Below are 69,043 nucleotides of genomic sequence, written 5' to 3'. Positions count from 1 at the left end.
AACCATCTTAGGAGATGACAGTAAATGTAAAATGACTTATGGAAATAGAAAATTATTTTACCACCACCATAATAATCATTTATTGGGGCAAGAATCATCGGTTGCTGTTAAAATCATTGGGTGAAAAAGTATTACCTCTAACAACTCCTTGTTAATAAGTACCTCTCCTTTAAGCACCATCAAGTAATATATTGAATTCATTTTTTTAAATAAAGAAATATGTGCTTTCTGTTAAAATAATTTATGATTAAAAGTTTTGCTTTAATTGCTGGGCTATCGTCATCTGAGAAATTGAATGGGAAGAGGAGCATATTTCCAGGGCTGAACACTTATTGTTTGGTCCTTGAAGTAAACAATTGCTTTACTGAATAATCATAAACCCAGATTTAGTATACCACTTTAAAAAATGGGTAGCAATGTGGTAACCATAACTGTAGGTATATTTAGAAATTAACATTTGTGAGATAATTTATGAACTTATGCATTGAGAACCATAAAATCTTAAGTGATATCAGATATAAAGCCATTTACATAAAGCTAGGATGCCTGAAATGTGAAAGAAGGTTTGAGGGACATGGGAAAAGTTTAAACTAGCTCTCTGTGGAATAGATAAGGCACTGACCAAGAAGTCATTATTAATGTGGTATTATCTATATTGACAACATTAATGATGATAACTTTAAACGGATAGTAGAAGCCGATATTTATTGTTTACTAATTACAGGCATTTCTCTGATCCCTTTAATCTGGGTTACCTATTCTAATCCTCCCAATGATACTATTCATTCATTTTCTATCCTTACCAACACTTTATAATGCGAAATCTTGACACAGTGTGAATGAATTACTTGTCTAACATCACACATCAAATTAAATTACTGATTCAGTATTCAAATGCAGGTCTTATTGAAAGCAAAAAAAAAATTTTAATTTTAGTGTCCAATATTAACATTAAATCAATCAACATTTACTGATATCTACATTTTATAGGCAGTAATCTCTTGTGCAGATACAGTGGTAAATAAGACAATATTCTGGTACTCAGTGGCTCACAGTTTTGTGGGTGATAAAAAATAAGTAAAAAAAAGGAAAAGGAATTGTTGGGTGAATTCAGAGAGCCCTCACATATCTATCACTTGTTTACATTCAACATTGTTAGTTTTCTGCAGTCCTCGATAGTTTCCAAACACTTTATAATCCATGTCTGAAAACTAAAATTCATATCTGAAAACTGAAGAGACATCATTTTAAACATTCTTGAAGTTTTCAAAGATTTCATTTTCCTTGGATCCACAAACAACACCCATTGAAGCAGCAGTCAAGAATTCAAACGATGTATTGCATTGGGCAAATCTGCTGCAAAGACCTCTTTAAAGTATAAAGAGCAAAGAAGATGTCATCTTGAGGACTAAGGTGCGCCTCACCCAAGCTCCGGTATTTTCACTCACCTCATATGCATGCTAAAACTGAACATTGAATAAGACAGACCAAAGAATTGATGCATTTGAATTGTGGTGTTGGCAAAGAATGTTGAATATACCATGGACTGCCAGAAGAACAAACAAATCTGTTTTGGGAGAAGTACAGTCAGAATTCTTCTTGGAAGGAAGGATGTATAGACTTTGTCTGACGTATTTTGGACATGTTATCAGTAGGGAATTGTTAATGGAGAAGGATGTCATGCTTCATAAAGCAGAGGGTCATCAAAAATGTAGAAGAGGAGGCGGGGCCAAGATGGCGGACTAGTTAGACACTGCCTCGGATCCCTCTTGCAACAGAGACTCAGAAAAACAAGTGAATCCGTCACATACATAACAATCTACGAACCCTTAACAACAAACACAGATTTAGAGACGGAGAATGAACAAATACGGGGAAGCAGGAACTGTTCTTGGAGCCTGGAGCTGGCGTCCCAGTCAGGTTACCTTGGCGTCGGGCTTAGGTCTGGGCCCAAGGGAGATGAACTTAAAATCTTGTGACGGTGCAAAAAAGGGGTGCAGCCCTACCCCCCTGAACTGACCCCGGGAGGGGGCCCAGCCGTCCGTGCACACAACTATCACCCCTACTTCTCGAGGTGGATAGGTGTTAGGGTGCAGCACACACTTGATGACCCAAAATCAGATTCTAGTCGAGAATAGTGAATAGACTCAGGCATGTATATCTGGCAACAGCCCAAACCAGCTGGTAATAGGTCATAAGTAAGTCAAGGGCTACAACAAACAAGACAGCACAATCTAGTAGCCCATCCATGTATATTGAAAGAAAACAAAACAAGATAAGACTCAGTGAGCAATTATAGAATAAACCACTTCTGTATCTTAGTGATGGCATGGAGACAGCAGTCGATATCAAACCACATAAAGAAGCAGACCATGACAGCTTCTACAACCCCCCAAACAAAAGAATCAAAATCTTTCCCAAATGAAGATACAATCCTGGAATTATCAGATACAGAATATAAAAAACTAATTTACAGAATGCTTCAGGACATCAGGGATGACCTCAGAAATGAAATAAGGCAAACTGCAGAAAAAGCCAAAGAACACACTGATAAAACAGTTGAAGAACTCAAAAAGATTATTCAAGAATATAGTGGAAAAATTAATAAGTTGCAAGAATCCATAGAGAGACAGCATGTAGAAATCCAAAAGATTAACAATAAAATTACAGAATTAGACAATGCAATAGGAAGTCAGAGGAGCAGACTCGAGCAATTAGAATGCAGAGTGGGAAATCTGGAGGACCAGGGAATTAACACCAACATAGCTGAAAAAAAAATCAGATAAAAGAAAAAAAAAAAAAAAAATGAAGAAACCCTAAGAATCATGTGGGACTCTATGAAGAAGGATAACTTGTGTGTGATTGGAGTCCCAGAACGGGAGGTAGGACAGAAAACACAGAGAAAATAGTTGAAGATCTGCTGACAGAAAACTTCCCTGAGATCATGAAAGATGAAAGGATATCTATCCAAGATGCTCATCGAACCCCATTTAAGATTGATCCAAAAAGAAAAACACCAAGACATATTATCATCAAACTTGCCAAAACCAAAGATAAACAGAAAATTTTAAAAGCAGCCAGGGAGAAAAGAAAGGTCTCCTTCAAGGGAGAATCAATAAGAATGAGTTCACAATACTCAGTAGAAACCATGCAGGCAAGAAGGTGATGGGATGACATATACAGAGCACTGAAGGAGAAAAACTGCCAGCCAAGGATCATATATCCAGCAAAACTCTCTCTGAAATATGAAGGCGAAATTAAGAGATTTACAGATAAACACAAGCTTAGAGAATTTGCAAAAACCAAACCAAAGCTACAAGAAATACTAAAGGAAATTGTTTGGTCAGAAAACCAATAATATCAGATACCAGCACAATACAAGGTCACAAAACAGAACATTCTGATATCAACTCAAATAGGGAAATCACAAAAACACATTAAGATTAATTAAAAAAAAATGCTCATAACAGGGAATCATTGAAGTCGATATGTAAAAGATCACACTAATCAAAAACAGGGACTAAATACAGGTGGCATAGAACTGCCATATGGAGAGTGATACAAGGCGATACAGGACAATACAAGTTAGATTTTTACTCAGAAAAATAGGGGTAAATATTAAGATGACCACAAAGAGGTATAACAACTCCATAACTCAAGATAAAAGCCAAGAAAAACGTTAACAACTCAACAAACATAAAGTCAAACACTACGAAAATGAGGATCTCACAATTTACTAAGAAAAACGTCTCAGCACAAAACAGTAAGTGGAAAAATGAAATTGTCAACAACACACATAAAAAGGCATCAAAATGACAACACTAAATGCTTATTTATGTATAATTACGCTGAATGTAAATGGACTAAATGCACCAATAAAGAGACAGAGAGTCAGAGACTGGATAAAGAAACACGATCCATCTATATGCTGCCTACAAGAGACACACCTTAGACTTAGAGACACAAACAAACTAAAACTCAAAGGATGGAAAAAATATATCAAGCAAACAATAAGCAAAAAAGAAGAGGAGTAGCAATATTAATTTCTGACAAAATAGACTTTAGACTTAAATCCACCACAAAGGATAAAGAAGGACACTACATAATGATAAAAGGGACAATTGATCAGGAAGACATAACCATATTAAATATTTACGCACCCCATGACAGGGCTGCAAGATACATAAATCAAATTTTAACAGAACTGAAAAGTGAGATAGACACCTCCACAATTATAGTAGGAGACTTCAACACACCACTTTCGGAGAAGGACAGGACATCCAGTAAGAAGCTCAATAGAGACACGGAAGATCTACTTACAACAATCAACCAACTTGACCTCATTGACTTATACAGAACTCTCCACCCAACTGCTGCAAAGTATACTTCTTTTTCTAGCGCACATGGAACGTTCTCTAGAATAGACCACATATTAGGTCATAAAACAAACCTTTGCAGAATCCAAAACATCAAAATATTGCAAAGCATCTTCTCAGACCACAAGGCAATAAAATGAGAAATCAATAACAGAAAAACTAGGGAAAAGAAATCAAATACTTGGAAACAGAACAATACACTCTTGAAAAAAGACTGAGTTATAGAAGACATCAAGGAGGGAATAAGGAAATTCCTAGAATGCAACGAGAATGAAAATACTTCCTATCAAAAGCTCTGGGACACAGCAAAAGCAGTGCTCAGAGGCCAATTTATATCGATAAATGCACACATACAAAAAGAAGAAAGAGCCAAAATCAGAGAACTGTCCCTACAACTTGAACAAATAGAAACTGAGCAACAAAAGAAGCCATCAGGCACCAGAAGAAAACAAATAATAAAAATTAGAGCTGAACTAAATGAATTAGAGAACAGAAAAACAATCGAAAGAATTAACAAAGCCAAAAGCTGGTTCTTTGAAAAAATTAACAAAATTGATAAACCATTGGCTAGACTGACTAAAGAAATACAGGAAAGGAAACAAATCACCCGAATAAGAAACGAGAAGGGCCACATCACAACAGACCCAACAGAAATTAAAAGAATCATATCAGATTACTACGAAAAATTGTACTCTAACAAATTTGCAAACCTAGAAGAAATGGATGAATTCCTGGAAAAACACTACCTACCTAAACTAACACATTCAGAGGTAGAACAACTAAATAGACCCACAGCAAAAAAAGAGGTTGAAACGGTAATCAAAAAACTCCCAACAAAAACAAAAGCCCTGGCCCGGACGGCTTCACTGAAGAGTTCTACCAAACTTTCAGAGAAGAGTTAACACCACTACTACTAAAGGTATTTCAAAGCATAGAAAATGACGGAATACTACCCAACTCGTTCTATGAAGCCACCATCTCCCTGATACCAAAACCAGGTAAAGACATTACAAAAAAAGAAAATTACAGACCTATATCCCTCATGAACATAGATGCAAAAATCCTCAACAAAATTCTAGCCAATAGAATTCAACAACATATCAAAAAAATAATTCACCACGACCAAGTGGGAGTTATACCAGGTATGCAAGGCTGGTTTAATATTAGAAAAACCATTAATGAAATTCACCACATAAATAAAACAAAAGACAAAAACCACATGATCTTATCAATTGATGCAGAAAAGGCATTTGACAAAGTCCAACACCCATTTATGATAAAAACTCTCACCAAAATAGGAATTGAAGGAAAATTCCTCAACATAACAAAGGGCATCTATGCAAAGCCAACAGCCAACATCAGTCTAAATGGAGAGAACCTGAAAGCATTTCCCTTCAGAATGGGAACCAGACAAGGATGCCCTTTATCACCGCTCTTATTCAACATTGTGCTAGAAGTCCTAGCCAGAGCAATTAGGCTAAAAAAAGCTAGACAAAGAAATAAAGGGCATCCAGATTGGCAAGGAGGAAGTAAAATTATCTCTATTTGCAGATGACATGATCTTATACACAGAAAACCCTAAGGAATCCTCCAGAAAACTACTGAAACTAATAGAAGAGTTTGGCAGAGTCTCAGGTTATAAGATAAACATACAAAAATCACTTGGATTCCTCTACATCAACAAAAAGAACATCGAAGAGGAAATAACCAAATCAATACCATTCACAGTAGCCCCCAAGAAGATAAAATACTTAGGAATAAATCTTACCAAGGATGGAAAAGACCTATACAAAGAAAACTACAAAGCTCTACTACAAGAAATTCAAAAGGACATACTTAAGTGGAAAAACATACCTTGCTCATGGATAGGAAGACTTAACATAGTAAAAATGTCTATTCTACCAAAAGCCATCTATACATACAATGCACTTCCGATCCAAATTCCAATGTCATTTTTTAAGGTGATAGAGAAACAAATCACCAACTTCATATGGAAGGGAAAGAAGCCTCGGATAAGCAAAGCATTACTGAAAAAGAAGAAAGTGGGAGGCCTCACTCTACCTGATTTCAGAACCTATTATACAGCCACAGTAGTCAAAACAGCCTGGTATTGGTACAACAACAGGCACATAGACAAGTGGAACAGAATTGAGAACCCAGATATAAATCCATCCACATATGAGCAGCTGATATTTGACAAAGGCCCAGTGTCAGTTAATTGGGGAAAAGATAGTCTTTTTAACAAATGGTGCTGGCATAACTGGATATCCATTTGCAAAAATTGAAACAGGACCCATACCTCACACCAAGCACAAAAACTAACTCCAAGTGGATCAAAGACCTAAACATAAAGACTAAAACGATAAAGATCATGGAAGAAAAAATAGGGACAACCTTAGGAGCCCTAATACAAGGTATAAACAGAATACAAAACATTACCAATAATGATGAAGAGAAACCCGATAACTGGGAGCTCCTAAAAATCAAACACCTATGCTCATCTAAAGACTTCACCAAAAGAGTAAAAAGACCACCTACAGACTGGGAAAGAATTTTCAGCTATGACATCTCCGATCAGCGCCTGATCTCTAAAATCTATATGATTCTGTCAAAACTCAACCACAAAAAGACAAACAACCCAATCAAGAAGTGGGCAAAGCATATGAACACACACTTCACTAAAGAAGATATTCAGGCAGCTAACAGATACATGAGAAAATGCTCTCAATCATTAGCCATTAGAGAAATGCAAATTAAAACCACCATGAGATTCCATCTCACTCCAACAAGGCTGGCATTAATCCAAAAAACACAAAATAATAAATGTTGGCGAGGCTGCGGAGAGATTGGAACTCTTATACACTGCTGGTGGGAATGTCAAATGGTACAACCACTTTGGAAATCTATCTGGCGTTATCTTAAACAGAAATAGAACTACCATACAACCCAGAAATCCCACCCCTCGGAATATACCCTAGAGAAATAAGAGCCTTCACACAAACAGATATATGCACACCCATGTTTATTGCAGCTCTGTTTACAATAGCAAAAAGCTGGAAGCAACCAAGGTGTCCATCTACGGATGAATGGGTAAATAAATTGTGGTATATTCACACAATGGAATACTATGCATCGATAAAGAACAGTGATGAATCTGTGAAACATTTCATAACATGGAGGAACCTGGAAGGCATTATGCTGAGCGAAATGAGTCAGAGGCAAAAGGACAAATATTGTATAAGACCACTATTATAAGATCTTGAGAAATAGTATAAACTGAGAAGAACACATACTTTTGTGGTTACGAGGGGGGAGGGAGGGAGGGTGGGAGAGGGTTTTTTACTGATTAATTAGTAGATAATAACTGCTTTAGGTGAAGGGAAGGACAACACTCAATACATGGAAGGTCAGCTCAAATGGACTGGATGAAAAGCAAAGAAGTTTCGGGGATAAAATGAATGCTTCAAAGGTCAGCGGAGCAATGGCGGGGGTTTGGGGACCATGGTTTAAGGGGACTTCTAAGTCAATTGGCAAAATAATTCTATTATGAAAACATTCTGCATCCCACTTTGAAATGTGGCATCTGGGGTCTTAAATGCTAACAAGCGGCCATCTAAGATGCATCAATTGGCCTCAACCCACCTGGAGCAAAGGAGAATGAAGGACATCAAGGTCACACGACAACTAAGAGCCCAAGAGACAGAAAGGGCCACATGAACCAGAGACCTACATCATCCTGAGACCGGAAGAACTAGTTGGTGCCTGGCCACAACAGATGACTGCCCTGACAGGGAGCACAACAGAGAACCCCTGAGGGAGCAGGAGATCAGTGGGATGCAGACCCCAAATTCTCATAAAAAGACCATACTTAATGGTCTGACTGAGACTAGAGGAATCCCGGCGGTCATGGTCCCCAAACCTTCTGTTGGCACAGGACAGGAACCATCCCCGAAGACAACTCATCAGACATGAAAGGGACTGGACAGTGGGTAGGAGAAAGATGCTGATGAAGAGTGAGCTAATTGTATCATGTGGACACTTGAGACTGTGTTGGCATCTCCTGTCTGGAGGGGGGATGGGAGGATAGAGAGAGTTGGAAGTGGACAAAATTGTCACGAAAGGAGAGACTGGAAGGGCTGACTCATTAGGGGGAGAGCAAGTGGGAGTATGGAGTAAGATGTATATAAACTTATATGTGACAGTCTGACTTGATTTGTAAATGTTCACTTGAAGCTCAATAAAAGTTAATTTAAAAAAAAAAAAGTAGAAGAGCCTCAGTAAGGTGGACTGACACAGTGGCTGTAGCCATAGGCTCACACATAGCAAGGATTGTGAGAATGGTACAAGACTGTGCAGTGTTTCATTCTGCTGTACACAGGGTTAGTATGAGGCGGCCCCAACTCAAAGGCACCTCACAACAACAACAATTTTACAATGAGTATTTCTTAATTCAACACATCACATAGACCAACAATATATACAAACAAATACACAAAGGGCCCTGTTGGTGCTCAGCTGCTAACTGAAAGATTGGACATTTGATCCCTCCCAGTGGCACCTTGGGAGAAAAGCCTGGTGATCTGCTGCCATAACAATTACAGAGAGGAAAATCCTACAGGGCAGTTCTACTCTGTCCTCTAGAGTTGATATGAGTCAAAGTTGACTCCACAGCACCAAACAACATCAACAACACAAGGATTTCACCAGCTAAATCATTGCAAGCTACCTGGAGATAATTATCTAGTCACACTCACAATATACATAGACAATCAAGTAATATATAAACTTACAGAGCAAAAATAATTTATCTTATTAATTCATAAAATATATAGGAAGAAGAGACTGCATGTCTTTGGGTGGTACAAATGGTTAACTTCCTTGACTGTTAAACCACTAACTGAAAGGTTGGAAGTTCAAGTTCATCCAAGCATCCCTCAGAAGAAAGGCTTGGAAATCTGCTTCCCAAAAGTTTCAGCCATTGAAAACCCTATGGGGCACAATTCTACTCTGACACACATGAGATCACCATGGGTAGGAATTGACTTGATGGCAGTCGATAAGTTTAAAGTAATGAAATCATTTCTAGCTACTAAATTCTTAGATTGGCAGACAGGCAGATGAATTAAAATTCCGATTTTTTAAGAGAAAATAGGAGAAGTTGAATTTGTGGAAACTGATTACTCACCTGTGTGCACTGGTAATGGGTTTTCCCATTACCGTCCAATGAATTGTTGCTGTTAGGTGCCATCAAATTCAAAAGTCCAGCTAAATTCACTTCAGGGATTAGGTGGTTACCTATGGTAGCAGTCAATTTCAGAAGTCTCCACGGCCGAGGCAACTCAAATCACAGTGGATCTGAAGAAGAATGAGTTTGTCTCCTTGGGTGATGTTTTTTAGACACTCTGAAGGCCACACCCATTTTCTCAAACTGATCGCGTTTATCAAGCTTTCAGAAAGGGATTGGTGTAGATGATTAGATTTTGTTTTGCATAGTAGAGAAACACTCTGATGCCAATGATTGAATTAACTGCTTTTCAATCTGCTTAAACAAAGTGCCACACCCAATGTCTAGTAGGAAGTCATGCCTTGAGTCAACCTGTGAAAGTCATGAATTTGTTATTTTTTAAATAAATGAACCCCAGAATATGGACTTCAACTCTCTGAATCTACATCCATTCTTTTCTTGATATTTCTTCAGCAAATTTATACAAATTGGCTGTTGAATGCTTGCATGAGGGTGAACAATGCATCATCCTCCCATCATCATAGGTATATTGTTGTGGTACCGGGAGTGGGATGTTGCTCTAACAGATACCTAAAATGTGGAAGTGGTTTTGAAACTGAATGGTTAGAGGGCTCAGAAGAAAGTGAGGAAAACGGTTTACACTGGAGACAGGGCAGATGGTGAGAAGCAGCATCAAAGAACTGGCCAGCAGCAGAACCAGGAGACCAATGCCAGACAGTTCTGGAGCCAACCCACAGAATGAGAGAGCTGAGAGCCTTTGTAGAGCAGGCTTCCTGGCAAAGGGGGGTGCCTCTGGGCACTGATTGGTGGAGCTAGGCTTGCCAACCCACAGAGCATGAGAGTTGAGTGCCTTCTGGCTGAAGTTTACTGGCAGAGTGGGGTGCCTCCAGGCATTTATCAGTGGAGCTACAGTGTTTTTGTACACTTGCCCCAGTAGGGCAGATGTGAGAGTGAGGCCCGAGGTGGGAGAGGCCAAGGAACCACGCAAACAAGGCACCTGCAGGGGAATCGGGACAAGATGTTGGACAATGTTGCTGAAGAGAAGGTTTTGAAGCCAGTAGCAGACTCTACTGCCCCAATTTCTTTCCACTTCAGTCACATCTCCACCCAGAGTTGGATGGTGGACCTTAGAGACAGTGTGAGGGGCCACCCTGAAGGAGAAATTTTTCTTCAAGACTGTGAAAGGGAGGAAGCTGCAGGATGTGAAGCCTTCAGAAGCCCCCAGGGAATTTGTCATCATCTTGATCCAGAACGGACATTGCAGGCAGCTACTGACCCAGCCACCTGGAGCATCCAGAGATGCTGAGGCCTTGGTTGTTGGGGTGGTAATGTCCCAGGCCATGAAGAAGCTCATTGAGGAATCTGAGAAAACTCTGGAGGAGACAGAGAATGAGGGTGTCAACTCCAGGCTCACTGTCTCCATGATCCAGAAAGAATGCATCCTCAAAGAGAAGGGGCAGACAGTGAGGAGGCAGATTACGAGACAGTGCCTGTGGAGGCCTATGGGCTAGCCATGCTGCGGGGCATGGACCGGAAACCTAGTGAGGCCATCGGCCATACTTTCAAGCAACTGGTGAAGCCGTGTGTCAACTCACAGAGGCCCAAGGCGCTAGGCTGGATGACTCAGATGGAGACTGACCTCTGTGACCCATTCCAATCTCCCAGTCTCTTCCCAGTTTTGTACAGTATAAAAAACTTGTTTTCAGTAAGATTGGAATATTATTTTTGAATCTACCTCTTGCAAGTGCAGTATTGATATAGGAACAAGGACAAAGATAAATGGGCCAGAAACAATGCTAGAAACAAACCCAAACTCACCAAAATCATTTCAAATTAAAAAAAAATTAACTTTTCAGCGAATAAACCCCCACATACCAGCTTTATAAATTTTTTTTTTTTTTAACTAAGGACTTTTATTTTTAACAGTTTAAAAAGGTAGAAAAGACGAGTCAGTAGTTTATGATTCTAGCAAATGTCTTGGAAAATTTGGAAATGGTTTGCCTGAGGTTGGCTTTAGGAACAGTTGTATTTTAGTTATTGATTTTATTTTTTCATTTCAATGCAAGAATTTTATGTAAGGCCAGCTTTGACCACCACTACAGAATGGAGATTTCTTTTGCCCTGCAGACTCCAGATCAAGCCTCCACGGGCTCAAGAACTAGAGCAGGGCCCGGATTCTCTGTCTGGCACACCCCATCCCAACTCAGGAGAAAGAGGAACAAAAGGCTGAGAAGCCCCAACTCAGGGGGACCTCCTGAACAGGGAAGAGAAAGAGTCGCATTCAGGTAAATTGGATTTTATTTCTACTTGAGAAGGTGATAATGACAGGTTTATGTCTCCAATCCATTTAGTCCACTATCGATGGGGTGAATTGAGATACAACCTTGGACCCTTGAGAAACCCTCCTTCTTTTACTATTGAACCCAGATACCCTTTGAGGTTTCTGGAAAGCCAAGCTGTGGATCTGGAGAAGCAGCTCAGAGCTCTGCACAAGAGTGCTTAAAGCATCTCCTCGTGGACACAGAGATTCTGGGGCCCACAACAGCCTGAGCCAGATGAGAGATGGAGAGAGGGTCTGAGGAGCAGAATTTACTGTCAGGAAGAGAGAGGGAAGGAGGGAGCCCCAGTTTCCCCGATGTCCCTTTCATATGTTCAGGAAGCTCTGTGAGCACCCAGAAGGCCACCAACCCTTTGCTTTAGTCCTCTGAAATCTTGGATTTTCCCTGAATTGAGCCTTCCGGGAACAGGACAAAAAGCGAGGTCCAGCTCTGGGGACAGAGGGCAGAAACTCAGCAGGGAGAGTGTATCTGCATTAAGGGGACCAGCTAGGCACATGTCTGGCTGCATAGGGGGTGGGGGTAGGAGGGTGGGAAGTGATGTTTTGGGACCTGCAAGCCCCAGGGATCTCCTGATCCTCCAGCACCAGTGGATAGAACCAGTCAGATGGGGGAGGGGTGATCTGAGGGAAGTCTGGGAGGAGGGAAATGCATGACTGAAAATCATAGGGAAAAGGGGGCTACTTCTCGAGACCGCTAGACAGAAGAAACTCTCTTTGCTCCAGAAACACGCAATGGCTCCACCAGAAAGACGAGGTTGCCCTTGCTCTGAGGCACCAGCTCCCTGTACTCTCCTTTGAAATACCTTCCTGTTGCTGTTTTTAGGTGCCCTTGAGTAAGCTCCTACTCACAGGGACCCTATGCACAACAGAACAAAACCCTGCCCAATAATGTACTGTCCTCATCATTTTTGCTATGTGTGAGCGCATTGTTGCAGCTGCTGTGTCAGCCCATTTTGTTGATGGCCCGCATCTTCAGGCTTTCTCAAATTCCTGTACAATAGAGAAAACTTGTTTATGGTTCTTTAATGATGGGGATTCATCTGATTTCTGATAACGTTATTAAGACATCATTTCTCTTATTTTAAACCTTATCAACGTTCACATTATTTATCGCACTTTCTTTTGTATTGAAGGGATTTTCCCAGATCGGGCAGGGAGCAACATAAGCCTCAGAGGCTGGAGACCAAGGAAGCTTGATCCTGCCCAGTCATCCGTCTCTGAAGCTCATAGTCAAGAAGAATCAGTGAGTCTCGATTTGTTTGTTGTTGTTTGCTGTGCCACAGATTGATTTTGTATGCCCTTTCTTGTCCTGGCTTTGTAACTCCCGCCTAAGTGATTCGGGGGGACTGTGCAAACGAGGATCTCAGAACTACCGTGAAAGGACAGCCAGGAGTGGGGCAAGTCCTTTGGACCAGGAACCCCTGTGCTGAGACCCTCCCAGATCCAGGAGACATAGAGAATGCTTTTGCAGTGAAACGGCAAGACAGTGAGAAGCAGCAGCAGAAAAATACCAGCAGTACAGGCAGCAGAACCAAGAGACTGTCAGGAGATCTGCAGGAGAAATTCATATACATATAATATGATATACATATGCATATGATATATACTAGGAAATGCTAGTATATGTATAAAAAATATAGTCTACATGTAGTATATATATACATACATATATATGTACCTATGTGTGTATATATATCTATATATACTATATGTAGAGTATATACACTATAAGTATGCTGAAGGTGAGATTCAGTTGCACCTGGAGCAGCAGAAAGTAGATGGGATTTCTGCCCAGAATAAATGCAGACATTGCCTGGAAAACTAGTGCCCCAAATTAGAGGGCACTGATTGTGTGGAGAAGCTTATGCAAAAGAAATAAGTAAGTGCTAATTTTTAATTTTTAAATTCAGAAATAAAAATATCTGTGAAAGCTATGAGTTAAATATACAGACATAAATACTGCAGCCCAGATGACTCTGACAACTACTAGGATTGGAAATGACCAACTCCTTCCCTCAAGGAGTGGGTGAGAGAGATCCTAGGAGTTGGATAGTCTCCTTCATGGCACCTATCAAATATTTCTCAACCCAATTCCAGTGCAGGAATTCACAGAGCTCAACAGAGAAGGTAAAGGTACACCTTGGACTATTTCGGCACCTCCTCAACCAGGTTCTTATAATGGTCCTTCAGGGTCTGTGGGATGTGCTGCCAGCGTCTACCAATCTCCACCCTGTGCTCTCTCATGGGCACATGTTGCAGCTCCCTACTGAACCACAAATCCTGGTAGAACTTGTGGTATTCATCCATGGGGCGTGCTTTTTGTGCTCTCTGTGGAATTTCAACTCCTTCTGAAGTGACCAGTCTCCAGAGAAGACCTCATTTTGTTCACATTTCTCTGAGAATATTTTTGGGTTTGAGTCTGGCAGTTCTTGGGGACATTGGATTTCTTGCAGTTCTGGATGCGATCAGGGCAGTCTTTCTGATATTGAGCCAGTTTTTCTTCAAATTCCTTTCTCTCCTTCTGGAAATCTTGAATATATTTTAGTTTCATCTTCTCTGGGAGCTTTTTAAATTCCTGGGATGGAACCTTGGCCAGCTCCTGGTTGCTCAGCTCAGGGTGCATTTGGGAGTACTGGGAACACTTCTCCTTGGGGGAAGTCCGGATGTTTCTTATATTTTTTTCATTTTGGAGAGATTTTTAACATGTTCCTCAGCTTCCAAGACTAATTCTTTCAAAGTACTAGACTTCCTTAAATTGTAAGAAATCTCCAACCCTGTGTTTTTGTACATTTCTCCAGAAAAAAACTCTGAAAGCTACCATTTTCCCAGTTCATATGTGACTGAGTTGTTTTGAACTTTTGCTTATCTTTAGGAGGGAGATTATTCTCCACACTTTCCGGTAACATTAGGGCATCTTCTTAAGACCGGCGATCTTGGCCTTTAGGCAATGACATTTTTAAGTCTTTGGGCCACTTTCATGATCCTAGATATCCAGAAACCTCAATAGGAGCTCAACCTTCTTCACTTTCAAGATTCAGCAAGTGAATTATTGAAGTCCTACAGTGTTGGTGATACTATTGTTCTGAAGAAAAAGAGATTAAAAAAATTACTCTCTTCCTGGAATGAATGAGTAAAACTCACCCTACTTGAGATATATTCCTTGTGTGATTTAGTTTAACCTTACCGAAAAAACCGAGTGCCGTCGAGTCGATAATTTAACCTTAGCAATATAAATAAAAATTTGCCCAGTCTCTGAGTTTAAATTTACACTTAGTTTTCAGATGCTACATCTCCACTTATCCTCTTATCCCAGCCGACCTTCTATCCAGTCTCACCAGAACTACCTTAAATGGAAGCAAGAAAAAAAGATTGGCCACTTATTCAAGAGGCTTGGGATAAGGGGAATTTTCAGGGGAAGGAATAAAAACATTAAAATAAGAGAAATAGCTAAAAGGGAAGTGACTTTCAGTCCATAGTGCCCTGAGGGTGGCCAGCTTCTATTTGGAGCCAGGTAGCCCTCCCTCTCCTCCCAGAAAATGCATGCTGTTGTAAAGTTTTTTTATGAGTTGTATATTAAAACCTGAACCTGAATTAAATGACTGATTTATGGATTCTTTTGGACTTTGTGCTTGGGAATAAATGCTTTCTGATGAACCAAACTGATTCTTCCTTCAAATGGAAAGGATTCAATGAGAATTATGTAACATTTAAAATCTTTCTCTGGTTAACTGTTACTCATCTTTAAGCCTCAGCCAAAGTTTTACATCCTTTACAAAACCCCATCAAAATACCTGACAGTTACTGGAGAGTAAATAAATGTCAGATCTGATTCCTCCTATTTTTCCTCATCTCAGTGTATCCAACCAGTTACCAAAATAAAATTGAGAGAGTAGAATAACAATTAAGAGGTTGTAAAAATAGGTGTTATCAGTCAGGAAAGTGGGAAATACCCTATAAAAAGAGAGTTTAAGAGATTTTAGTGAAGGAGGTCCACACAACGTTGTGTGAAAGGTGAAGGGAACCAACGATGGGATAAAGCCCTCGAAGTCTTGCAAGAGGAACACATTTCAATTTTATTTTTGGTTTACACAAGTATTACATGTAAATCACCAACATTTTGTAAAACACAGAAAGCAAGAGAATAACATGAACTCACTTTAATCCCATATTTCCTAAAGAACCTGTATGAATATTTTGGAATGATATGTTATTTTATTATTAAATACGTATCTCTTACTTCAGAACAGAAAGGATGGTACTAGGAAAGTTGGTTAAGAAATAAAAAGAAATCCTTTTGGGTGTTTTTAAAAACTGTGGGCCCCCGATGAGTGAGTAGTTGTGCTTTGGAATCTAAGATCACTTTTAAAAGCAGAAGCGGAAAGCCTTACTTGCTGGGTCGTTTAATATTTTCCCCATAGAATCCTTCAGGATTGCAGCTCGAGGCTTGAATTGTTTCTTCATTTTTTTCAGCTTGAGAAATGCTGAGTGTGTTCTTCCCTTTTGGTTTTCTATCTCCAGGTCTTTGCACATGTCATCGTATTTCTTTACTTTGTCTTCTTGAGCCTAACAATAACAACAAAGCCTTACTAGCATCATACTCGAAATATCTGTACATGTATCACGGACGTTTTCAAAAAATCAAACCCTGTTTGCCATCAAGTTGATTCTGACTCATTGTGGCCCCATAGGACAGAGGAGAATTGCCCCATATTGTTTCCTAAGCTGTATTCTTTATGGGAAATGATCAGCACATCCTTCTCCTGTGTTGTGGCCAAATGGCTGGTGGGTCCACACTGAAGGCCTTTTGGTTAGGAGCCTAGTACTTAACCACTGACCCACCAGGGCTCCTATGCAAGGTTTAGAGGCCAGGTGGTTCCTTGTCCTTCTAAAATCTCTGCATCCTGAGCACTAAAATCTTTGGTGAGACGTACATTAGGAGAGGAAAGCATATGGTTTAATTATCAAATTTTAGCAAAATTGGAATATGAGTTATTCTTCAAATATTCTTTCTTTGTCATTTTTTCCATCATTTTGGTTTTGTTATGATGAAAGTTATAAACTAAGCCATAAAAAGAGAGAAAAGTGATCTTTAAAGATGCTGGCCTGGGAATGGCAATATCATTGGCATAGAGCTGGCATGATTGGCCCTGTGAAAAAACACACTAGGGAGCAAATCCTGGCTGACCACTGATTTAGGGAGGGAATTCTGGGGTCTGGGCCACGAGGAGGCCCTCTAGGATGCAAAAAGCCCTGTAGACCTCTCTGTCTGTGTGGTTGGGCTTAGCTCCACAGAGGGGCAGAGAGAAGAGTTCTACTTCCTTTCTTCCAGAGCACGGGAACTCTTCCCTGGGCAGCCATGGCTTGTTTCTGAAGCTAACAGGGGAGCATGTTCTGTCCAGCGGTCACAACAGACAAGCCACCTCCGCCCCTTTGCAACAGCTATATCCCCCCGCCCCTTGCAACATCTAATCTTTCACTTTGCAGGGATGTCTTACTCTGGACATCCTTGAGGCTTGCAGGTCCCAAAGGCTACTCCCAACTCTACCCTCCTCACCCATTTGTTCCCCATGCACCCAGGCATAGGCTCAGCTGTGTCCCTTTCCCATAGGGACACTCTCCTTGCTAAATACCTACTATCTGACTCCAGAGCCTGACCTCACCTATTGTCCTATCCCTGGAAGACTGAAACCAGAGAAACTGAAAGAAATCAGAGGAGTCATGCAAAAGGATATTGGCCTCGTCGGCGCCTCCCCAGCTACTCACATGCTGCCTCCTCCTTGCAGTTCCTCCTACTTCTCAGAACCTCCCTCCATCTTTTACCTGGCTTAAACTCATGCCGGGCCCTAGTGTCTCTGCACAGAAGGCATTGATCTAGAAACTCTTGGGAGGGCGTCTGAGCTGCTTCTCTAGAACCTATCTCAGGGATCTAGTATCAGTAGAGGACCCTGGTTCCACAGTGGTTAAGCTCTTGGCTGCTAGGCAAAATGTTGACAGTTCGGCCTGCCAGCAGCTCTGAGGGAGAAACGACCTGGCAGTCTGCTCCCCTAATGATTACAGCCTAGGAAACCTTAAGAGACAGTTCTACTCTGTCCTATAGCATGGGTATGAGTCAGAATCCACTTGATGGCACACAACAAAAACAGCATCAGAAGACCCAAATTCTGTGGAAAGATACTTATCTCAAAATTAGCCATGTTACATAAAATCCTCATTTGTCGGTTTCCTTAGGCAAATAATGATACCAAATTTTGTGACTCTACAGCTTGCAATTTCCCAGATTTGATAATTATGGAGGGTAAACAGGGAAACATTATGATCCTTCCACTCTCCCTAAAGTACATCAACCTTTGCCTCTATTCATTCGTTAAGTTATGAAATGTATAAAATTGACTTCTCTGATACTCGTATTCATGATTCTTTTGCAGGAGAAACTGTTAAAGCAAATGAGGTCTTTATGGCAAAAGAGCCAAGAAAATCAGAGAAATCTAAATAAGGAGAGAGAAATAGCCAGAGAGTGGAATGTAAGTATGAGACTGTTTTCTGCAGAACCAGCTGTGACACACTTGCTGGATTTTTGTCCCTTAAGAACTTGAGCTGAAATTGTGGTGTTCCTTGAGATGCTGTGAGTGGTTTATCAGTATGGAAGAGTACGGTAATCTGCCTTTCTAATGTGAGGTAGCATGAATCTTAGCTAAGAAAAATAAACCCTAGTATACCAGCCACTTCTCAAAAACAAAACAAAACAAAATTGAACATGATGAAAAGCTAAAGAAAAGGGACAAAGAAAGTGGGTAGGAGAGAGAATGAATAGATAAATATTGGGAAAAATACGCAAAAGAATGAGAATTAATATCCTTAAAATGGCAGGGCAGAATGGAAGCCTGTGGCATTAGATAGGAGGAGAAAATCAAATTGAGAGACAAGAAAGGCAGAAACAAGGGTTAGAGGATAGATACCAGTTTGAAAGCCTGGTTAGGAATTGTAGGAAGATCTCATCTCGTAGCTTCTAATTCTGAAATATGTAACATTTGAGTAAAGAAAGGAACAACTTCCTCACAAGCATTCCATCTCCAGCTGGGCAATATGGAGAAATTTAGGAAGAGCTAACTTTTACTTCTTCCTTCCATTTCAAAATCGTAGATTTGAATTGCCCTTGTTCTGGGGCACATTACCCTTTGGAGATAAGTCCTGGGAAAGACCACTTTGCAGACAGCTGACTGTTGTGTCACTGCAGTCTGTACTCACGTCCTTCTCTTTATCCATTCACCCTCAGGTTTCTGAATTCATTGAGAATTGTTGATGAATTCAGATTCTATCCACATGTTGTGCTGCGATTATCCTTAGAGAGGAAAGGAAAACTCAATTTACCAAAAAACCATGGTGGTGGGTGGGTGGTACCTTCTGAACTTGCTCATACCTAAAGACTAGTTTGGCAGAACCACCAATTTGCAAAAAATTCTAAACTTTTCTTTTTATTCTCTTCACAGGATTTGGGAGATATATTGACAGGGTAAATTTGGCCTTCACTACAAATCAGAGCTCCATGAGGGCTGTGAAAGAGACCATGGTGTTTCTAACAATGTGAGAACCTAATTTATAGAAGGATTAGATATTTTCTGTGCAGGCATGTTGTGTATGTTTTACTGCTCCATCTGTCACAAATTAGCATTGTTTCTTCCCTGCGACTCAGGGAAGTATGTGTTGCAAGGCTCAGTTCATAAGTGGCTAGAAGACAACTACCTATGGTTTTAGGTTTCAAACACATAAAGTTATTGAAGTGAATGGACTAGTTTATGCCAGGTTGTGGGTGAGAGAGGCAAGTACCTCTGAGGGGCAGGAGAAGGAAGAGGCAGAGAAGAAAGAAGGATTCTCTAAGAATGGTACAAGCCCATCACAGGATTGTGGAGACACAGCACGATATAAGCCATGGGTTCTGATGAAACATTTTCAGTTAATGCGGGCATCTTCTTTCACATACTGTGGTGACGCATTTGGCACCTGAAAGATTAACTGATTCTCCCCCTTGCAGGGGTGGTGAGTCCATGCAGCTGCACATGCCCCAGCCTGAGAACCCAGCGCTCAGTGCCAGACCCATCACTGGCCTGATAGACAGGTTCAGCCAGTTCCGAGGTGAGTGTCAGCCTAGTAGTGGGATCTCATACAGTGTCCTTCAGTTTTGGTTTTCTATGGGCATTCTTTCCTTCTTTCTTGATTCTTGATTTAGGAGAGAACAGCCTGTGAAAAGACATTTATAGTTGTATTTGCCACATGATAATATGGAAAATATCTAAATGAAAGTTAGGGAAAGGCTAAATGTGAGTCAGATCTGTAAGAAATTACTTAAAAGTGAGAGGAAACGATCTGAAAAAGGGCTCCTTGAGAGCTAGAACCATTCTCAGATACAACATCAATTACTGGGTGTGTCATACAGACCTGAATATTACTTTAGAAATTTCAAATTTCAGGTTAAATGCAGGTATTTGAAAAAAATTTTTCCATTAATGTTTCTTAGTAATTGAATTTGTAATAATGTATTTTAATTAATATGATCATGAAAATACACGAATAAACATAAAAAAGCAGTAGGCAGAAAACCAGAATCTATGAACAACAATAAAGTTGGTGCTTGATGAGGCAGCATGCAGAGCTCCATGGTAGACCCAAACCAGGGCTTTAGCCTAGCAGCCAGAGAAAGACTAGGCCTGAGATGCAACCAGGGTTAAAAGCCAGAAAATGCTTAGTAGGAGACCCATTCTAAAAAGCATACTCAAATACTATTCTTACGTTTAAATTTGTTGCTAAACAAACATTATAACATGCCTGGAAAGCAATCACCATTTATTTATGTCTGAGAAAAGGGATGGTGGAAGTAAATGATAGTCTATGGACTGCCATCAATGGACAGTTCTGGGTTTTAATGTGTCATGAAAAGCAACCATCCAGAAGATGGCATGACCTCCCTCCCTTGTACATGCTCTGATATTTTAGGACTTTTTTTTTGTCTATTGACATTGTTAGGCGTTTTTGTCTTCTGCACATCCACTGATACTCCTCAGTCTGATATTTTCAGGCTAGAACTTCCCTTATAGTCTTGGCCTATTTTTCCATTGACACTCTAGATACAGTGACCTTCTCATTCCATAGGAATTTACAAACTGATCTTGAGTGGGAGATGCTCTTCTTTCCACAGTGGAAATTTCTTTCAATTATGAAATAAGCAGTCAGAATATCATGCTGTTTGATGAAGTGAGAAGTTAGTGGCTTAGTCATGAGCTTCAAGAGGCACCTTTTCCTTCTGGAAGATCTAACTGCTCTGCTGCATGGGGATCCCAGGTTTTCACCTCTGGAAAACTCTACTGGGAGACAGATGTGGATGACTCTTAGGACTGGGCTGTTGGAGTTTGTAATAAGGATTCTTGGATAAGGAAGAACTGCTCAGTGATCGAGTCTGAGGACATAGTTCTTTTATGTGTGAAGGAGGATAATCGTTATCATCTCTTCACCAAGTCCCTAATGCTCTCTCAGGATGTAGAGAAACCATGGGGCGGATTGGTGTGTTTGTTGATTTTGACAATGGAAGTATGAGTTTTGTTAATGTTGCCAAAAGTTCCCTCATAGAGAGTTGTATTATCCCCTTCAATTACCCGCTCAGGCCTTTCTTTTACACTGACCTCATATGATCAGGGAGAAGTCAGGAACCTGGGAATGCCATATCTGAAGGAGCCTTTCTCCATCAAAGCTAATCAACACTTTATTGTCTCTTAGGTTGTTCTGCTTAATGTAACATTTTATTGTTATTAATTAGGAATGTAGCCTGAAATGCAAAACTGCGATGATTTAATATTTTTAAATGAAAACGTGTCTAGTGGCCCATTACCTGGAATAAATATGGTTATTCACCTGTATTATGAGCTTGCTGGAATTACAAGAATATATGAGTGCAATTCCATCTTAAGGCTGCAATACAAAGTCGTCTTTTATTTTCTGGCACATTCCTTTTTTTAAATCTAGCATTAAAATAATTGTTATCAAGTTCTTGACTCTCCCAGTGAATATTTTAATTTCAGTCCCTGGGGGACTGCGCTGGGGGTAGAATTCTAGAAAGAGCCGGTAGGGGATTTCCCACAGCACAATACCACCCCCTTGAGGAACTCTGTGCAAGTAAGGCTCTTGGAATAAAGAATGAGATGATTGAGCAAGGGGGTATACACCACTTTCGACTGAATGTTTCTGATGTGAGCAGTTTTGTTCCATCTTCCTGCCAGAGTTGGCAGGAAGACATGTGTGAAACTATGGCCCCTTCCTTCTAGAGGGAACTGTCCTCTGGACCCCTGTGCTGAACTGGGGTGGGAGGGAAGGTAGGCACCTTGGGGGCGGGGAAGGGGAGCTACACTTCTGATGACTCTTTTCTACTCCCTGAAGGAAGGAGTTGGCCATTCCCAAACCTGAAATTTGGCAGATTCATGCTTCACCTGTGTTTCCATTTGTATATTTAAACTTTCAGCTGCCAGTGAGATTTTTCTTACTGAGTCCAAAACCTAGAAATTATTTTTTTTTTTTTTAATTCACATGTATTATTTGAATGAACTGTTCCTTACAGTCAGTCTCCGCTGACTTTAGGCACTGGCTTTCTAAGCAATGTCTTCACTTATTCTGGGCACAAGTCTCAGCTCTTTCCTACTGCTCCAGGTGCAAGTGGATCTCATCTTAGAATACAGTAAATTCGTATATATCTATATCTACAGGGTCATTATGAGTCAGAATCGGCTTGATGGCAATGGATGGGTGTATCTGAATCTGTTTGTTTGTTTGTGTGTTTGTGAATTCATGTACCAGTTCCATACTGCTCTAATTATTTTAGTTTACTGGTATGTTTGAAAATCTGTCCAAATCTAGTGCCCTCTCGTTTTTTTTTTTTTTTAATATTGGAAACTTCCTGTCTGCCTATTTTTTATTCTTATAAATAGTAGTAATACTTAAGTAGTGGTATCCTTTTTATGGAAAACTAATTGGGTTTTGTGTATTTACATTGCTCCTATCTTTGTTGTTGTTGGTGGTGCCATTTAGTCTATTCTGACTCATAGCGACTCTATATACAACAGAAGGAAACACTCCCAGCTCCTGAGCCATACTCACAATCATTGCGATGTTTGAGCCCATTGTTGTAGCCACTGTATTAATCCCTTTCAAGGAGGCTCTTCCTCTTTTTTGCTGACCTTCCACTTTACCAAGCATGATGTCCTTCTCCTAGGACTGGTCCTTCCTGATAACATGTCCTAACTATGTGACAGGAAGTCTAGCCATCTTTGCTTCTGATGAACATTCTGGCTGTACTTCTTCCAAGACAGATTTGTTCGTTCTTCTGGCAGTCTATGGTATATCGGATATTCTTCCTGAACACCATAATTCAAAAGCATCTATTCTTCTTTGGTCCTCTTTATTCACTGTCCAGCTTTCACATGCATATGAGGCAACTGAAAACACCACGGCTTGGGTCAGGCTCACTTATTCCTTAAAGTGAAGTCTTTGCTTTTTAAAACTTTCAAGAGATCTCCTACAGCATATTTGTCCAATGCAATGTGTCGTCTGATTTCTTGACTGCTGCTTTTGTGGCTGTGGATTATAGATCCAAGCCAAATAAATTCTTGAGAAGTTCAATCTTTTCTCCATTTATCTTGATGTTGCTTATTGATCCAGTTGTGAGGATTTTTGCTTTATGTTGAGGCGTAATCCATACTGAAGGGTGTGGTCTTTTATCTTCTTCAATAAGTGCTTCAAATCCTCTTCATTTTCAAGAAGCAAGGTGTGTCATCTACATACGTCAGGTTGTTAATGAGGCTTCCACCAATCCTGATGCCCTGTTCTTCTTCATAATCCAGTTTTTCAGATTAATTGCTCAGCATACACATTGAATAAGTATGGTCAAATGATACAGCCCTGATGCACACCTTCACTAACTCTAAACTGTGCAGTATCCCCTTGTTCTGTTGGAAAACCTTCTTCTTGGTCTAAGTACAATTTCCCCAAGGGCATAATTAAGTCTTCAGGAATTCCTGTTCTTGGCACTGTTATCCAGCTTGAACTTGAATATGAGCAATTGATGTTCCATTCCTCAGTGGACCTCTGTCTTGTTCGGACTGATAATATTGAACTTTTCCATTGTCTCTTTCCACAAATGTAGTTGATTTGATTCCTGTGAAGTCCACATGTTTAGTCACCATTTCTGTTGTTGAAAAAGGTATTTACAATAAAGAAGTCATGGGGCTACCAAAGTTTTATCATGTGATCTCCGGCATCATTGCTATCACCAAGGACGTATTTTCCAACTACCAATCCTTCTTTGCTTCCATCTTTTGCATTTCAATCACCAGTAATTATCAATGCATCTTGATTGCATGTTTAATCAATTTCAGACTGCAGAAGTTGGTAAAAAATATTCAATTTCTCTTTGGCCTTAGTGGTTGGTGTGTAAGTAGTCCTATTAACTAGACTTCCTTGTATGCTTATGGATATTATCACTGACAGAATTGTACTTCAGGATAGATCTTGAAATATTCTTTTTGACAACAAATGTGACGCCATTCCTCTTCAATTTGTCATTTCTGGCGTAGTAGACCATATGATTGCCTGATTCAAAATGGCCAATACCAGTCCATTTCAGCTCACTAATGCTTAGGATATCCATAAATGAAACTTTATGAGTTTCATTTTAGTTTTGATGATTTCCAATTTTCCTAGATTCATATTTTGCACATTCCATGTTCTGATTATTATTGGATGTTTGCAGTTGTTTCTTCCCATTTTGAGTCCTGCCACATCAGTACATAAAGGCCCTGAAGCTTGACTCCATCCGTGTCATTAAGGCAGATTCTACCGTGAGGACGCAGTTCTTCCCCAGTCGCATTTTGAGTGCATTCCCAACTGTGGTGCTCATTTTCCGGGACTATTTTTTTTTATATCAGACAATGTTCTCCTGCTCTTCATAAGGTTTTCACTGGCCAGTTTTTTCAGAGGTAGACCCCCAGGTTCTTAGTCTGTCTCAGTCTAAAAGCTCTCCCGAAATGCGCTAACCGCTAATGGCAAAGATGAGGAAATTGAATATTTTTACCAACTTCTGTGGTCTGAAATTGATCAAAATTATCAAGATGCATTGATAATTACTGCTGATTGAAAATGGAAAGTTGGAAGCAAAGAAGAAGGATCAGTAGTTGGAAAATATGGCCTTGGTAATAGAAACGATGCCAGAGATGACATGATAGAATTTTGAAAGAGCACCGGCTTTTTTTGTTGTTGTTATTCTTTTTTTTTTTTTAGTCGAACTTTAAATGAAGGTTTACAGAACAAACTAGTTTCTCATCAAACAGTGCATACACTGTTGTATGACATTGGTTAACAACCCCATGACATGTCAACACTCTCCCTTCTCAACCCTGGGTTCCCTATTATCAGCTTTCCTGTTCCCTCCTACCTCCCAGTTCCTGCCTCAGGGTTGGTGCACCCCTTTAGCCTTGTTTTGTTCCATGGACCTGTTCAATCTTTGGCTAAAGGGTGAACCTCAGGAGTGGCCTCAATATTGAGCTGAAGGGGTGTCCGGGGGCCGTACTCTCAGGGTTTCTCCAGTCTCTGTCAGGCCAGCAAGTCTGGTCTTTCTTTTTCACTTGGAATTTTGTTCTACATTTTTCTCCAGCTATGTCCGGGACCCTCTATTGTGATCCCTATCAGAGCAGCCAGTAGGCACCATCTAGTTGTACTAGACTCAGTCCGGTGGATGCGTGGTAGATGGGGTCCATTAGTCCTTTAAAGTAATTTTTCCCTTGTATCTTTAGTTTTCTTCATTCTTCCTTGCTCCTGAAGGGATGAGACCGGTGGAGTATCCTAGATGGCCCCTCACAGGCTATTAAGACCCCAGATGCTACTCACCAAAGTAGAATGTAGAACATTTTCTTCATAAACTCCGTTATGCTAATTGAGCTAGATGTTCCCTGAGACTATGGTCCCCACAGCCCTCAGCACAGCAATTCGGTCACTCAGGGAGTTTGGATGTGTCTATGGAGCTACCATGGGCTTGCCTTGTACAGGTTGTGCTGGCTTCCCCAGTACTGTGTACTGTCTTGTTCACAAGTTCACCAAAGTTTCTGCTTGTCTATTGTCTATTAAGCATTTTTCCATCCCTACCCCTCCCCTCCCTTGTATCCACCAAAAATTATTCTTTTTATGTATACACCTTTTCATGAGTTTTTACAGTAGTGGTCTCATACAATATTTGTCCTTTCATGATTGACTTATTTCACTCAGCATAGTGTCCTCCAGGTGCATCCATGTTATGAGATGCTTCACGGATTCATTGTTGTTCTTTAGTGTTGCATAATACTCCACCGTGTGTATTTACCTCAGTTTGTTTATCCATTCATCTGTCAATGAACATCTAGGTTGTTTCCATCTGTTTGCTACTGTGAACAATGCTCCAATGAACATGGGTGTGCATATGTCTATTCGTGTGACAAATCTTATTTTCTCTAGGATATATTCCTAGGAGTAGGATTGCTGGATCATATAGTATTTTTATTTCTAGCTTTCTAAGGAAGTGCCATATCATTTTCCAAAATGGTTGTATCATTTTGCATTCCCACCAGCAGTGCATGAGAGTTCCAATATCCCCGCAGCCTCTCCAACGTTTGTTATTTTCTGTCTTATTCATTTGTGCCAGTAATGCTGGGGTGAGATGATATCTCATTGTGGTTTTGATTTGCATTTCTCTGATGGCTAGAGATCTTGAGCATATCCTCATGTGTCTGTTGACAGCTTAAATGTCTTTGTTGAAGTGTCTGTTCATTTCCTTTGCCCATTTTTTGGTTGTTTTTTTTGTCTTTTTGTTGTAGAGGCATTGGATTTTCTTGTAGATCTTAGAGACTACATCTTTGTCTGGTTTGTAATGGCCGAATTTTTTTTTTCCCCAGTCTGTAGGTTCTGTTTTTACTCTTTTGGTGAAGTCTTTTGATGAGCATGACTGTTTAATTTTTAGAAGATCCCAGTTATTGACTTATCGTCTGTAGCTTGTGTGTTGTTGGTTGTGATTTGTATCCTGTTAATGCCATGTATTAGGGCCTCTAGTCTTGATCCTGTTTTTTCTTCTATGAACTTCACAGTTTTTGGCTTTATATTTGGGTCTTTGATCCATCTTGAGTTAATTTTTGTATCTGTTGTGGGGTATGAGTCCTGTTTCACTTTTTTTCAGATGGGACATCCAGTTTTGCCAGCACCATTTGTCTTTTCCCTATTTGGTGGACTTTGGACCCTTGTCAGAGATCAGGTGACCATAGGTGGATGGATTTACATCCGGGTTCTCAATTTTGTTCCATTGGTCAATGTACCTGTCATTGTCCCAGTACCAGGCTGTTTTGAGCAGGTTCTGAGGTCTGGTAGTGTGAGCCCTCCTACTTTATTCTTCTTCTTCAATAGTGCTTTATTTTTTTGCAGCCTCTTCCCTTTCCACATAAAATTAATGATAAATATTTCCATCTCTTTAAAGAATGTTATTGGTATTTGGGTCGATATTGCATTGTATTTGAAAATCACTTTGGGTAGAATTGTCAGTTTCACAGTGTTGAGTCTACCTACCCCTGAGCATGTTTTTCCATTCATGTAGACCTCTTTTGGTTTCTTGTGGTATTGTTTTGTAGTTTTCTTTGTATAGGTCTCTTACATCCCTGGTTAGGTTTATTCCCAAGTATTTTATTTTTTAGGGGGTATGATAATTGCTATTGCTTTCCTGATTTCCTTTTCATCATTCTCTTTATTGCTGTATAGGAATCCAACTGATTTTTGTGTGTTGATCTTCTATCCTGCTACTCTGCTGAATCTTTCTATTATTTCCAGTGGTTTTCTCATGGAGTCTTTTGGATTTCCTAAGTATAGTGTCATATCATCTGCGAATAGGGACAGTTTAACTTCCTCATTACCCATTTGGATGCCCTTTTTTTTTTTTATTTCTGTTTCTTGCCTTATTGCTCTAGTTAGAACTTCCAACACAATGTTAAATAGAAGTGGTGATAAAGGGCATCCTTGTCTTTTTCCCATTCTCAAAGAGAATGTTTTCAAGTTCTGTCCATTGAGAATGATGTTGGCTGTTGGTTTTGCATAGATGCCCTTTATTATGTTGAGAAACTTCCCTTCTATGCCTATTTTATTGAGAGTTTTTTATCAGGAAGGGGTGTTGGACTTTGTCAAATGCCTTTTCTGCATCGGTTGAGATGATCATGTGATCCTTTTCTTTCCTTTTATTTATGTAGTGGATTACATTGATTGACTTTCTAATGTTGAACCATTCTTGCATAACTGGTGTGAATCCTACTTAGTCATTTTTTTTTTTTTTGATATGATGCTGAATTCTATTGGCTAGAATTTTGGGGGGAATTTTTTGCATCTATATTCATGAGAGATATTGGTGTGTAATTTTCTTTTTTTGTGGTGTCTTTGCCTGGTTGTGGTATCAGAGTTATGCTGGCTTCGTAGAATGAATTTGGAAGTATCACTTCCTTCTCTATGATCTGCAACAGTTTGAGTAAAAGTGGTGTAAGCTCTTCTCTGAATGTTTGGTAGAATTCTCCAGTGAAGCCATCTGGGCCAGGACTTTTTTCGGTTAGGAGTTTTTTTTAATTACTTTTCCAGTCTCTTCTCTAGTTATAGGTATGTTCAGATTTTCAACATTTTGTTTTAGTTTGGGTAGGTAGTATGTCTCTAGAAATTTGTCCATTTCCTCTAGGTTTTCAAATTTGTCGGAGTATAGTTTTTCATAATACTCTGTTATGATCCATTTTATTTCAGTTGTGCCTTGTTGTAATGCCCTTTCTTAATTGGGTTATTTGCATTCTCTCCTGTTCTTTTTTTTTTTAGTTTGGCCAGTGTTCTGCCGATTTTGTTGATCCTTTCAAGGAACCAGGTTTTGTTTTGTTGATTCTATTGTTTTTCTATTCTCTGTTTCATTTATTTCTGCTCTGATCTTTATTATTTCCCTTCTTCTGGTGGCTGTGTATTTCTTTTGCTGTTCTTTTTCTATTTGTTCAAGTTGTGTAACTAATGTTTTGATTTTGTCCTTTTCTTCTTTTTGATGTGTGCATCTAGTGCTATAAATTGACACCTAAGGACTGCCTTTACTGTGTCCCAAAAGTTTTGGTATGATGTGTTTTCATTCTCCTTTGATTCCAGTAACTTCTTGATTCCATCTTTGATTTCTTCTATTACCCAGTGGTTTTTCAGCAGGGTGTTATCCAGTTTACATATAATTGATTTTTTCCCCTTACTTCTCCTGTTGTTAATTTATATTTTGATGGCATTGTGGTCAGAGAAGATAGTTTGTATTATCTCAATGCTTTGGATTTTGTTGAGGGTTGCTCTGTGGCCTAAGATGTGGCCTGTTCTGGAGAATGTTCCATGTGTGTTGGAAAAGAATGTGTACTTTGCAGCTGTTGGGTGGAGTGTTCTATATATGTCTCTGAGATGAAGTTGGCTGATTGTGCTCTTCAGCTCTTCTGAATTTTTGTTGATTTTCTTACTAGATGTTCTGTCCTTTACTGACAGTGGTGTGTTGAAGTCTGCTACTATTATTATGGCACTGTCAATTTCTGTTTTTAGTGCTGTTAGAGTTTTTTTTATGGATTTTGGACCCCTATCATTGGGTATGTAGATGTTCATTATGGTTAAGTCTTCATGATGGATCATCCCTTTAATAATTATATTCTTTGTCTTTTATGGTGGATTTTGTTCTAAAGTTTATCTTATCTGAAATTAGTATTGCCACTCCTGCTCTTTTTTGGTAGTTATTTGCTTGATATATTTTTTTCTATCCTTTGATTTTTAATAAATTTACATCTTTGTGTCTAAGTTGTGCCTCTTATAGAGAGCGTACTGATGGATCCTGTTTTTTTTTTTTTTTTAAATCCATCCATCACTTTTCTATTACAAATAACTTTTTACAGCATAAACCATCACTATATGCATGGACCTTGCTGGATGGAATACATCGGAATTAAATCTACTACATTTGTGGAGAGACTATGGAGAAGCTCAATATCATCACTTAGAACAAGGCCAGTGGCAGACCACTGAACAGGTCATGAATTATACATGTGCAAGCTCAAGGTGAAGCTGAAGGAAATTAAACAAGTCCATGAGAGGCAAAGTACGACGGTCAGAATCTCACCTGAATTTAGAGACCATCTCAAGAATACATTTGGTGCATTGAACACTAATGACTAAAACCAGAGATGTTATGGGATGACATCAAGTACATTATACATGAAAAAAGCAAAAGGGCATTAAAAAGACAGAAATAAAATATGAGAAGAAGATTTCAAAGGATGTCTTGAGAAGACAAAGTAAAGAATTATAATGAAATATGCAAAGACCTGAAGTTAGAAAATCAAAAAGGAAGAACATGTTCAGCATTTCTCAAGCTGAAAGAACTGAAGATAGAATTCAAATCTCTAGGTGGGATACTGAAGGATTCTAATTTTCAGGTAGCATTTCAAGAAAATGGGAGAAATACACAGAGTCATTGTACCTGAAAGAATTGGTCTACAGTCAACTATTTCAGGAGGTAGCCGATGATCGAGAGATGATAGTACTGAAGGAAGAAGTCCAAGCTGCACTGAAGGAAATGGCAAAAAACAAGGCTCTAGGAGCTGACAAAATACCAGTTGAGATGTTTCAACAAACGCATGCAGTGCTAGAAGTGTTCACTCCTCTATCTTGTGCAATTTGGAATAGTTTCCTGGCCAACCAAAGGAGAGAGATCCATATTTGGAGGGGTGTCATTGCTGATGTCATATGAACCTTGGTTGAAAGCAGAGAATACAAGAAAGATGTTTACTTTTGTTTTATTGACTATGCAAAGGCATTTGACTGTGTGGATCATAACAAATTATGGATAACACTGTGAAGAAGTGGAATTCCAGAACACTTAACTATGCTTATGAGCAATCTGTACATAAACTAACAGACATTTGTTTGGACAGAACAGAACGAGGGATTACTGTGTGGTTTAGAGTCAGGAAAGGTGTGGGTCAGGGTCGTATCCTTGCAGCATATTTATTCAATTTGTGTGCTGAGCAAATAATCCCGGAACCTGGCATCAGGATTGGAGGAAGGCTCATTAACAACCTGCCATGTGTAGATGACACAACCTTGACTGCTGAAAGTGCAGACTGCTTGAAGCACTTACTGATCAAATACTATAGCCTTCTGTATGGACTGCATCTCAGATTAAGAAAACAAAAATCCTCACAACTGAACCATTAAGCAACAACATGATAGATAAATGGAGAAAGGATTGAAGTTGTCAAGGATTTCAATTTACTTGGGTTCACAATCAATACCCAAGGAATCAGCAGTCAAGAAATCAGATGACATATTGTGTTGGGCAAATCTGTGGCAAAAGGCCTCTTGAAAGTGATGAAAAACTAGGATGTCACTTTGAGGATTAAGGTACTCCTGACACAAGCCACAGTATTTTCAGTCGCCTCATATGCATGTGAAACCTGGACAATGAGTAAGGAATACCAAATAAGAATTGGCGACTTTGAATTATGTCGTTGGAGAAAAACATTGAACATATCATTGACTGCCAGAAGAAAGAACAAATCTGTCTTGAAAGAAGTACAAGAATGCTCCCTAGAAGCAAGGATGGTGAGGCTTTGTCTCAAGCAGTTTGGACAAGTTATCAGGAGGGATCAGCCTCTAGAGAGGGACATCGTGCTTGGTAAAGTGAAAGGTCAATGAAAAAAAGTATGACCCTAAAGGAGATGGATTGACACTGTGGCTGCAACAATGGGCTCAAGCACAGCAAAGACTGTGAAGTGGCACATGACTGGGCAGTGCTTCCTTCTGTTGTACACAGGGTTGCTATGAGTCAGAGTCGACTTCCTGACACCTAACACCAACAAGGGTGAATTGTTGAGTATGATTTTACTAGATCATGATGAGGGAGTAGAATATTTCAGACTGACATTTGCACTGCAGATAACCAAGTTTCTTTATGATGCAAACACTCTGTGTTCCTGCATTTAACTGTTAAGATGGAATCCCACAGTCATATACTCTTGTAACTCTAGCCAACTCACAAATGAGGTGAATAAAAAGAGTATGTCTTTCAGGAAAAGCACCACAGGACTTGATTTTAATTGAAAGACAATTAAGCCAACAAATTTTGCATTGCCACACCAGCTTTATTTTTACCAATGATAAAACAAAGTTACATTAAAATGGAACAACCTAAGGGAGAGTAAAGTATGACTGATCAGCTTCAGCTGAGATGGGCTCCTTCAGATATGGAGTTCCCAAGTTCCTCACTTCTCCATGATCGTGTGTGGGCTCCTTCAGATATAGAGTTCCCAAGTTCCTCACTTCTCCACGATCATGTGTGGCCAGTGCAAAAAAAAGGCCGGAGCGAGTAATTGAAGGAGTAAGGGGGGTATTCCCATATGAGGGAATTTTTGGCAACATTAACAAAACTCACACTTCCACTGTTAAAATCAACAAACACACCAACCTTCCACAGAGGTTTCTCTATGTACTGAGAAAGCACTGGGGAGGTGGTGAAAAGATGGTAACCATTATCCCCCTTCACACATAAAAGAAGAAATGTGTCCCCAGATTCAATCACTGAGCAGTTCTTCCTTAGCCAAGTATCCTTACAGACCCCTATAGCCCAGTCCCAAGAGCTGTCCACATGCATCTCCCAGTAGTGTTTTCCAGAGGTGAAGGCCTGGTCTCCCCATGTAGCAAAGTAGTTGGATCTTCCAGATGGAAAAGGCACCTCTTGAAGGTCATGTCTAAATATCAAACTTCTCACATCATCAGACAGCATGATATCGTGACTGCTTGTTTCATAATTCAAGGAAATGTTCACTGCGGAAAGAAGAGAATATTCCAGTCAAAATCAGTTTTTAAAGTCTTACGAATCTAGAGTGTCACTGGAAAACCGACCAAGACTTTAAGGGCAGCTTGGTCGGAAAATGTCATTAGATTCAGGGGCTACCAGCATATCTGCAGAATTAACAAGTACCTAATCTCAATGGAAAAAAATCACAAAGATTTTTTACATTTCACTTCCCATTAGAAATAGAAGACCTTCCCATAAGGCTTAGTCATTGCTATGAAATTAACTTCAGTGCCCCTCTTCAGGGGAAAGAAGATCCTTAGAGATAAATAATTGGTGATCACTTTGCCAGGCATACTATGATATTCCAGTCAAGGAAACAAATTCCAATTAGGAATAAAAAGATCTAAATACATCTTCTTAGAAGAAGTTTTCTACTAAGAATTTTCTGGATTTTACTCCTGGTTTCACCTCAGGCTTGGTCTTCATCTGCATGCCAGTCTAACCTCCCTGGTTTAGGTCTACTATGGAATTCTGTATACTGTCTCATCAACCCCCAACTTGTTTTACTGTTGTTCCTCACAAATTCTTATTTTATGCCTTTCATTATTTTATGTTTATGGACTAAATTTTCTAGCTATATCAACTACAATGCACATTATTACAAATTCAATTACTAAGAAGCTTTACAGGAAAAATATTTAAAAAATTAAAATTTGCCAACTGTTACGGGTTGAATTGTGCCTCACCAAAATATGTGTCATAAATCCTAACTTCTATGTCCGTGTTTATAATCCCACTTGGGAACGGATTATCTTTGTCGTGCTAATGAGGCAGAATTACTGTAGGATGTCTTGAGTCAATCTTTTTGAGATATAAAAGAGATTAAAAAGCAAGCCAGCAAGCAGAGGTGGGAGAGGAAAGACACCATGCCAAATGAAGATCACCAAGGAGCAAAGGAATAAGAACTTCCCCAGAGCAAACAGAGGGTAAGCCTTCCCTTAGATCCAGCACCCTGAATTCCAAGTTCTAGTCTCCTAAACTGTGACAAAATAAATTTGTGTTTGTTGAAGCCCCTCATTTGTGGTATTTCTGTCATAGCAGCACTAGGTAACTAAAACATCAATCCTATCACCATAACTAACTGTACTTTAGTTAAAACTTGAATGCCCTAACTAAATATGCAGTTCTATATGACTAAATGAATGAATAACTGGTATTTTATCTCAGAATGGTTCCAGGAGCCCCCCTTTTTTTTCAGAGTTTAAATATATATTTAATTTTTTTTCTACTGAACACTTTTTTATTGTACTTTGCCCGAAGTTTTACAGAACAAGCTAGCTTCTCATTAAACCGTTAGTACACATATTGTTCTATGAAATTGGTTAACAACCCCATGACATGTCAACATTCTCCGTTCTTGACCTCGGGTTCCCCATTACCAGCCTTCCTGTCCCCTCCGGCCTTCTAGTCCTTGTCCCTGGGCTGCTATGCCCCTTTAGTGTCATTTTGTTTTATGAGCCTGTCTAACCTTTGGATGAAAGGTGAAACTTCAGGAATGACTTCATTGCAGAGCTGAACGTGTATCCAGGGGCCATACTCTCAGGGTTTTTGTCCAGTCTCTCTCAGACCAGTAAGTTTGGTCTTTTATTGTGAGTTAGAACTTTGTTCTACATTTTTCTCCAGCTCTGTCCAAGACTCTCTATTGTGATCCCTGTCAGAGCAGTCAGTGGTGGTAGTCAGGTACCATCCAGTTGTACTGGACTCAGTCTGGTGGAGGCCATGTTAGTTGTGGTCCATTAGTCCTTTGGACTAATCTTTCCCTTGTGTCTTTAGTTTTCTTCATTCTGCCTTGCTCCCGAAGGGGAGGGACCAGTGGAGTATCTTAGAAGGCCACTCACAGGCTGTTAAGACCCCAGGTGCTACTCATTAAAGTCGAAAGCAGAGCATATTCTCTACGAACTGTATTATGCCAATTCAGCTACATTTTTCCTGAGACCATGGTCCAGACAGCACTAGGAGCCCTTTTTGATTGTTTCCTGTTTCTCATTGTCTAATTTATTACAGGCATGAATCACATTTATCCTTTCACCAGCTTTCGTTTAGATTTTTTCATGTTATCCCAGGGCAACTATGACTATAAATGTCTCTTAGGAGGCTGTTCTCTCCTAAATCAAGGGTTAATAAAAAGGGCATAAAAAACCAAACCCATTACTGTCAAGTGGATTCCAACTCATAGTGACCCTACAGGACAGAATAGAACTGTCCCACACTGTTTCCAAGGAGCTGCTGGTGGATTCCAACTGCAGACCTTTTTGTTAGCAGCCAAGCTCTTAATTGCTCTGGCACCACGGCTCCATATTATCCAAAGAAAACCATTATTAAAGGACAATGTATGGGGTCCCATCATTGGGCTACCACTCACCTTGGAATTGGTTGAACCTGTCTATCAGTCCAGTGATGGGCCTGGCACTGAGCGCTGGGTTCACAGGCTGGGGCATGTGCAGTTGCACGGACTCACTCCTACACGGGGAAAGATTCAGGTAATCTTTCAGGTGCCAAAGGGGTCATCACAGTATGTACAAAAGATGTCAGCGTTCAACGGAATAATATGTTTCATCAGAATTCCTTTCTGATACTGTAGTGTACCTCCATGTTCCTGGGATAAGACTGTGCAATTCTTAGGGATTCTTTCTTTTCTTCTGTCCCTGCCTCCACCCCCTTCTTATCATAGATGCCTGCCTCTCCTCTAACGCCTGGAAAAGCTAGTCCATGCACTTTTATATGTTAATGATTTTGAAAACTAAAATTATGCATAGCTGTTTTCTAGTGACTTCTGTGTTGAACCCTACAATACCTCCATGAGCACAGAAAGACAAAACAAAACTAACTTCTGATAGAGTGGGATAGAAAATTATATTCAGTAAAACACACACAGATACATGTGCTCACATAAATACACATGCACACGAAGATTTACTATCTCAATAACTTCATTTTGGTAGAAACACTTTGATCTCTTTACTAGCTCTCAAGGTGCTCTAGTTTGCATTGAAAGCCAAACTTACCTTGTCAATGTGTCTTCCAAATTCTGTAAAGAGAAAAAAAAAAAGAAAAACTCAGAATTCTTCAGAAATTCTTTTTTTTTATGCCTAATCAGTCTTTGGATTTGGGAAATTTCAAAAAAATATCAAACCCTCCTTTCCTTCCCCCCTGCCCCGCCCTGGATTTTATAAATTTCTTTTCCTTTTCCTCTTTAAAGGAAAATCACAGTACCACGCATTGACAGAAAATAAATTCTCGATGGCTAAGGGCTCTGAGGGTAAACAAAGACAGAGCAGGACATGAGTAGGGACTGCATTACTACAACCATCAGTTGTCTACAAGGTGGTCTTTTCACAGGGCTTGTTTCCAAAGGGTAATTAATGTGCCTCAGAACAAGCACAACTCAAGCCTAGGACTTCCAAACAGAAGGAGGACATGAATGCTAGCTTTTCCTCTTCCTCACACTGCCCACCTGGAGACAAAAAGGTCTACAAAGAAGTTGTTCCTTTCTGTTGGATAGAAAAGTGAATTAAATAAAGAGAATTGGGAAGGGAAACTACTCTCACAATTCCTCAAAGTTTTGTTGTTCCTGGTTAGGATAAGAGTTGAAGTTTATATCATATTCACTTGGACAATAATAGTCTGGACAGGAGCAGAAGATGCAGACATAGGATTTTGGTTTGAAATATGTAATGGAAGTCAAAGATGTGAACTTGAACTAATATCCTCATTTCTTACCTGGAGCAGCTCCACGTCTGGTTTATGGCACAAATTCAGCAGCTCCTCAAACATTTCTCTTAGGTGGTTTTGTTTTTGAACCATTGTGGTTTGACTTTTCTTGAGTTGCTGTAAAATCCTTTTGCGTTCACTTTTCAGTCCCTCTAAATGTTGTTTTTCTTCCCTGTGGAGAACTGGATGCAACTTCTGATACTGATCTCTGATCATGTCTCTCCGTAGGCATATATAATCCTGCAGGGACATGGATTTCCTAGATCACACACCCAGGCTGCCTTTATCCTTCACCACTTAAACCTCACTCATTTCTCTTTGATTCATGTTCATGTAATCCACCAACCACGTACATACATGTTAAATTCATGTCTTTCCACTTACCAGAAACCATGCTCATCCCTCTTTCCTTACTTTATTTTTCATTCCTTGTTAACTACAGAAACCCATCCTTTCCTCTAAACACTATAATTCACTTCGTAAGTTCCTGAAATTCTGTAGAATTTTTTTTCAGAGTTAATTTTTAAAATACGTTGTTGTTGTTAGGTGCTACTGAGTCAGTTCCAACTCACAAGGACACTATGTACAACAGAATGAAAAACTGCCTGGTCCCAAGCCATCCTACCCTAACGATCTTTTTTATGTTTAAACTTATTGTTGCAGTCACTGTGTAAGTCCATCTCATTGAGGGTCTTCTTCTTTTTCCTGACCCTCTGCTTTACCAATATATGTTCTCTAAAATATGAAAGATTACATGTAAAAAGATAAATTTATGCTTGATTATTTAATATTCTGATCTGTTACTAATTTAGCCTCTCATCTCAAATCTCCTCAATCCTAGCCTGATGATTCACTCTTAGCAGAAATGTTGCCTACTAGTCTGAGGATTAGAAATCATCAGACAAAACCTCCCTAAAATTCCTAATCCCATACCCTCAATCTGATTTCTCCCATCACTATCCCTTGTTGCCATGGATGGGTTTCCTTCCTGGTAAAGCGTGCTTAAGACTTCAGGGTCTCATTTTGCCTTAACATTATAGGAACATTAACCCTTACTCCATTGCATGACCCCTGCCAATACCCATGTATTCATTCTCTCCTCACCAAGTCCTTTTCTTTCTCTTTTCCCCCAGTTTTACAACATGTTGAAATTTCTCCCAGTTGATCCTATATCATTCTCTAGCCACTACATTATCGCTTTTCACTATCACAGGTACACTTCCTAAATTGCTATTTAAACCTTTTTCTCCCCATGGCCGTCTTTATACTAATCCGTATGACATACCTGTAGTTCCCCATTATGTACTGTTTAATTTCTGGATTTCACCTTAGTCAGAAATCTCTGCTTGAAATGTCCATGGATTTTTTACACTTGTCCTTTAAAACTCAAATTGATTGTGAACCTCTCTCCAAAACTTTTTCTCAACTCCTGACCAACGGTTTTTGAACTTCTCCAAATCCCTGCACGTGCCTCCATTTCAGCACTTTTTGCACTTTGTTCTGATGGCCTTTTTCTCCCTAGTCCCTGGTGTACTGAATTCTAGAAATCCTAAGTGTCCTACTCTCCTACATAAAAACAGCAGATCCTTTTTCCTACTGATGAGCTCACTTACGGAATCTCCTGGCAATGATGATTAAAGCTCAAGTTCTTAGTAGGTAAGGTCCCAGCATGTCTGTACCAAGCTGGTTATGAGGAAAACGTGGTCTCAGGCTTACCGTCCACAAGTTGATTATTCTGCACTCCTCGTTTAGATTTCTCTGATTTTCTTGGATCTTTTCCCATAAAGACCTCATTTGTTTTAAAAGCTTCTCCTGTAAAAACAAAAATACTGAATTAAGCACCAACAGAACAAATATTATAGATTTCAGACCCTTACTGACAGCTAAAGACCAGGGATGTTAGATGAACGTACTTTCGGGAAAGTGGAAGGGTCATGTTTCACTGGCTACCCGATAGTCATCCCTTCTGGGAGTTTCAGGCTATAGAGCCACATAAAGTAATGAAACAATTTTCCTGAGAAAACTGTCAAATAAAGGCTTTATGTAATGTAATTAAATTTCCTATAAATATCTTGCTAATTCTCTATACTATTATCCTACATGTTTGTCCAGTATTACTAAATATGCTTCCAGTAAAAAAAAAAAAAAAAACCACTTGTTAAACATGTAATTTTTGTGGCCAGGAGCTATTTCTAAAAATGTGAGTGTTATGGTGTCCTGTGCTTCACTTTGCATAATCAAATTAATAATCATTAAGCGAATTGCCCTGTCACTCGAATACAGCCTCTGTGAAAGCAGATTTCCTTACCTATTTTATTCACAGCTTTATCCTTCCCACCTAGAACAGCAGCCAGCACATATAAGACTCCCAGTGATGAGTGAATTAATCATAATCACGGTACTCATCTTCCTTATACTCTCTTAGCTCTATTATTCTCCAGCTTTCAAAGGCTTTCAGAAGCATCACTTACCCGGTACTTCTCAACAGTGTATTCAATGGAACAGTGTCTGTGAGCCTCGTGCTCCTGAGAGGAAGAACAGAGCAAACAGAGTAGGTTCTTGCTCTCTTCACAGAACATCTTCTTTGTCTCCTTGTGTGTCCCACACATCTGATCCTCAGAGCTCAGGAACTGGCAGAGACTGGCTTGTCTAGCAAGGGACACCAGATTCTTCACAAGAATATTGGATTTGATGTCTGTCTTCTTTGATGTTTCCCCACATAGAGGACAACGGGTAGTTTTGGCTTCTTCCCAGGAAATGTATAGACAGGGCCTACAGAAGCTGTGCCCACAGCCTATGGTGACAGGGTCTGTAAGGTAGTTCAAGCAGATGCAGCAGGTGAGTTCCTTTCGGAAGGCTTGGGAGATGTTGGAGTCCATTTTCCTGAGGGAAGAAAATCAGGAGAGTTTGTCATTTGCCCCAGAGAGACAAAAGACTAAGCAAACTTTTACTCCAATTGTGATACAATACTATACTTACGTCTAGGCCTGATATAGTTTCTTTTACTAATGACAAAAACTGGAAACTGACACAAAGACAGCTCTAGAGCTCTCTTGAAAACTTGGTTGGCTTCCTGATTAACATGATCTACACCATCAACTCCATGTCTCCTCCATAAAAGAACCTGTTTGTGTCCTTTCCTTCTTGGGCTTGTGCTTCAATAGTTTGACTCAATCTCTAGTATTCTGATTGGTGGAAAAGCCAATCATAATGTTCCTAGTGACTGATTGGCTTAGCAAAGCTCATGCGACTAAACTTTTTACCTTTACTATTTCATTTAATTGACAAAACCATCCTATAAGGATGACTAATCCAAAATCATACCGACAGTTAATGTTGGAGCCAAAACTCATACCTTTGACTAAAATTAAAATCTGCTAACCGTTACTCTCCAAGATACCATACAGACAGAATCAACCAGCCAGTTTCTTATCAACTATTATAATTTAAGCAAACAGTTCTGGTATTTTTCCTCGCCAAGACTGTCTATGAAGTAGGGTTATAATTCTAATACAAAATCCTTAAAGAGAGAATAAAAGTTGAAAATAATAAAACACAGTAATGGGCAGAATGCACATTTGTCTCCTGCTCCTCACCTATAATATAGAAAGTGTCTTTCTTGAAACTCACTGTAAAAAATGCATTAGAAATATGTACATGAGACACATATTCACAAAATCAAAATTTCTTCTTTGAAACTCTGTTAATTCAAACAGAATGTAACAAAAATTCAATTTCGGAATACAAAAGTGTTAATAAGAATTTAACAAAGCTTTGTAAAATTGGGAAACTCTGCTGGTATGGTGGTTAATAGCTTTGGCTGCTAACCAAAAGGACGCCAGTTCAAGTCCACCAGACACTCCTTGGAAACTCTGTTGGGCAGTTCTCCCCTGTCCTGTAGGTTCGCTATGAGTCAAAATCAACTCAATGGCAACAGGCTTTTTGTTTTGTTTTCTTTGGTCGTAAAATTGGATCAGATTTCAGTCAGAATCTTTATATATGAATATGTATGAAGAAGCCCTGGTGGTGCAAAGGGTTAAGCCATGTTGGTGGTTCCAATGCATCCAGTGGCTCCTTAGGAGAAAGACCCAGTAATCTGCCAGGAAAATCCTATGGGGCAGTTCTACTGAGTCACGTGAAGTTACTACAAGGGAGAATCTACTCATCAGCTCCTAACAACAAGCTTTTAAAAACATCTTTTTATCTACACTGGGCATCTAAAGAAATCAAAAATTAAAGAGAGAAGCATTATCTTCCGCACCCTTTCAAACTATTAGCAAGCGCCCCTTCACACTGTGAAAAGATGAAAGTATCATGTAAGAGTGAAAATCAGCACAAAATAACAAACTGTGCTTTTTAAAATTGATTTAGCTAAAACATTGGGTTCTCATCTTTACACTCAATGAATATAGACGGGAGTCACATTTCTGATATTCCTGCATGGTAACCAGTAACAATTTTGTGCCCAAACATTTCCTGGCTTCTTAAAAATTTATATCAGTAAACAGAATTTTCTAAAGAGACACCAGTATCAAAAAAAATTTTTTTTTTGTCCAAACCATTCATTGCATTATATACTTATAGTAGAATAGTCTTTTTACGCATTGACTTATGCACTACATTTAGACTACAACATTTATCAACTTCTTATAGAATTAAGTACTTCTATTCCTTTTTCTGAAACCCTGGTGGTGTAGTGGTTAAGAGTTTGGCTGCTAACCAAAAGGTAAGCAGTCCAAATCCACCAGGCGCTCCTTGGAAACCTTATGGGGCAGTTCTACTCTGTCCTATAGGGTTGCTATGAATCAGAATTGACTCATCGGCCGTGGGTTTGGTTTTTTATTCCTTTTTCAGGAACCACACAAAGTACAAAATTACAAGATACCTGGCTACTACTTTCTTAGTCCTTATAATCCATATAAACATTCAAGGCATACATAAAAATAAGACAAAATGCAACCACCCTATTAAATCTAATATATAATAATATTGACAAAACGGATTAATTCATATGTAGGTTAAGGAAAGGACTAATTTTTGCAAAGTAGACAAATGAAATCATTTCATAGAAAAACACCTCAATTTCCTGATTGCTAAACTAAAATTATTTTTGGTTTGTTTCGGTTCGGGAAAGTAGCGGGAACTCCACTTCTGTATATTGTACACTCACCTAAGTCACCTAAGGAATATGTGAAGGATTTCGCGAACGCTTGCTGTAGAAGTAGTGTTATGAAAGTCAGTTCTGGGTTCAACTCCTTCTGATGTGGTCACAGGAGCTTTCAGAAGACTCTGCAGGCAGGAGAGATCCAAAGGCACTCTGTCTCTTCTGGAGAAGAGTGAGGGTGGTTTCTTGGGTGCCTTTTATTGAGCCCAGAAGACCACGCCCAGCTCTTCCCAGTGATTGTGTTCAGTGGGTCTTCTAATAGGTGTTACTGAAAATGATTAGGTTTCTTCAAAACAAAAGAAATAATTGATTTAACACCTTAACACCCTCCATAAGTAAACAAACCTCCACAAACATCATCTCATCAAGAAATACGTATCAACTTTTGGCAAACACAGCACAGGCCTGCAAAGAGGGACAAGATGGCAGATGCTGACACTGAAGAAAATGTTTCCGGCATATAGCAGTGTCTACCACCCCAGTTTTTTTCCCCTTCAGTTGCATGTCCACCCAGAGGCAGGTGGTGGACCTGTGAGACAGTGTGAGGGCTGCCCTGAAGGAGAAGGATTTCTTAAAAAGTGTGGAAGGGAGAGAGCTGAAAAGTGTGAAGCCCTCAGAAACTCCCAAGGAGTTTGTCATCCCTTTGATCTGGAATGAATACTGCAGGCAGCTACTGACCCAGGCCCCTGGACATCCAGAAGTGCTGAGGCCTCGGTGGATGGGGTGCTGATATACTAGGCTGTAAAGGAGCTCATTGAGGAATTCAAGTAGTCTCTGGAACACAGAGACAATGAGGGTGTCGATTCCAGGATCGCTATCCCCTTGATCCAGAAAGAATGCATCCCCAAAGGCGAAGGGGCAGACACCAAACTCCAGGCTAAGTGCCAGGAGAGGCAGATTATGAGGCCATCCCTGTGGAGGCCTATGAGCTGTCCATACTACAGGTCATGGGCTGGAAACCTGGCAAGAACATCAGCCGTACTTTCAATCAAGCGGTGAAGCCCCATGTCAATTCACAGAGGCCCAAGGTGTTAGGGGTAGGTGCCAGCCCGACCCATGCCAAGGCCCCCACCAGCCCCCCTGACTGCCAAAGCCAGATGAGGTACAAGAGGAGAAGGAAGAATAACCTCACGAACTGGCGCCTTGAGGAACTGTACTGGTCCTGTTTGGCCTCCACTGAGGCTTCCATTGGAAGGTAAAATGCCTCAATCCTGACAATGTTTGGGCCATGGTTCTGGCAGCGGAGAGCCAAGTGGTGACCGTTTGTTAGTACTGCCTGTGGCCTGTCTCCTTGCATAGGTTTGACAAGAACCTCTTGGATCTTAGCCAAGTGAGCAAAGCTTCCTCAGAACAACTGAAAGGAACTGCCTTGTTGTGGAAGACCTTCAGGGATAAAGACCTACATGTTCAGCAGGAGGACTCAGAAAGAAAGCAGAAACACCCTCTGGACTGACAAGAAGGAGAAAGCAGCCCCCGGGAGCCATACTATTTTCGCAGAGACCTGGGTGTGTGGGTTGTGGACAAGCTGCACAAAGGCAGCAAATGTTACAACATCAAGATGACAATTGAAGACGTCCTGAGCCCAGATACTTGTGTGTGTCAGACCCTGATTTCCAAGGTCAAGGGAAACTGTGTGATGGTGGTGCTGGGACCATAGGCTGGAAGGGTGGGACGTCTGCTCGGCCAGGACACACAGCAGAGCCGGGCTTTAGTAACAGCCGTGGACAGAGAAATCAGTTGGTGGAGCTTCACTCTGATGCTGTCTCCTGGTACATGGGCCCCAGTGATTCAGATGGAGACTGACCCATGTGACCCACTCCAGTCCCCTAGACTCTTCCCAGTTCTGTACAGTATAAAAAACTTGCTTTTAGTAAGATTGGAATATAATTTTTTGCATCCGCACTTGCAAGTGCAGTACTGGTACAGGAACAAGGACAAAGATGAATCGACCGGAAGGGATGCTAGAGACAAACCCAATATTCACCAGAATTTAGTGTATAAAAAAAATCATTTCAAAAAAAAATGAAATATTTTTTCAGCTATGAAACCCCACATCCTAAATTTATATATAATTTTTCTTAACTTTTAGTTTTAATTGTATAAAAAAGTAGGAAAGAGGATGTCATCAGTTTATGATTTTAGCAAATGTTTTGGAAAATTTGGAAATGGTTTGCCTGAGGTTGCTTTAATTATAGCCTTCAGGTAGGAACAGTTTGTATTTTATTTACTGATTTATTTTTGTATTTTAATGCAAGAATTTAATGTAAGGCCAGCTTTGGCCTCCACTCCAGAATGGAGGTTTCCCCCACCCTGCACACTCCAGATCAAGCCTCTAAAGGCTCAAGAACAGCAGGAGGACCAGGATTCTCTGTCTGGCACTTCCCATCCCAACTCAGGGAAAACAGGAAAGAATGGCTAGGAAGCCCCAGCTCAGGGACCCATGAACAGGGATGAGAAAGAGGAATCGGGTTCAGGTAAATTGGATTTTATTTCTACTTGGGAAAGTAATAATGACAGGTTTATGTCCCCAATTCATTCAGCCCACTACTGATGGGATAAATTGAGATGCTACCTTGGACCCTTGAGAAACCCTCCTTCTATTATAATTGTCACCAGATATCCTTCCTGGGGTCTGGGAAAGCCAAGCTATTGATCTGGAGAAGCAGCTCAGATCTCTGCACAAGAGTGTTTAAAGCACCTCCTTGTGGGCACAGAGATCCTGGGGCCCACAATAGCGTGAGCCAGCTGAGACATGGAGAAAGGCTCTGAGGAGCAGGGGTCACTGTCAGGAAGAGAGAGGGAATGTGGGAGCCCCAGTTTCCAGGATGCCCCCATTGTGTGTGCAGGAAGCTCAGTGAGCACCCAAAAGGCCACCAAAGCTTTGCTTGAGCCTTCTGAAATCTTAGGTTTTCCCTGAATTGAGCCTTCCAGGGATAGGGCAAGAGGTGAGGTCCAGATCTGGGAGAAGAGACCAGAGGTTCAGCAGCGACAGTGTATCTGCATTAAGGGGACCAGCTAAGCACATGTCTGGCTGCATAGGGGGTAGAGGGAGTAGAGAGGGGAGTGACATGTTGGGTCCTGTGTCTTAGTTGTCTAGTGCTGCTACAACAGAAATAAAAGTGGATGGCTCTTACAAACAAGTTTATTCTCTCACAGTCTGGGAGGCTAGAAGTCCAATTTCAGGGTGCCGGCTCAAGGGGCAGACTTTCTCCCTCTGTCTGCTGTGGAGGAAGGTCCTTGTCATCAATAGTCCCCGTTCTAGGAGCTTCTCTCACAGGAACCTGGGTCACAACTTTCTTGGTGGCATGTGGTCCCCCTGTCTCTCTGCTGGCTTATTTCCTTTGTGTCTCAAAAGTGATTGACTTAAGACAAAACCTATTCTTGTAGAGTGAGTCATTCCTCATTAACATAACTGCCTCTAATCCTGCCTGATTAAAATCATAGACGTAGGATGTACAACACATAGGAAAATCTCATCGGATGACAAAAGGATGGACAATCACACAATACTGGGAACCATGGCTTAGGCATATTGCACACATTTTGGGGGGGACACAATTAAATCCATAACAACTAGCAACCCCAGTGATCTCCTGATTCTGTAGCACCAGTGGATGGAGTCAGCCAGATGGGGGAGGGTTGGTCTGAGGGAAGTCTGGATGGAGGGAAATGACAGATTAAAAATTACATGGGGAGGGGGGAGGCTATTTTCTCAAGACCGCTGGTTGGAAGAAACTTGCCTCTTTGTTCCAGGAACAAGCAATGGCTCCAGCAGGAGGGGAGGTTGCCCTTGCTCTGAGGCCAAGGCAGTAGAACTCATCTCTCTGCCCTCCTCTGGTGGCTCCCAGCCTAACACCACAGGCAGAGAGAGGTCTGCTGGATTTCCTGCTTTATTGGAGTCCTGGTGACACAGTGGTTAAGAGTTACACTGAGCTATGGTTGCTAAATAAACGGCTGGCATTTTGAATCCACCAGCTGCTCCTTGGAAACTGTGTGGAGCAGTTCTACTAAACTGACTCAATGGCAACGGGGTTTTTGGTTTTATAGTCCTTCCTGGTACCCATACCCCAGAATTTCCTGCCTAAATCAAGGGCTATACTGGCTTTTCTCTCAGATCTGTTTTCCGCAGGTCAGACCATGCCAACAGCACTCCAGACCAAGGTCTAAATTCCAGCTCAGCCTTCCATGTCATTATGAAGGTACATAATATTTCTCAGAATGGAAGGATGAGATATATATTGACAGTTTGTTAACAAGGGTTAGACATTTTCAATAACTGGACAAACCTACAGAAATGATTATATAATAATAATAAATATTAATGTAGAATTATATACATGCTACTCACCATTACATATAACAATAAATATGAATGTATAATTATATGCATTAATATTTATTGTTATTATATAATCATTTCTGTATATATACTAATTATAAAATTATTAATAAAATATATTTTATTCCAAAATATTGATATTCTCTAGGAATGATAAGATTAAATTGATTTCATTTTTTTCTGTATTTTACAAAATGTTGGTGAGTAGCATGTGATACTTATGCATACAGAATATAAAATGTAAATGTATTGGGTGTACCCTTTGTTTGAAGGAAAAGGGAATGGCTGATTCTCATACTGGCCACCTTGCTGAGGCAAGAATACACAGCTCAGAGCTCAGAAAAGCCTAGGTGACCAGAACTGGTAGAGCTGAGTTGTGGAGAGAGGGATGTATGAAGACAAAGGGTCACAGAAATCTGTTGAATGCTTTGTCTGTTAACAGATTCTTTCTTTCTTATTTTTGTTTTTGAGCATCTTGAAACTTTTTCAGAAGGCCAGTAATCTTGGGTAAAACATGAGAGATTGAGATGGTGTTTTATGCCCGAAAGCAGGCTTGTTTTCCCTTACAGTAGGCCTTGTGTATGTGGAATGGGAGGGGTATGACTTAATCTAGCCAGCAATGAGTTTGTTTATGGATTTGTTGATCCTCTAGTTACTTTCAAGGATCCCTGTTGGTGCAGTGGTTAAAGCACTCAGCTGATGACCAAAAGTTGGACAGTTCAAACCCTGGAGAAAGATGTGGCAGTCTGCTTCCATAACGATTTACAGCCTTGGAAACCCTATGGGCCAGTCCTATTATGTCCTATACGGTCACTATGAGTTGGAATCTGTAGGCAATAGGTTTGGGATAGTCACTTCAGGTGCACCAAATGTTTTATATTCTCCTAGTGTTGGATGGTTCTCCAGCCAGGTTTTCCTCAATGACTGCTCCCCACTTAAGTCTTCCTTCCATACTTTTTCTGGTCTCCCAACAGAAACTGCTTTTAAGTGTTGTTGTTGTTAGGTGCTTTTGAATTGTTGTGACTCATAGTGACTCCATTCACAACAGAATGAAACACTGCCCCGTCCTGTGCCATCCTCCCAATTGCTGCAGTTTGAGCCCATTGTTGCACGGCTCAAGCATACTACTGTTGATTGAAACTGGTTTCCAATTTGGGGCTATTCTGAGGAGTGATGAAAAGACAACATTTTGCATAACTTTGACTGAGTATGTGTAGGCATTTCCACCAGGAATACACAGGCATACCTCAGAGATACCGAGGTTTCAGTTCCAGACCATTGCCATGAAGTGAATATCACAATAGAGGCACACGAATTTTTGTTTCCCAGTGCATATAAAAGTTGTGCCTACCCTATACTATAGTCTATTAAGTATGCAATAGCATTATGTTTAAAAAAAAAGTACATACCTTAACTAAAAAATAGTTTATTGCTAAAAAATGTTAACCATCATCTGAGCCTTCAGCGAGTCTTAATCTTCTTGCTGGTGGAGGGTCTTGCGTCTATGTTGATGGCTGCTGATTGATCCAAGTGGCGGCTGCTGAAGGTTTGGGTGTCTGTGGCAATTTCTTAAGGTAAAATTACAAGGAAGTTTGCTGCAGCGGTTGACTCTTCCTTTCACAAGATTTCACAGCAGCATGTGATGCTGTTTAATAGCATTTTACCCACAGAAGAACTTCTTTCAAAATTGGAGCCAATCCTCTCGAACCTGTAGCTGCTTTATCAAATAAGTTTATGTAATATTCTAAATCCTTTCTTGCTCTTTCAACAGTGTTCACAGCATCTTCACCAGGAGCAGACTCCATCGCAAAAAGCCACTTTCTTTGCTCATCCATAAGAAGCAACTCCTTGTCCGTTCAAACTTTGTCATGAGATTGCAGCAATCCAGGCACATCTTCAGGCCCCGCTTCTGATTCTAGTTGTCGTGCTATTTCCGCAACTGCAGTTACTTTCTCCACCAAAACTCTGGACCCCTCCAAGTCATCCATGAGAGCTGGAATCAACTTCTTCCAAATTCCTGTTAATGTTGATATTTTGACCTCCTCCCAGAAATCACAAATGTTCATAATGGCATCTAGAATGGTGAATCATTTTCAGAATGTTTTCAAATTACTTTGCCCAGATTCATCGGAAGAATCACCGTCTATGGCAGCTACAACCTTACAAAATGTGTTTCTTAATAAGACTTGAAAATTGAAATTATACCTTGATCCATGGACTGAAGAATGGATGTTGTATTAGCAGGCATGAAAACAGTATTAATCTCCCTGTACATCTCTATCAGAGCTCTTGGGTGACCAGGTATGTCTCATTGTGATCCGTATCTTTTGTTGTTGCTGTTAGGTGCCATAGTTGGTTCCAACTCATAGCAACAGGATATACAACTGAACAAAACAGTGTCTGTTCCTGCACCATCCTCACAATCATTGATATGTTTGCTCCCACTGTTGTAGCCGCCGTGCCAAGTGTCTCATTGAGGGTGCTTATCTTTAGACTTTTTCAAATTCTTATAAAATACAGAAAACTTGTTTATGGTTCTTTTATGATGGGGATCCACCCAATTTCTGACAACTTTATTAAGACAGTATTTTTCTTATTTTAAACATTATCAATGTCCGCATTATTTACCTTATTTTCTTTTATATTTATATTAAAGGGTTTTCACCAGATTAGGAGTCCTTTCTTCAAAAGACCCATTGGAGCAACTTAAGCCTCAGACTGTGGGGGCCAAGGAGGCTTGATCCTACCCTACCATACCTCTCTGAGACTCACTGTCAAGAATTAGTCAATCTCAATTTATTTGTTGTTGTTGTTTGCTGTGCAATGGATTGCTTTTGTATGGCCTTTGTTGCCATGGTCCTGTAACTGCCACCTAGGTAATTGGGTTAGACTGTGTAAATAAGGTAACTGCGTCCGCCAAGGGGATTGGTCCATTTTGATATCCGGCTAGGCTTCAAGTGAGCCATCCCAGAGGTGGAAGATAGATCTCAAAACAACCAAGAAAGAATAGCCAGGATTGAGCAAGTCCTTTGGAACTGGGATCCCTGTGCTGAGAACCTCCCAGACTCAGGAGACAGAGAGAGAGCTCTAACCCTGAAGGCGGCAAGATGGCAAGCAGCAGCAGGGAAATGTTAGCAGTAGAGGCAGCAGATCCAGGAGCCTGATAGGAGACTAGCAGGGGAAATTCATATATATATATATATATGTAATGCTAACGTTGAGATTCATTTCTACCTGTAGCAGCAGAAAACATGTGATTTCTGCCCAGGGTAAACACAGACGTTTCCTGGAAACTAGTGCTGAAAATTAAAGGGCACTGATTTTATGGAGACGCTCATTCAAATGAAACAGTTAAGTTCTTATTTTTAATGGTATTTTTTTAATTCAGAAATAAAAATACATTGACAGCTACCAGTTAAATATATAGACATAATCACTACTGCCCACATTACTCTGCCAACTGTAGTATCGGAAATGCCCAACTCCGTCCCGCAGGCAGTAGATGAGAGAGATCCCAGGAGTTCGACAATTTTCTTAAAGGCACCTATCCTACCTCCCATCAAATATTTCTCAACCCAATTCCAGTGCAGGAATTCAGAGATCAACAGGGAAGGTAGAGGGCACAGATTTATGAGTGTCCTCTTACCAACTCTAGCAGGCAGAAGATGAGAACAAAGCTTCACATTTCAGAAATACTGTCTAATCTAGAGAGTTCCCACTCCCTAGCCATCTCATTGTGTATTCCAAGAGCCCCAATTACATGGAATTTCTTGGCAGAGGGATGATATCGAGATGTATGGAGCCTAATACTGGCTAAGTCTTATAGTCATTTTCCCAAAAGGATACCCCCGACCCCCAACTTCAAGTTCCGTTTCTGCCAACTTTTCCTACTTTGTACTGAGGTGGAAGAAGGGAAAGGAAAGAAGAAAAATAGGAGGGAAATATGAGAGATTCATTTTCATTAGGGTCTGGCTCAGTTGGAGTCTGAATCTTCTGAGGAAGATGAGCTGGAGTCGCTGTCTTCAGACCCCTCATCTCTATCCTCATCCTCACTGCTAGAGTCTGAGGAGTCACTGCCTTCCACCACTTGCCCATCTTCCTTCTTATTTTGTGCTGACCCCCATGGAGGATGATGACTGACTTGAATAGTTTCTGGTGAATCTGTGCCTGGAACCTGTAGCTCCCACTCCTCTCCAGGCCCTTCTTGCAAACACTTCACTGATGGGCACTGCAGAGACATCTGTCTGAGTTTGCTCATATTCTTGCCCATAGAATAGGTTGCATTTCTGCATGCTGCATATTCTTCAGGAGACAGGCTCCTGAGCCAGAGATCCAGGTCCACCTTGTACTGTTTCTGCAGCTCCTCAGCCAGGTTCTTATAATGGTCCTTCAGGCTCTGTGGGATGTGCTGCCAGCGTCTGCTAATCTCCACCCTGCGCTCTCTCATGGGCACATATTGCAGCTCCCTACTTAACCACATATCCTGGTGGAACTTGTGGTATCCATTCATGAGGGGCTTCTTGGGCTCTCCATGGAATTTCATCTGCTTGGAAAAGTCACCTTTCTCCAGAGAAGACCCCATTTTGTTCCTATTTCCCAGAGAACTCTTTTGGGTTTCAGTTCGGTGCCTCTTGGGGACAACAGATCTCTTGCTGCTCTGGATGAGATCAGGGTGGTCTTTCTTGAATTGAGCTAGTTTTTCTTCAAATTCCTGTCTCTCCTTCTGGAAATCATGAATATATTTTAGTTTCATCTTCTCTGGGAGCTCTTTCTATTTCTTGGATACAACTCTGGTCAGCTTCTGGTTGCTCAGCTCAGGGTACACTTGGGAGTACTGGGAACACTTCTCCTTGAAGAAGCGGAAATAAGTAGTCAAGGGCTTCTTGGGGAAGTCTGGATGTGTCTTGAATTTTTTGTTTTTGAAGAGTTTTTTAACACGTTCCTGAGCTTCCAGGACTAATTCTTTCAAAGTGCGAGATTTCCTCAAAGTATAAGAAATCTCTAACCATTTGTTTTTGCACATTTCTCCAGTAAAACCTCTAAAAGCTACCTTTTCCCAGGTCATACGTGACTGGGGGTTGTTTTGAACTTTTGCTTGTCATTGGGTGAGAGGTTATTCTCCATGCTTTCCAGTAACATCAGTATGTCCTCTTCAGACCAGTGGTCTTGAGCTTTAGACAATGACATTTTTAGGTCTTTGAGCCACTTTTTTGGCCCTAGCTGTCCAGAAACTTCAACAGGAGCTCAAAGTTTTTCACTCTCAAGATTCAGCAAATAAGGTATTTCTTGAGATCCTGTAGTGTTTGTGACACGATGGATCTAAAGAGAAGGAGAAGAAAAATTACTCTCTTCCTGGAATGAATCAGAAAAACATACAATACTTGAGATATATTCCTTCCGTGATTTAATAATATAAACAAAAACTCCATCAAACTCTGAGTTTAAATTACACTTACGTTTTCAGATGACACATTTGCACATATTCTCTTGTCCCAGCTTGTCTTCCGCCCATTCTCACCAGACCTAGATTAAATAGAAGTCAAGGAGAATGATCGGCCACTAACTCAAGAGGCTTGGGATGAGGGAAAGTTCCAGGGAAAAGGGTTAAAATAAAAAGAGAAATGACTAAAACAGAAATGACTTTCACTCCATAGTGCCTGAGAGTGGCCACTTTCTCCATGGAGTCAGGTAGCCCTCCGTCTTCTCACAAAAAATGCATACTTGTGGAATTTTTTACAAGAGTTCCATATCAAAACTTGAACATGAATTAAATGACTAATCTGTGGGTTCTTTTGCACTCTTGCTTGAGAATGAATGCTTTCGGATGAACCATACTGATTTTTCTTTCAAACGGAAAGGATTCAATGAGAATTATATAACATTAAAAATATTTGATTGTTACTCATCTTTAAGCCTCAAAGTTTTACAACCTTTAGAAAATCCCTTCAAAATACCTGACACTTACTGGAAAGTAAACAAACATCAGATCTGATTTTTCCTCATTTCAATCCATCCAACCAATTACCACAATAAAATTGACATAGTAGAAAAACAATTAAAAGGTTGTAAAGGTAGATGTTCTCAGTCAGGAAAGTAGGAAACACACTCTAATACAGAGGGTTTCAGGGGATTTCATGAAGGGGCTCCTCACAATGTTGCATGAAAGGTGAAGGGAACCAATAAGGGGATGAAGCCCCCAAAATCTAGCAATAGTAGGAAGCTATGCCACCCTTAAACCTGAAGGTGGCAAAACAACTCCAGGTGAAATTGAGGGATTAGCCAGTGTGCTTTTAAATCCCAAGAAAAGGCTTTCAGGTCAGAGCTTGAGAATGAGTTTGTGAGGGTTTAGTGAAAGGCAGAGAACTACTCAGAATCACTGAGATTGAAGAGAAAGCACTTGACACGAACTTATTTGAGGAAAAATCAGATAAAAGAATTAAAAAAAAAATGAAAGAACCCAAAGAATTATGTGGGACTCTATCAAGAGGAGGAGCCTACGAGTGACTGGAGTGCCAGAACAGGGAGGATAACAAAATACAGAGAGAATTGTTGAAGATTTGTTGGCAGAAAACTTCCCTGATATTGTAAAAGATGATAAGATCCAAGAAGGTCATGAAACCGCACACAGGGTAGATGCCAAAAGAAAGTCACCAAGCCATACTATGATCAAACTTGCCAAAACCAAAAATAAAGAGAATTTTAAGAGCAGCTAGGGAAAAGTGAAAAATGATCTATGAAGGAAAGTCAATAAGACTAAACTCTGACTACTCAGCAGAAACTATGCAGGCAATAAGGAAATGGGATGTCATATATAAAGCCTTGAAGGAAAAAAATTGCCTGCTGAAAATTATATTTTCAGCAAAATTGTCTCTCATATAAAATACGAGGGCAAAATTAGTGCATTTCCAGATAAATAGAAGTTTAGGCAATTTGTAAAACCAAATCAAAATTATAAGAAATACTAAAGGGGGTCCTAGTGTTTTTTTTTTTTTTAGTGTTAGAAAATCAATAACATCAGATAACAACTCAAGACTGGAACACAGGTCAGAACAACCAGATATCAACCCAAATAGGGAAGTCACAAAAAGAAATCAAAGCTAAGCACTGAAAATAGAGAGACAGAGACGTTAAAATATAAATGATGACAACATTAAAACAAAAAAGAGGGACTAAATAATGGACTCATAGAACTTTCATATGGAGAAGAAGTCAAGGTGGTATCAAGAAATAAAAGATTGGTTTAAACTTAGAAAAATAGTGGTAAATATTAAGGTAACCACAAAGCAAACTAACTGTCCTACACATCAAGATAAAAAACAAGAAAAACATAAGGACTTAGCAAATACAAATCATCAACAACGAAAAAAGATGAAAGAAAATACATAAAGAAATATGACAGCACAGAAAATTAAGTGGGACAAAGAAACTGTCAACAACACATACAAAAAAAAAAATCCATCAAAATGACAGCACTAAACTCATACCTATCCATAATTACGCTGAATGTTAATGAACTAAATGCAGCAATAAAGAGATACAGGGTGGCAGAAGGGATTAAAAAACAAGATCTGTCTATAGGCTGCCTACAAGAGTCACATGTTAGACTCAAAGACACAAACTAAAACTCAAAGGATGGAAAAAATATATCAAGCAAACAACAATCAAAAAAGAGTAGGAGTGGCAACATGAATCTCTGACAAAACAGACTTTAAAGCAAAATCTACCACAAAGGAAAAGGGAGGACACTATATAACGATAAAAGTATCAGTACACCAGGAGGACATAACCATAATAAATATTTATGCACCCAATGACAGGACTCCAAAATACGTAAAACAAACTGTAACAGGATTGAAAAGAGAAATAGACAGCTCCGCAATAGTAGTAGGAAACCTCAACACACCACTTTCTCTGAATGACAGAACATCCAGAAAGCTCAATAAAGGAACAAATCTAAATGCTACAATCAACCAACTTGATCTTACAGATGTACACAGAACACTCCACCCAACAGCAGCCAAGTACATTTTCTTTTCCAACACACATGGAACATTCTTCAGAATAGACCAAATATTAGGCCACAAAGCAAACCTTAAAAGAATCCAAAACATTGAACTATTACAACGCCTCTTTTCTGACCATAAAGCCATAGAAGTAGAAATCAATAATAGAAAAAGCAAGGGGAAAAAATCCAATACATGGAAACTGAACAACACTATGCTCAAAAACTACTCTGTTGTAGAAGAAATTAAGGATGGAATAAAAAATTCACAGAATCAAAAGAGAATGGATTAGCCCAAGACAGTAACCATTCCCAAAGCCAACTCTTCAGACAGGGATTGGACTGGACAATGGGATAGAAAATGATACTGGTGAAGAGTGAGCTTCTTTAATCAAGTAACACATAAGGCTATGTGGGTAGCTCCTGTCTGGAGGGGAGATGAGAGGGCAGAGGGGGTCAGAAGCTGGCCCAATTGACGGGAAAATAGAGAGTGAAGTGTGTTGTCTCACGAGGGGGAGAGTAACTAGAAGTATATAGCAAGGTGTATATAAATTTTTGTATGAGAACCTGACTTGATTTGTAAACTTTCACTTAAAACACAATAAAAAATTAAAAAAAAAAAAAGAGAGAGACTGGAAACATATCCTACCAGAACTTTTGGGACACAGCAAAAACAGTGTTCAGAGGTCAATTTATAATAATAAACGCACACATCCAAAAAGAAGAAAGGGCCAAAATCAAAACAATAACCCTACAACTCGAACAAATAGAAAGCAGGTAGCAAAAGAAGCCCAAGGGCACCAGAAGAAAGGAAATAATAAAAATTCAAGCAAAAATAAATGAAAGAGAGTAGAAAAACAATTGAAAGACTTAACAAGACCAAAAGCTGGTTCCTAGAAAAGATCAACAAAATCAATAAATCATTGGCCAAACTGACGAAAAAAAGTCAGAGAACTGAAACTTATAAACTGCAGGGAAAACAAAGATAATTCTAAGAAAAAGAAATATAATCACAGTATAGCCCCTGTCTCATCTATAATTTTCAATTTACGTAGGGAAAATAATTGGTATAATAATAATTATGCACATTTGTCTTCTGTCACTCTCCTATAATATAGAAAATGTCCTTCTTGAAACTCATCATAAAAAATGCATTAGAAGTATGTACATGCAAAACATATTCGCAATACCAAACTTTCCCTTTTGAAATTTTGTTAATTCAGACAGAATGCAACAAAAAATTCAATGTCTGAATAGAAAAGTGTTAATAAGAATAAAACTAAGCTTTGTAAAACTGAATCAGATTTCAATCAGAACTTTTATATATGAACATATATGAAGGAGCCCTGGTGGTGCAAAGGGTTAAGCACCCAGCTGTAACAGAAAGGTTGGTGGTTCCAATCCATCCAGATGCTCCTCAGGAGAAAGACCAGGAAATTTGCCAAGTAAACCCAATGGGACACTTCTACACTGTTATGCTGAGTTACTATGAATCAGAATCAATTCAACAGCTCCCAACAACAAGCTTTTAAAATATGTTATTATTGACACTGGGCATTAAAACAAACCAAAAATTAGAGACTAAACTCTCCATGCCCTTTCTATTAGCAAGCACCCTTGCACACTGTGAAAGATGAAAGTATCATGAAACAGTGAAAATCAGCACCAAACAATAAACTGTGCTTTTTAAAATGAATTTTGATAAAAAATTGGGTCCTCACTTTTCCATTAAATGAATACGGACAGCCTTCTCATTTCTAACATCCCTGCATGGTCAGCAGTAAAATTTTGTGCCCAAGAATTTCCTGGCTTCTTAAAGTCAGTAAACAGAATTTTTTAAAGAGACATTTACCAGGATTAAAACCTTTTTTCTTCTCCAAAACCAATCATTGTATTACATATTTATAGTAGAATATTCCTCTTACATATACAAGCATGCACTACTTTTAGAGTCGTACATTTATGAACTTCGTAAAAAGTAAGATAATTCTGTTCGTTTTTTAGGAACCATAAAATTCTGTTCATTTTTTTAGGAACCATACCAAGTACAAAATTACAAGATATCTGGCAACTACTTTCTGAGACCTTATAATCCATATGAACAATCCAAAAAAAAAAAAAAAAAATCCAAGGCATACACAAAAATAAGACAAAATTTAACCACCCTATTAATTCCAATATATAGCAATATTGACATAATAGATTAATTCATATACGACCGGAGTAGAACTGCCCCAAAGAGTTTCCAAGGAGCGCCTGGTGGTTTGGAACTGCCGACCTTTTCGTTAGCGGCCGCAGCTCTTAACCACTATGCCACCAGGGTTTCAAATTCCTACACAGGTTAAGAAAAGGACTAATTTTTATAAACAAATGATATCATTTCATAGAAAAATACCCCAATTCCTGATTGATAAACCAAAATTATTTTTAGTTTGTTTTGGTTTCAGAAAGTAGCAAGAAGTCTTCTTCTGTAAATTGTGTACTCCCGTAACTCACGTAAGGAATATGCGAAGCGTTTCGCCAATGCTTGCCGTCGAAGTAGTGTTACCGGAGTCAGTTCGAGGATCCAGATCCTCCCGGTGTTTTCAGAAGACTCCGCAGGCAGGAGAGTTCCACAGGCACTCTTGTCTCTTCTGGAGAAGAGTGAGCTTGTTTCCTTGGATGCCTTTTATTGAACCCTGAAGACCACACCTGATTTTTCCCTTTGATTATATTTCATGTGGCTTCCAATTAGAGTTAATAGAATGATTAGGTTTCTTCAAAAAGAAATGATTGATTTAACACCGTGGTAATCTCCACAAACCGACTCAACAAACATAATCTCATCAAGAAATAATCCTAACTCTAGACAAACAGGCGCTGAAGACCGGACCGCCCCAAGATCTCCCTCTCAGTCAAATCAATCAGTAAGTTTGCCCCACCCTGGGGTGTTCCTGGGGACCCCAGACCCGACTTACTTTACCCATAAAAACTCCTTGGGCTATTGTTCTGGGAGATACCTTGGCAACCGGGGTCCTGATGTGCTCCTTTACTTGGCCAACTAAATAAAGCTGCTTCTTTTGCTCTCATCTGCTCTGTGTGCCTCCCTAGCCTGGCTGAGCAAACCTGGAAGTCTGGTTACACAGTGGTCTTGGCCTTAGGCAATGACATTTTTAAGTCTTTGGGCTACATTTATGGCCCTAGCTGTCCAGAAACCTCAACAGGAGCTCAAACTTCTCCACTCTCAAGATTCAGGGAGTGAATTATTTCTTGAGGTCCTACACTGTGTGTGATACTATGATTCTGAAGAGAAAGAAAAGAAAAATTACTCTCTTCCTGGAATGAATGAGAAAAACATCTTACTTGAGATGTATTCCTTGTGTGATTTAGTTTAACCTTAACAGTATAAATAAAAACTTGCCCAACCTCTTAATTGAAATTTACATTTAGTTTTCAGATGCTACATCCGCACTTATCCTCTTGTCCCAGCCGGCCTTCTACCCTATCTCACCAGACCTACCTTAAAATCATTAACTAATGACATTTTCTTTTCTAAGTTTTTTTTTTTTTTAATTAACTTTTATTGAGCTTCAGGTGAACGTTTACAAATCAAGTCAGTCTGTCACATATAAGTTTATATACATCTTACTCCTTACTCCCACTTGCTCTCCCCCTAATGAGTCAGCCCTTCCAGTCTCTCCTTTCGTGACAATTTTGCCCACTTCCAACTCTCTCTATCCTCCCATCCCCCCTCCAGACAGGCGATGCCAACACAGTCTCAAGTGTCCACCTGATACCATTAGCTCACTCTTCTTCAGCATCTCTCTCCTACCCACTGTCCAGTCCCTTTCATGTCTGATGAGTTGTCTTCGGGAATGGTTCCTGTCCTGTGCCAACAGAAGGTTTGGGGACCATGCCCGCCGGGCTTCCTCTAGTCACAGTCAGACCATTAAGTATGGTCTTTTTATGAGAATTTGGGGTCTGCATCCCACTGATCTCCCGGTCCCTCAGGGGTTCTCTATTGTGCTCCCTGTCTTTTCTAAGTTTTTATAAGTTAAAAAATAAAAGTCTTGCTTCAATACTAATTTACAGCGAAACTCAGCCTTGTAGGTTCGTTTTCACAAGAACCATTTTGATGATTTGATGTTTGCAGAGATTAGTTTATGAAGATTAGCAAAGGTGTTACTTAACCCCATCTTCTCATTGACATAGGCTAATCATTCCTATTTGAAGACCTGTGAAATGCAATCACTGGGAAGAAATGGGTGTGGTCCAATAAAAGGGACCCAGCGAACCAGGCTCACTCCCTCTTCTCCAGAAGAGACTTCTGGAGAGACTGCCTTTGCAACTCTCCTGCCTGCGGAGTCTTCTGAAAGCTACTGTAACCACAGCGTGGGGACTTGATCCCTGAACTAATTTCCATAACACTACTTGTACAGCAAGCATTGGCGAAACCCTTCACATATTTCTTAGGTGAGTACAGAATTTACAGAAGAGGAATTCCTGCTACTTTCCCCAAACCATAAACAAACAAAAAATCATAATTTTATTTGATTCATTGGCAAACTGAGGTGGTTTCTTGGAAATTATATTGTTTGCCTACTTAGGAAACTGACATCATCTTTTCTTTATATTTTGGGGGTTAATTTGATGATTAATGTTATTTTTATTAATTTAAGTGATTCTTGGTTCTTACGTGTTATAAGGAATCAGAATGTAGCTGCCAGATATCTTGTAATTTTGTACTTGGTGTCCAACCCAGGTGTAGATGCTAAAAATGGGTTTGGTTATTTTTTTTATGTCGTGCCTAAGTGTATTACTCTACAAGTGGTATATAAATGTATACATAAGAGACAGATTGTTCTATAAAATATAAGTAATACATTGTATGATTTAGGGAAAATATTGTTTTTGACTGTGGTAAATGTTGTCTGTTCAGAAATAACAATACTTTGACTTAAATTTTAAAGAAGCCAAGAAATGATCGGGCCTCTAGAAAAGTAACACTGATGACCATGCTGAAATAACAGAAATGAGAGTGTCATCTGCACTCAGAGAGTACAGAAGTGAGAACTATTTAGCAAAGTCAATTTTTTAAAATAGTTTTTATTGTGCTTTAAGTGAACGTTTACAATCAAGTCAGCCTCTCACATGTAAACTTACCTTACTACATATTCCTATTTACTCTCCCTCTAATGAGTTAGCCCGCTCCCTCCTTCCAGTCTCTCCTTTCATGACCATTTTGCCAGTTTCTAACCCCCTCTACTCTCCCATCTCCCCTCCAGACCGTGTCTCAAGTGTCCACCTGAACCAAGTAGTTCACTCCTCATCAGCATCTCTCTCCAACCCATTGTCCAGTCCAATCCATGTCTGATGAGTTGGCTTTGGGAATGGTTCCTGTCCTGGGCCAACAGAAGGTTTGGGGACCCTGACCACTGGGGTCCTTCTAGTCTCAGTCAGACCGTTAAGTCTGGTCTTCTTATGAGAATTTGGGGTCTGCATCCCATGGTTCTCCTGCTCCCTCAGGGGTTCTCTGTTGTGTTCCCTGTCAGGGCAGTCATCGGTTGTGGCCCGGCACCATCTAGTTCATCTGGTCTCAGGATGATGTAGCCTCTAGTTCATGTAGCCTTTTCTGTCTCTTGGGCTCATAATTACCTTGTGAGCTAGCAAAGTCAATTTTTATAAGCATTATTTGTTTTCTGGTGCTGATCATTCTTGCATGAGAATTATATTTTTTCACAATGTAAAGAGGTACTTTATAATAGTGTGAATGAATTTGGAAGATATTGCTATTCGCCTCTCTTTATTTCTTGTTTGTTTGAATGTTGTGGTTAGATGCCTTGGAGTAGGTTCTGAGTCATAGTGACCCTACGTACAACAGAATGAAACATTGCTTGGTTATGCACCATCCTCACAATTGCATTTTGAGCCCGTTTTTGCAGCCACTGTGCCAATCCACCTCATGAGGATCTTCCTCTTTTTAGCTGACCCTCTAATTGACTAAGCATGATGTCCTTCTCTAGGGACTAGTCCCTCCTGATAACATGTACAAAGTCTCGTCATCCTTGCATCTAAGGAGCATTCTGGCTGTACTTCTTCCAAGACATATTTGTTCTTTGGGCAATCCCTGGTATATTGAATATCCATTGCCAAAACCATCATTCAAAGGCATCAATTCTTTGTTCTTCCTTACTCATTGTCTAGCTTTTGCATGCATATGATGCAACTGAAAAAAGCATGGCTTGGGCCAGGCTGACTTTAGTACTCAAAGTGACATCTTTGCTTTTAAACTTGTTTGAACACCGTGGTGTAAACTATAAAGATAGGGCAAATTCAGCAGCAAGTTTATTCACATAAGAAGATTCTGGATGAAGTCTGATTCAATTTTTGTTATTAAATTAATCCTTGTTAATCCTTATGTATCTAGAAGTTGTTTTAACCAAAAACCGAACACATTGCCATCGAGTCGATTCCTACTCATAGCAACCCTATAGGACAAGGACAGAGCAGAGTTGCCCCATAGGGCTTCCAAGACTGTCACATCTTGATTCTGTGGTAGTTTCAAACCACCAATCTTTTGATTAGCAACCAAGCACTTAAAACACTGTGCCATGAGGGCTCCTAGAAGCTCTTTAGAGTAGTGTATTTTGTTTAAGATAAAAGAAAATAGATAAAATAGAAAATTTGGTTTTGTGGGTATATCTTGTATATAAGTGTTTCTCATACATTTTTATCCATGGCTGTTCAGAGAGGCATTTTCTGGATCATGGGTGAGGGATAGAAGACAAGTACAGACTGATGGCATTCTGTACATTTCTGCATCTTAAATCAATGACTTATTTTTCTTAATCTTTATTACCTCCCTTATAAAGATATTGTTATATTAACCTTTTATGAGATGGCAGCATTCCATGGTCTGACCTTCTCATCTAACTACACGAGAGGGGAGAATCACCATCAGCCCAAAGCTGATCCCTGTGAGGTAGTGGTCAGAAATACCTCCTCTTTTAAATCGTTTTGCCAATTCTGACACCAGCCATCCCTCCCATGGGACTCTCTACTTTTCTGCTATGTTCAGTAATTCATTGCAATCGCCACACAGAACTCATAGACCTTACTTACAATTATGGAGTTTATTAGGGATGTAATAGGTTATAATTCAGGATCAGGAATGACTCAGGATATAGTTCTTAAGTCACAAAAGCTTCTTGGCTGTCCTGCAGGCAGGCCTCTCTCTCTTGGCCCCTCCACGCAGCCTCTGCCCTGCTCAGGCAAGTGTCACAAAGTTCTTTAGCTCCTCAAGTAAGTGCCCAAAGGCACCCCACTCCACCAGAAGCCTCGGCCTGAAGGTACTCAGCTCTCTTGCTCCATGGTTCACAAGCTTAGCTTCTTTGACAAGGGCCTGGTGGCAACCCAGTCCCTTGAGAAGCGTCCTGCCTCAAGGCTCTCATTTCTCTTGCACTGTGGGTGGCACACCCACTGTACCAAACCAACTGTAGCTGTGTTGCTTCACAGGCTGTGAATCCCACTGCACCATCTTGTATCGGTCTCCTGGTTCTGCTGATTTTTTCTCTGTTACAGCTCTCTCTCTCTCTGTCTGTCTCCTGGTCTAGGAGGTTCACAGCACAAGGACCCTGGATCCACGGGATGTGCTCCACCTCCCAGCTCTTTTTTCTTGGTGGTAGTGAGGTCCCCGCCTTCTGCCTCTGGGATGGCTCATTTTAAGCCCAGTAGGAAGACAAGGGAAATCCTGGTGGTATAGAGGTTAAGAGTTACGTCTGCTAACCAAAAGTTTGGGAGTTGGAATCTCCCAGGCACTCCTTGGAAACTCTATCGGGCAGTTCTACTTTGTCCTGTAGAGTTGCTATGAGTCATAATCAACTCTACGGCAACAGGTTTGGTTTTTTTGGTTAGGAAGACAAAACTGATCAGTTGCTCACTAAGGTTTCAAACACCTCATTTTTTTTTTGGTAAAATACTGTCTTTGTTTTTGGTAAAAAGTGGGGTCGAAGTACATGCCATCTGATAACATCTTCACATGAGGCATAGTGGTTAAGAGCTACGTCTGCTAGCCAAAACTTCAGCGGTTCAAATCCACCAGGCACTCCTTAGAAACCCTATAGGGCAGTTCTACTCTGTCCTTTAGGATCGCTATGAGTTGAAATCAACTTGATGGCAATGGGTTTTTTTTTTTTCTCACATTCTCCATATTAACAATGAACATTAAACATCTTTCTATATTATTAATATTCTTCTCTATGTTGTTTTTTAAATTTTTTATTATGTTTTAGGTGAAAGCTTACATAGCACATTAAGTTTCCATTTAACAATTTTTATACAAATTGTTCCAAGACATTGGTTACGATATTCACAATGTGTCAGCATTCTCATTATTTCCATTCTGTTTGTTCTGTTTACATTGATCTAACTTTCCTGCCCACCCTTTCATCTTTGCTTTCGGGTAAATATTGACCTTTTGCTCACATATAGTGGATTGTTTAAGGGATTACATTAATTAAGAGTTACATTGTTTATTTTATAAGTCAATCTATTATGGGGCTAAAAGAAGGCCTCCAAGAGTGGCTTCATTTCCAAGTTCCAAGAGTACCTTAGGGCAGTAGTTTGGGGGTTTCTCTAGTCTCTATTGGTCTAGTAAGTCTTGCGTTTTTTAGGAATTTGAATTTCACACAAGTGTATTTTTAGGTCACAATCAGGGTAAAATTTTACTTAGGCCTTTGTCTGTCCAGGGCAGAATAATAAACTTTTCAGATTTTCTTCCTTCAGGAAGATGGATCGAGCCTTCCAGAAAGAACTCACCTGCTTCATCTGCTTGAACTACCTTACAGACCCTGTCACCATAGGCTGTGGGCACAACTTCTGTAGGCCCTGTCTCTGCCTTTCCTGGGAAAAAGCTGAAACGCCTGCCTGTTGCCCACTGTGCAGGCAAACATCAGAGCAGACAGCATTCAAAACCAATATTCTTGTGAAGAATCTGGTGTCCCTTGCCAGACAAGCCAGCCTCTGGCAATTCCTGAGCTCTGAGGAACAGATGTGTGGGACTCACAAAGAGACAAAGAAGATGTTCTGTGAAGAGGGCAAGAACCTGCTCTGTTTGCTCTGCTCTAACTCTCAGGAGCACGAAGCTCACAGACACTGTTCCATAGAATGCGCTGTTGAGGAATACCGGGTGAGTGATACATCTGAAAGCACTTTGAAAGCTGCAGGATAGTAGAGCTGATAGAGTACAAGGAAGTTGAGCACCATGATGATGAGTAATCCACTCATCGCTGAGAGTCTAGTATGTGCTAGCTTGTGTCCTAGGGAGGAAGGAGAACAGTGTAAATAAAATACATAAACATATCTGCCTTCACAGTTTGTATTCCAGCAAGGAGATGAGATATGATTAAGTTAAGGATTATTCTTTTGAATATGCAATATAATGCTCAAGGTGCTGTGAAGTCCTCATTTTCAGATAGCAAAAATATATGAGCAAAGAGGTTCTCCTACTGGAAGCATATTTAGTAATACAGGTCAAATAACCAAAAACCAAGCCCGTTGCTGCTGAGTAGATTCCGACTCATAGCATAGTGGTTAAGAGTTCAGCTGCTAAGCAAAAGGTTGGCAGTTTAAATCCACCAGATGCTCCTTGAAAATGGTATGGAGCAACTTTACTCTGTCCTACAGGGTCACTATGAGTCAGATTGACTAGATGGCAATGGGTTTGCGTTTTGGTTTTTTTTTTTTTAATATGGTATCCTAGGAGGCCTGGTGGATTTGAACTGCCAAACTTTTGCTTAGCAGCCGAACTCTTAACCACTATGCCACCAGAGTTTCAATCATGCTGGATAATAGCAGGGCCTAACATCAGTAACGGAGCCGTGGTAACTTAAAGATTAACCTCCAGACTGCTAAGGAAAAGGTAGGTGGTTCAAGCCCTCCAGTAGCTCCACAGGAGACAAGACCTGGCAATCTGCTCTGCTAAGATTACAGCCTAGGAAACCCTATGGGGCAGTTCGACCCTGTCTTGTAAGGCCCCTATGAGTTGAAATCAACTCAATAACAACAGCATCAGTACATCCGAATTCTGGAACAAGTTGTTTATCTGAAAATTAGCAATGTTACATAAAATCCTCATTCCTCAGTTTCTTTAGGCAAAAGATTCCACTAAATTTTGTGTTTCTACTGCCTGAAATTTCCCAGAATTGGTAATTATGGAAGGTAAACAAGGGAATATTATCATCCTTCCACTCGCCCTAAAGTACATCGATCTAGTATCTTTTGACTATATCCATTTATTCTGGTATGAAATGCATAGGATTTGTTTCTCTGGTACTCATATTCATGATTCCTTTGTAGGAGAAGCTCCTAAAGCAAATGAGATCTTTATGGGAAAATATTCAAAAAAATTGGAGAAATCTGAATGAGGAGAGCCTAATTATCAAGCCGTGGGTAGTAAGTATGAGGCTGTTTTCTTTGGAACCAGCTTGTGACAGACTTGCTGGAGATTTGTCCATGAAGAATTTGAGCTGAAATCATGGTGGGCCGTGAGCTTCTGTGAGTGGTTTATCAAAAGGAAAGATAACCTACCTTTTCAGTGTAAGGCTGTATGACACTTATTCAGATTTGTAAACCCCGGTATATCAGCAACTCAGAAAATAAGCATGTGGCACTTCTCCAGACATTTCAGGAGCTTTTGAAGTGAATGAAGGTGTTTTGAAGGGAGCTTGGGTTTGACTTTTGAATGGAAAACAAATGAAGGAATGAAACTGAAGGGTCATTCTGTGGTTCCTGACAAGTAGGAAGAAGTGGATTTAGGTTGAGTGTAGTTGATTGGTAGAGGATGTGAGTCGGAGAGAAACAGGTGAGGTTTAAGGGGAAGGGGGTTAACTTGCATTGCACATATGATCTAAGAAATCCATGTCTTTGCAGTATTATGTGTGCCTACTGTCAGAGATTATCAGCTCTGAGTATCAGAAATTACATCCGAATCTCCTTGAGGAAGAAAAACAACATTTAGAGGGACTGAAAAATGAAGGCAAGAAGATATTTCAGCAACTGAAGAAAAGTGAAGCCACAATGGTTCAAAAGGGGAGGCACCTGAGAGAAATGTATGAGGAGCTGAGGAATATGTGCCATAAATCAGATGTGGAGTTGCTCCAGGTAAGAACCGAGGACGCACCTGGAAATCATTTGTATTAGCTAAAGTTCACATCCTGGACCTCCATTAGATATTTGGTACCAAAGGCACAAACTTTTTTCCTTTGGTGGTCATTTCCCAACTGAGAATAATAGACATAAACTGTGACTCCTATCTTAGCCATGAACAACAAAGCTTTATGTAACTATGAGAGTAGATTTCCCAGGGAATACTGTATTTTTTGACAAATGAATGCCTTCTACTTTTGTTCGCCAACCATGTCCTGCCCTCCCCCCACCCCAGATATTTTCATAGGTGTGCAAAGTTAATTTTTTTTACAGCAACATGGCAAACCAACATAAAAGGCACAAATTATTTGTGGAAAATACAGTACTTCCTTCTAAAAGTCTTCTTTACCACCTTGCTTCTCTAAAATCAAGAAAGAAACGTCTTACCCGTGAGCATTCCACTTTTGTCTCCAGGCAGGCAATATGGAGAAATTTGGGAAGAGATAACTTTTACTTCCTCCTTCTGTTTTAAAGTCCCCGATTTGAATTGCCTCTGTTCTGAGGCACACTACCCTTTGGAGACAAGCCATGGGAAAGACCACTTTGCAGACAGTTGACAGTTGCATGGCTACCATCTATACTCACATCCTTCTCTTTATTCATTCACCCTCAGGTTTCTGAATTCATCGAGAATTCAGGTTCTACTCACATGTTGTAGTGGGATCCTACTTAAAAAAAAAAAAAATGAATTTACCAAAAAAGTGTGGTGCTGGTTGGTTGGTACTTTTCTGAATATGCCCAAACCTAAAGATTGAATGGGCAGACTCACCCATTTCTTGGAATTCTAAACTTTTTCCTCTCTTCACAGGATTTGGGAGACATATTGACCAGGTAAGTTTGGCCTTCCCTGCAAAGTAGAGCACCATGCGGCCTGTGAAAGAGACCACAGTGTTTCTAACAAAGTGCGAACGTAACTTATGGAGATACTAGATATTTTCTGTGTATGCATGCTGTGTATGTTTTGCTGAATATGTTTTCCTGTTCCCTCTATCACAAATTTTGTTGTTGTTAGGTGCTGTCAAGTCAGTTCTGACTCACAGCGACCCTATGCACATCCAAACAAAACACTGCCCGGTCCTGTGCCATCCTCACAATTGTTGCTACGCTTGAGCTCATTGTCGAAGCCACTGTGTCACTCCATCTCATTGAGGGTCTTCCTCTTTTTCTCTGAACCTCTACTTTACCAAGTATGCTGTCCTTGTCCAGGGACTGGTTCCTGTAGATAACATGTCCAAAGTATGTGAGGCGTAGTCTCACCATCTTTGCTTCTGAGGAGCATTCTGGTTGTACTTCTTCCAAGACAGATTTGCTCATTCTTCTGGCAGTTCGTTCGATATTCTTCGTGAACACCACAATTCAAAAGATGTAAATTCTTCTTTGGTCTTCCCTATTCATCCTCCAGCTTTCATATGCATATGAGGTGATTAAAAACACCATGGCTTGGGTCAGGCTCACCTTAGTTCTCAAGGTGACAGCTTTGTTTTTTTGCCCAGCCCAGTGCATCCTTTGATTTCCTGACTGCTGCTTCCATGGGTGTTGATTGTGGATGCAAGTCAAATGAAATCCTTGACAAATTCAATCTTTTTTCCGTTTGTCGTGATGTTGCTTATTGGCCCAGTAGTGAGGATTTTTGCTTTCTTTATGCTGAGGTTTTTATGTTGAGGTATATTATAATCCATACTGAAGGCTGTGGGCTTTGATCTTCGTCAGTAAATGCTTCAAGTTCTCTGCACTTTCAGCAAGCAAGGTTGTGTCAGCTGCATAATGCATGGTGTTAATGAGTCTTCCAGTTGTGAGGATTTTTGTTTTCTTTCTGTTAAGATGCAATCCATACTGAAGGCTGTGGTCTTTGGTCTTCATTAGTAAGTGCTTCAAGTCCTCTTCACTTTCAGCAAGCAAGGTTGTGTCATCTGCATAACACAGATTGTTAGTGAGTCTTCCTCCAATGCTGTTGCCCCATTCTTGTTCATATAGTCCAGCTTCTCGGATTATTTGCTCAACATACAGATCCAATAGGTATGGTGAAAAGATAAAATCTTTATGCACACTTTTCCTGATTTTAAACTATGCAGTATCCCCTTGTTCTGTTCAAATGACTGTCTCTTGATCTATGTACAGGTTCCTCATGAGCACAATTAAGTGTTTCAGAATTCCCATTCTTTGCAGTGCTGTCCATAATTTGTTGTGACTCACACAGTCGAATGCCTTAGTATAGTGAATGAAAACACAGGTAAACATCTTTCTGGTATTCTCTGCTTTCAGCCAGGATCCATTTGACATCAGCTATAATATCCCTGGTTCCACATCTTCTTCTGAACCTGGACAGACTTTCTGGCAGGTCCCTGTCAATGTACTGCTACAGCTGCTTTTGAATGATCTTCAGCAAAATTTTACTTGCACGTGATATTAAGGATATTGTTGGATAAGTTCTGCATTCACTTGGATCACCTTTCTTGGGAGTAGGCATAAATATGGATCTCTTCCAGTCAGGTAGACAGGAAGCTGTCTTCCAGATTTCTTGGCCTAAGAGTGAGCAATTCTAGTGCTGCTTCCGATTGTTGAAACATCTCAATTGATATTCCATCAATTCCTGTAGCCTTGTTTTTCACTAATGCCTTCAGCGCAGCCTGGAACTCTTCCTTCAATACCATGAGTTCCTAGTCATAGTCTACCTCCTGAAATGGCTGAAGATCAACCAGTTCTTGGTACAATGACTCTGTGTATTCCTTCCATCTTCTTTTGATGCTTCTTGCGTCGCTTAGTATTTTCCCCATAGAATCCTTCAGTATTGCAACTCAAGGCTTGAATTTTTTTCTTCAATTCTTTCAGCTTATGAAATGCTGAGAGTGTTCTTCCCTTTTTGTTTTCTATCTGCTGGCCTTTGCACATGTCATCATAATACTTTACTTTGTCTTCTACCCTTTGAAATCTTCTGTTCTTCTTTTTTACTTCATCATTTTTTCCTTTTGCTTTAGCTACTCAACATTCAAGAGCAAGTTTCAGAGTCTCTTCTGACACCCATTTAGGTGTTTACTTTCTCTCCTGTCTTTTAATGACCTCTTGCTTTCTTCACGTATGATGTCCTTGATGTCATTCCACAACTCACAAATTAGCGTTGTTTCTTTCTTGTGAATCAGGAAGGTATGTTTTGCAGGGCTCAGTGCATAAGTGTCTAGAAGATAGCTATCTTTGATTTTAGGTTTCAAACACGTAAACTTAGTGAAGTGAATGGCCTAGTTTGTGCCAGGTGGTAGGTGAGAGAGGCATGTACCTCTGAGAGGCAGGAGAAGGAAGCAAGCAGAGAAGAAAGAATGATTCCCTAAGAGTTGCATAATTCCATCCCAGGATACTGGAGATATACCACAATATTGGTAACGGGTTCTGATGAAACATTTTCAGTTAATGTTGGCGTCTTTTTTTTTTTAAATAATTTTTATTGTGCTTTAAGGGAAAGTTTACAAATCAAGTTACTCTGTCACATATAAGCTTGTATACACCTTACTCCATACTCCCACTTACTCTCCCCCTAATGAGTCACCCCCTCCCTCCTTTCAGTCTCTCCTTTCATGACAATTTTGCCAGTTTCTAACCCTCTCTACCCTCCTACCTCCCCTCCAGACCAGAGATGCCAACACAGTCTCAAGTGTCCCCCTGATACAAGTAGCTCACTCTTCGTCAACATCTCTCTCCAACCCATTGTCCAGTCCCTTCCATGTCTGATGAGTTGGCTGACGTCTTTTTTACAT

General features: G+C 40.1%; 1 protein-coding gene and 3 pseudogenes across 1 annotated transcript; 2 read left to right on the top strand and 2 right to left on the bottom strand.

The window, feature by feature from the left end:
* Nucleotides 1-9,986: 9,986 nt before the first annotated feature.
* LOC135231747 (G-patch domain and KOW motifs-containing protein-like) lies at nucleotides 9,987-44,459 on the top strand (annotated as a pseudogene).
* On the bottom strand, nucleotides 31,448-39,487 carry LOC135231767 (E3 ubiquitin-protein ligase TRIM48-like). The gene is made up of 5 exons (XM_064288925.1): nucleotides 39,080-39,487; nucleotides 38,325-38,420; nucleotides 35,903-35,925; nucleotides 35,260-35,357; nucleotides 31,448-32,863 (listed from the first exon to the last, which is right to left on the bottom strand). Exons 1-5 carry the CDS (start codon nucleotides 39,485-39,487, stop codon nucleotides 32,370-32,372), a joined length of 1,119 nt encoding a protein of 372 aa, XP_064144995.1. The 3' UTR covers nucleotides 31,448-32,369.
* A 5,625-nt stretch (nucleotides 44,460-50,084) lies between the features above and the next one.
* On the bottom strand, nucleotides 50,085-53,603 carry LOC135232189 (upstream-binding factor 1-like protein 1; annotated as a pseudogene).
* Nucleotides 53,604-62,255: 8,652 nt separating this feature from the next.
* The window catches only part of LOC111749418 (tripartite motif-containing protein 43-like), a 9,232-nt pseudogene continuing 2,444 nt past the window's right edge, over nucleotides 62,256-69,043 (top strand).

The sequence above is a fragment of the Loxodonta africana genome, chromosome 7, assembly GCF_030014295.1.
Source record: "Loxodonta africana isolate mLoxAfr1 chromosome 7, mLoxAfr1.hap2, whole genome shotgun sequence".
Classification (NCBI taxonomy): domain Eukaryota; kingdom Metazoa; phylum Chordata; class Mammalia; order Proboscidea; family Elephantidae; genus Loxodonta; species Loxodonta africana.
Note: the sequence above shows the minus strand (reverse complement) of the source record. Positions and strands in the feature narration are given on the sequence as shown.

Excerpts from the sequence above, each read along its gene's own strand:
- LOC135231767 (XM_064288925.1), bottom strand. The coding sequence starts at position 39,487 with ATGGACTCCAACATCTCCCAAGCCTTCCGAAAGGAACTCACCTGCTGC. Across the intron at positions 35,926-38,324 it reads GAATAATCAACTTGTGGACG|AATTTGGAAGACACATTGAC; the intron begins GTAAGCCTGAGA and ends TTCTCTTTACAG. Across the intron at positions 32,864-35,259 it reads CAGGTTCAACCAATTCCAAG|TGAACATTTCCTTGAATTAT; the intron begins GTGAGTGGTAGC and ends TTCTTTCCGCAG.